At 33.6% G+C, this 71,196-nt stretch overlaps 8 protein-coding genes, 1 long non-coding RNA gene and 1 other non-coding gene across 11 annotated transcripts; 3 read left to right on the top strand and 7 right to left on the bottom strand.

Moving 5' to 3' along the window:
• Window positions 1-780: 780 nt before the first annotated feature.
• On the bottom strand, window positions 781-1,499 carry LOC132037046 (uncharacterized). The gene is made up of 2 exons (XR_009409741.1): window positions 1,244-1,499; window positions 781-1,102 (listed from the first exon to the last, which is right to left on the bottom strand). It is a non-coding gene; the product is annotated as an uncharacterized LOC132037046 (long non-coding RNA).
• A 3,859-nt stretch (window positions 1,500-5,358) lies between these two features.
• On the bottom strand, window positions 5,359-6,684 carry LOC132036370 (germin-like protein 11-1). The gene is made up of 2 exons (XM_059426697.1): window positions 6,350-6,684; window positions 5,359-5,933 (listed from the first exon to the last, which is right to left on the bottom strand). The coding sequence occupies exons 1-2, from the start codon at window positions 6,653-6,655 to the stop codon at window positions 5,586-5,588; spliced, it is 654 nt and encodes a 217-aa protein (XP_059282680.1). The 5' UTR covers window positions 6,656-6,684; the 3' UTR covers window positions 5,359-5,585.
• A 3,058-nt stretch (window positions 6,685-9,742) lies between these two features.
• On the top strand, window positions 9,743-11,868 carry LOC132037058 (cytochrome P450 71D10-like). The gene is made up of 2 exons (XM_059427490.1): window positions 9,743-10,785; window positions 11,141-11,868. The coding sequence occupies exons 1-2, from the start codon at window positions 9,898-9,900 to the stop codon at window positions 11,759-11,761; spliced, it is 1,509 nt and encodes a 502-aa protein (XP_059283473.1). The 5' UTR covers window positions 9,743-9,897; the 3' UTR covers window positions 11,762-11,868.
• Window positions 11,869-12,756: 888 nt separating this feature from the next.
• LOC132036240 (serine acetyltransferase 1, chloroplastic) lies at window positions 12,757-14,290 on the bottom strand. The gene has a single exon (XM_059426520.1). The coding sequence runs from the start codon at window positions 14,225-14,227 to the stop codon at window positions 13,178-13,180; it is 1,050 nt and encodes a 349-aa protein (XP_059282503.1). The 5' UTR covers window positions 14,228-14,290; the 3' UTR covers window positions 12,757-13,177.
• A 9,898-nt stretch (window positions 14,291-24,188) lies between these two features.
• On the top strand, window positions 24,189-27,684 carry LOC132037570 (pectinesterase QRT1-like). Its single transcript, XM_059428101.1, has 5 exons — window positions 24,189-24,637; window positions 25,015-25,210; window positions 25,320-25,523; window positions 26,478-26,725; window positions 27,309-27,684. The coding sequence occupies exons 1-5, from the start codon at window positions 24,357-24,359 to the stop codon at window positions 27,454-27,456; spliced, it is 1,077 nt and encodes a 358-aa protein (XP_059284084.1). The 5' UTR covers window positions 24,189-24,356; the 3' UTR covers window positions 27,457-27,684.
• A 2,642-nt stretch (window positions 27,685-30,326) lies between these two features.
• LOC132037869 (pectinesterase QRT1) lies at window positions 30,327-34,507 on the top strand. The gene is made up of 5 exons (XM_059428508.1): window positions 30,327-30,752; window positions 31,558-31,753; window positions 32,595-32,798; window positions 33,426-33,661; window positions 34,296-34,507. Exons 1-5 carry the CDS (start codon window positions 30,457-30,459, stop codon window positions 34,441-34,443), a joined length of 1,080 nt encoding a protein of 359 aa, XP_059284491.1. The 5' UTR covers window positions 30,327-30,456; the 3' UTR covers window positions 34,444-34,507.
• A 32-nt stretch (window positions 34,508-34,539) lies between these two features.
• LOC132037867 (uncharacterized) lies at window positions 34,540-40,977 on the bottom strand. Of its 2 annotated transcripts, XM_059428507.1 has the most exons (7): window positions 40,837-40,977; window positions 39,766-40,333; window positions 38,821-38,873; window positions 38,621-38,743; window positions 36,245-36,988; window positions 35,450-35,666; window positions 34,540-35,361 (listed from the first exon to the last, which is right to left on the bottom strand). In XM_059428507.1, the coding sequence occupies exons 2-7, from the start codon at window positions 40,061-40,063 to the stop codon at window positions 34,859-34,861; spliced, it is 1,938 nt and encodes a 645-aa protein (XP_059284490.1). In that variant the 5' UTR covers window positions 40,064-40,333; window positions 40,837-40,977; the 3' UTR covers window positions 34,540-34,858. The 2 variants fall into 2 exon arrangements, with proteins under 2 accessions (XP_059284490.1, XP_059284489.1); XM_059428506.1 differs by having other exon boundaries at window positions 39,766-40,904.
• Window positions 40,978-42,682: 1,705 nt separating this feature from the next.
• Window positions 42,683-46,296, bottom strand: LOC132035945 (zinc transporter 11). Its single transcript, XM_059426124.1, has 3 exons — window positions 45,716-46,296; window positions 43,808-43,860; window positions 42,683-43,418 (listed from the first exon to the last, which is right to left on the bottom strand). Exons 1-3 carry the CDS (start codon window positions 46,173-46,175, stop codon window positions 42,888-42,890), a joined length of 1,044 nt encoding a protein of 347 aa, XP_059282107.1. The 5' UTR covers window positions 46,176-46,296; the 3' UTR covers window positions 42,683-42,887.
• A 1,821-nt stretch (window positions 46,297-48,117) lies between these two features.
• Window positions 48,118-60,208, bottom strand: LOC132036177 (mitochondrial import inner membrane translocase subunit TIM50-like). The gene is made up of 10 exons (XM_059426443.1): window positions 59,828-60,208; window positions 58,379-58,467; window positions 57,712-57,748; window positions 56,611-56,672; window positions 56,385-56,498; window positions 56,064-56,168; window positions 55,885-55,983; window positions 54,845-55,001; window positions 54,654-54,756; window positions 48,118-48,438 (listed from the first exon to the last, which is right to left on the bottom strand). Exons 1-10 carry the CDS (start codon window positions 60,045-60,047, stop codon window positions 48,393-48,395), a joined length of 1,032 nt encoding a protein of 343 aa, XP_059282426.1. The 5' UTR covers window positions 60,048-60,208; the 3' UTR covers window positions 48,118-48,392.
• A 3,598-nt stretch (window positions 60,209-63,806) lies between these two features.
• Window positions 63,807-63,941, bottom strand: LOC132038790 (small nucleolar RNA snoR74). The gene has a single exon (XR_009410266.1). It is a non-coding gene; the product is annotated as a small nucleolar RNA snoR74 (small nucleolar RNA).
• Between the last annotated feature and the right edge of the window lie 7,255 nt (window positions 63,942-71,196).

Raw genomic sequence — 71,196 nt, 5'->3', positions numbered from 1 at the left:
AATAACATAATCTAATATTTTTACGATGATTGAGATTGACAGGAAATAACGTGCAAAGCACGTTTATAGAGACTAGTCTATCTATACTATTTTAAAAGCGTGAATATAAATGTTGGTTGACCAAAATATTCTTTAAATATTGAACGACTTTTATACCCTTAACTATTCTATTAATTTGGATTAAAACATACCAGGAAAGGACATAAATGGAATAATACACATTAGAATTAAAAATTATAGGGAATTTTACATAAATAACTACACTTTAGGGGTTTAAAATTTGCCATAACTACAGTTTCAATATTTACATTGCGTAGCTACAGTTTCCTTGCTGTATTCAAAAAATGGCTCGCTGTATTCATAAAATGACCTAGCTGTATTCATGAATACAGCGAATAAAATTTTTTCAAAATTTTTTTTCACTGTATTCAAGTCATATGTATTCAACTCATTTGTATTCGCGTCAATTGCATTCAACTCAGTTGTATTTATTTATAGCTACTTTTACATTGTATTCACTTTATTGTATTTGAAAATCAGTGGTATTCAAACAACATAAATACAAAAAAATTGTATTCAGTTTGCACAATTGAGTTGAGTTTTCCCCAAAAAAATAACGAATACACTCAAATACTGAATACAAAAAATAAAATTCACTGTATTCAGTTGTATACACTTCAAATTTACTGTATTCATTTTGTATATAAAAAGATCTCCTTCGAAATACATGCAATAAAACACTGTATACACTATATGTATACACTCCAATTTGAAATAAAAAAAATAAAAAGCTCAGATCTGTGTGTTCGTTGATTTTTGTATCTACGTCGTTGCACGATTTTTCAAATCCGGCATCGGAATCTGACCGGGAAAGCCACCGGCGGCCAGATCTGATGAATGAGATTTGCAAGTCCGGCATCGATTTGCGAAAGAAACTCAATGAGAGAAGACCAAAGGAAAACAAAAGCTAATCTCACCTGGAAAACATTCCTCTCACCAACTATTGTCCCATTTATGAACTTGGTGTTATCTCGTGTGATGTTAGCTTGTAAAAATGCCATACGGTCAATGTCAGTTTCGCTAAGCGTAGTGGGAGGTCCATCTGCACTAATTCACCACTTGGTAAGACCAAAGGAAAACAAAAGCTAATCTCACCTGTAATTCTATTGCAATTTTTAATCTTCTGAATCTGATTCTTAGATTTTTTTTGCTAAGCGATGATTCAAATTTCACTAATGTTTACCTGCATCGGAAAAGACATAGTGGACTTGAAGAACATTGAACATTTTTCATGGAAGAGAGAGCAGAAGGGAGGGAGAAGGGAGGGAGGAGAGAGAAAAATGTGGATACAAGGGTTGCTTTTTCATTTTAATCTATTTTGTATGTTTTAGTTATGGAGTGTAATTGATATACCCCTTTTAGCTATGAGGTGTAAATTAATTAAAGTATAGCTACTAGATAAAAATAAGGTCTAATGTTAGCTACACCATGTAGATTTCCCAAAATTATATGCTATTAGGACTTAACTCACTGCGCGCATTAGGACTTCTAATTATGGAAATAGTTGCATGTTCACAAAATTTTCCACAACAAGGTCGTTTCACTAAGTGACTTGATTAGCCTATATTCATCAAGTTTTTAATGAAAACTTGATAAAAGTAAGGGGACACAATTTTAGTAAGTGAATAGACGATGTCATCTTACTACTCTCAGTGACAACACTAATTAATAGAATGCACTTTATATAAGGAAGAAAAAGGAAATACATACATACACTTGGTTTTAGGTGGGGTAAGGGGAGAATTACGTAATATTTTATATGCTTTTGACAAAACATAATATACAAATACATGTGCAAGATTTCAATGGACAATTCATGATAGTTAATCATGGGCAAAAATAAGCTTGCAAGACTATATAACAAAAGTAAACTTTGGGTAAAGTATGATAGTTGCACATCGATGGACTTGGATGAACTAGAAACACGTTCATGTATCAAACACTGCTCGTAAATGTTTGACCAAGAAGCATGATAGTGTTAGCAACAATAAGTTGTACAGTAGCATCAATTTTACTAAGGGAACACATGATTCATACCCCAGCATACAGTTAACAAATTACATCTTTTCAAATTAGAGCTGACCAACCATAAAGTTACAAAGATTATAAATCAAGATAACCATCACAAATATGTTAAAATAGAATAGTGGTGCTAAATTAATAAGAAAAGAAAATTTGATATTACGGGGAGCACCTACGCCGAAGCATTAAATAATCGAAACAATTATGTGATTATTATGAAAACAAGAATATACAATGCACTTGATTGATTGCCTATATATGTATGTGTAGTTATTAATCGACTGAACATTCACGTGCAATTATTAACGTACAACGTACGTTCGTAGAGACTAGTCTATATAAAAGTACTAATAATTTTCGCTAAATGTTGAACGACTAAAATATCCTTCAAATATTGAATGGCTTTTATACTCCTAATTATTTATATTAATTTTAACAAAAACTAATAAGAAAAGGACACAATTGAAAATACACATTAGAAATAAAGAGTTTGCCGGAGTAATGAACTCAACCGTGGCAAAGACTAGAATTATGAATGGACACGAATTGCTTTATTGCCAGAGATTGTGAAGGAATCTAATTTAACTTTTCATTTATAATTTAATAAATTTTAATTTTGATAATTCACTACCGCCACAGACATACAAGTTTGTAAAGGACGCAAAGTCCATGTCCAATATTAAAAGCTGATACCACCATACGTATCTACTTGACTTTAGGAACCACTTTTGAAGTATTTTAAATATTGTATATTGTATTCATGTTCTGTTTTTCTATTTAGTTTTATAGAATAATTTTAAACTTAGTGCAGCTATTTTAATATTGAACGATTTTGGTTTTCTTTTGTGTTTTCCAGCTGCAAACAATTGCAAGCCAAAGAGAGGAAGATGTAGTTTTTATGGCCAGGAGACTTAATTTGTTGAGGTTGGCATTCTCTCGTATGCATTAAACTCTTGTAAGTATATTATGTTGACATTCACATCCACTAGATTGTATATGTTCTTTTGTTTAAGATATACACACTGATTTTTAGTTCAAGAGAGTAAAAACGACGTTCATGTCCGAGTCATCATTAGTTGAAGCAAGGTAGAGCTGCGTAAATAGAGCTTTCTGTTTATGTTTAAAAAAAAATCATTTAGTTACCATCTTCAATAAAATAATATTAATGTTGAATACAATTCTAATTTCAAATACTAAGCGGTACCTTTTTCTACTCCATAACTCAACATTAGATGAATAAAATAATGTCAATATTCACAACATATTTTGCTTTCAAATGACAGGCGGTAATTTATTTATTTTTGGCTAAATGTTACTTTTGACATTAGTTTCTTATTTTAACAAGGTAAGAACTCCTAATATTTAGTAATTTAAAATTGCAGTAAAATTTGATTTATATAAATTACTTGCCTTGGAATACTTGATCATTATATGATCCAAGATATATTCGTGCAAAGTGCCAACATAGAACCTAGTTTTTTAGAAGTAAGTGAATCTTTTAATTCATGTGTCCAAATCTAAAACCTCAATTATTTTGAACCGGAAAGAGTAAGTCACGTATGTGTGAAGATTCTTTTATTGGGGAAATGACATGTTAACGTCAATAGGATATTGGGATGTGGTTGGTAACAATAACTCGCAGACCGAACTAGCCAGTTTAATAAACCAGAAATCATTTTCCCAAAATTTAGCACTTCCCTGGAGTTGCTTCTATGGTTCTGTCCAATGAAATGATAACAATATTTTGTGCTCATCCATATATTCTGTGGGGATAACATTGTAAATTGAAATTTTAGTTCACTTTTGTCATTCTAAATAGACCGCACATCCTTTAAGAAATAATACTCCCTCCAGATAAAAAAGAGCGTCCACTTAGCTATTTGCACACCCCTTAAGAAAAAATACTAACTTCAAGGCAAAAATTGGTAATTTGGCTAAATTATCTCTAATTAAATAGGTATTGTGATTTGATCACTTAACACTTAATAAAGGCAATTTTGGAAGAATAAGGTTAATTGTTTCTTGATTTGATAAGTGGACACTCCTTTTGAAAAAAGAAAAAAAAAGGTAAGTGGACACTCTGTTTGATCTGGAGAGAGTAATTGATATGAGTAGTTTACCACAATACCCATATTAATTGATGTTTAGTCTTATGTCTTGGGAAATGATATAGAGAATAAGTAATTAATGCTAAGGGCATAATATGAAAGAAAAAAGAAATTCTCTTGATATGCTAAATGTGACAAGTAACAATGAGAATGTATTTTTAGGACCCGTTTGGCCATGGGAATTATTCACTTTTTTCTGAATTTTTTTCTTCACTTTTTTCAAAAAATGGTGTTTGGTCATAGAAATACCAAAATCTTATTTTTCACCTTTTCCATTTTCTGTTTTGGACCGTTACTTTTGTTTTCTGTTTTCAATTTTTACCCTAAAATTTTTTATTTTTGTAAAATGGACCCTCCAAGTGTTTAGTTTTATAGCTATTTTTATAAAAGTTATTCAAAGTGTTTATTTGTATAGCTACTTGGTTTAGTTAGTTCTTGTTGGGTTTTGTATGGAGTACAAGTGCAAGGTGGGGTTGATGGGCAAGTGTTTACGCACCAGTTATATTTATTAATTGTTTTGGGTGGCTTTATTAGTTCTTAGAAATTGAGGGATTAAATCATACTTCATGTTGTTTAGAAGAAGTACATTTCAACAACCAAATAATATTTGCAAAAACTATGGACAAACACAACTTCAACTCCAACTTCAAGAATTCCAAAAAAAATGTATTTTTTTGATTTCTATGGCCAAATGCTTACTTAAAGATAGTGGATAAGTAAAAGTGAACGAAACGGGTATTCATTTATCCTATTTAGAATGGAGGCAAAGTAAGTTACCTAGAGTAGTACTTATGGGGAAATGAGGTAACAAGTACCAAGTGAATTAGTCAAGGCTAGCAATCCAAACATGACCACAAATAATTAAGACAAAAACAGATGCAAAAAAGGCATCTCCATTACGCGGAGAAAAATCATGAGCCTAATGAATCGACCGATTCCTTTACCCCACTGCTTCCCTTCCTCTTTCTTTCACTATTCTCACCTAGGTCCCCGACTTCGGTTGCTTGGTCGGGATAGAACCAATGTTTAGTAAGCGGTGGTCTAATGACCCCCTTCTATAGGTTGGAGATGAAAATATACTATAAAAAGCAAAAAAGGAACAAAGGAAGGTCCCTGTTTGGATAGGAAATCTCTGAGGACTTGGGTGGCCTAATAAAATGTAAGGACATAATATGTGAAGTCATTGAGACATTTAGCAGCAAAGTAGATTGACTGGAAATTAGGATTTGCACATTCTTGAGAGTCATTGCAGAATCTAGCACAGATTTTGTCTCAAATACCATGAAGCAGATACAAATTAGGTAAATGATAAGTTAATTAAGATACTCCATTCAAACAAACCCGAGTTGACTTTGAAGCATTAAAATTGCAGAATCCATCAGCTTCTAAATAAGCCTAATAACGATATAATGTCGCGTTTTTAATCAGATCCATCCCTGACGTTGAACGCAAAAATAGCTTCTTCATCAGCTCATTCATGGGTTCCGAAACAATTGGTGCAAATATTGCACCTGTTATACTCACTAAACCAGGATTCTGGCTGCTTAGCACTGAGTACACAGTGGCTAATTCGAACCCGGAATTCAAGTTGTAATGTAGAAGTCCTCTAGGGACAATAAAAACATCGCCTTCTTTAAGAGTCTTTTGGAATAATTGGCTTTTGGTATCGATAAATCCAGCAATTACTATTCCTTTGCCAACAAACATCATCTCGGAAGCTCTTGGATGAGCATGTGGCGCTACCTGTCGAGACATAATATAATTAAGCAACTAAGAAAACTTATTGTCTAACAGCTTAAGCTTTTAGATGAGTCATTTCACACAATTCAACATGGTGTCAGAGTAGACAAGAGGAACACATGGAGATATAATATAATTAAGCAACTAAAAGAGTGTTGTCTCTAATAACTTAAAACTTTCAGATGAGATGATAGAGCAGACACGAGGGGCATGTGGAGACATAATACAATTAAGCAACTAAAAGAGCATTCTCTCCAACAACTTAAACTTTAGATGAGATGATTTACACAATTCAACAATATGGTATCAAAGCAGGCGAGAGGGGCACGTGGAGACATAAAATAATTATGTAATTTAAGATGTATCTTCTCTAATAGTTTAAGCGTTTAGATGAGATGGTTCACAAAATCCAACATTACCACGCCATCTATATCCAGATCAGTCCTGGCAACAGATAACCCGAGAGTGTTGAGCCCCGCAAACTCCGCAGCGGTGACTATTGTTGTTGATGAACGCGGAAAGTTATCTGTGTCGCCTTCCTTGCTCAAAACAGAGTTTTTGAAATCAGAAGCAGTTATTTCTGCTGGATTCTTGCATGGATAGCCATTTATGAAGATGTTTTTGCGCGTAATATCGGTAGGACAAACATCATAGAGATTATCAGTGTCTTTTGCCTTGCAAAGACACATGTAAATTGGAAATGCTAATATGAAACTGATCCTCATGATCTTTGTTACTGTTAATGCATGTTGTTATCTCTTTGCTGAATATTGCATATATATATATGTTTGCGTGTGTGCTAGTTAGTGCTTGATTGCATCCATGTGAAGTAATAACCAAAACTTGGAGTTCAATTCACTAAATTCCAAGTATCTTTTGTTGAAAGAAGCATAGTGCTTTAAGAAAAGATGTCCAATAATTATCAGGAAGGTTAAATGTCACTCTCCCAAACAACAGCATGGTACTTTTTGTCTGAATGGATAAATCTGAGTAAATCCTTTCCTTTGTTAGTAATTTAGTCCTGAATTCAATAGCATAATATAGTTAAGCTACTTAAAGCTAGAATAATGAAACTACTACTACACCTGTAAACAGTCTGGAGATACAGTGAAATGGTTAAATCAAGAGATCTACACTGTTGCTTTTTCTGAATAAAATGTTAAGATGTCTACATCTCTTGGTCCAAAATTTGATTGTGTCTGGTTTAAGGATGCCTTTTCAAGATTTCAAGAGCTCTGTAGAAGTGAAAAGGCACAAGTTTTTATATATTTCTTTTCCAATTTAAACATACTGGTGAATCTTGAGCGTATTGTTCAACTGAACTCATTATATTGTTTTCCACTTGAACGACATATACATAAGCAAAAAACTGTTTAAATATATAAGAATATCACATTCATTATGAACACACAAATTCTAAATCTTTAGTTAGCTTCTTACTCTAGATCCTTGATTGCTTCTGTTATTGAGCGATGCTGAATTTTGACAAAATCTTTCTTGATTGGGAAATTGGATTCGAGGATAATAGAAAGAAAAGGGAAAGTTCAAATTTTGATGTATACCCATATATCAGATGGGGCTCGTGATATTTAACCACTCATCAGCGGAGAGCTTAGATGAATGCTATAATTTTTCAGTTACAAAATTCCTACTCCTGACAGAGTGAATTCTAAACTATATGTCTAACTCTATTTGTACTTGTTTTTTGCACTCTATTCCTACTCCTGCGAACCCATTGTTGGATCCTCCGCCATATGTTGTAACACACCAATGTGTTACAAATTTCATATTAATTAAGAGAAGGGGAAAAATAATGCATGAAGAAGTTTATTAATTTTTCTGAGATAGATAGAATATACGTTTTCTTTCTCTGATTAAAGGTTGTCCAAAGAGGACTAAGAGACAGATGCTGTGCTTGCAAGTAAGCTTCAGCCAAGCATCAGGTAAACCAAGTTTTGGTTGGAAAAAGGGCTATTTACCCCAGCAATATAGAGAAATTATTACCCCCCACACATCCCCAAACGAGAGCATCGTCTTTACCCCTAGAAAAGGTGGGGTGTAATTTCCTGGTTCGATTACATTGCTCGATGTAATTGAGTCTTAAAGGGTAATTGCATAAGTAATCTCTTTTCTTATGAGAACTACGAATCATCCTGATGAATAAGCTCTACTCTACCTTAAGGAGATGTGTAGGCAATAGGTCCCAAGTATTACCACACTCCCAAACCTGAATTTTAAGGCGAAAGTAAAAAGAAGGAAGTTGGGTGCCAAGTAACAATAACTTACCTGTGTATACATTTCAATTTTTTTTTTTTTATATGTGTACAATTGGTTTTAGTCGAAAGCAATGTATTCAATTGAACTCATAGAACTCGCCCTTGGTCCACCTTTGACAATGTTGGTCCAACTTTCAACTGTTTCATCAGTTTATGTCCTTTTCAATTGTCTTAATACTGTTTTGGCTAAAAAAAATAAACGGACTGAGTTATGTTTAGATAAACCAAATTACCAAATCACATTATGGTCTTGCAATGTCAAGATTAAACTGAGAGAAAACGACATAAATGGTCCCTTAACTATGAGGGTTGATTCAAAATATCCCCTTAGCTATGCAATTAACAGTTTTGGTCCTTTAAGTTCGCCAAAAGTTAACAAAAATAGCCCCTTAACTATGAAGGTAGGTTAAAAATAGTCCCTTAAGTATGCATTTAATAGTTTTGGTCCTTTAAGTTTGCCAATAGTTAACACTTTTCATCGTATGAAATGTTCATCGAACTTTTTATTTGTTAGATGAATCTTAACTGAAAAAAAGAAATCGAAGAACTCACACTTAGAGGTACACACTACTAAAAAAGGGCCAAATACATGGGGACAAAACGGACGGACGGACGTCGGTTATAGGAAAAACCAACAGACTTGTGTTACAACTTGTGGCAAAACTTATATGACCAAAACTATTAAGTGCATAGTTAAGGGACTATTTTGAACCTACTCTCATAGTCAGAGAGTCTTGATGTAAAACGTAGCTAAGACCAAAAGGTTGATTTCTCCTCGTTACATAATTCAACAGCCTATCAAATCCTTTTAGCCAAGTGGGATCACCCAGAGGAAAATGAGTGGTGAGTAAAGACCTGTCAAAAACAAAGTATCCAATTGTCTATTGCCTCAATCATGTGCCATAATCCAATAAATATCGTGCTAACAGTGGAAATGTTTGTAACCATGTCTGTGTGAGCTAGCTCACATTAGAAAGGTAGCTCGGTATTCACACAGGGTACGGGGAAGATGTGGCAGCCTACCCTGATGCAAAGGCCGGCGACTGATTCAACAACTTGGACACCGTGACCTTTAGGTCACACAGAACAACCTTAACATTGGTCCAAGGCTCACCTTCTATGTAAACTTGCTCACATTGCTAGTTCCAAATCGAGATATGAAAATAAAGTTTTGGGGGGGGGGGGGGGGGGGTAAGTTTGCGCGCGGTTAACTGTAAAACAGGTTAAGAAGACGAATCCTCACTATACATGCAGAGGCGGAGCCAAGATTTGAAGCTTGTGGGTTCGGGGTTCTAATTATTTAAAGTTACTAGATTCTAAATTAATAATTTGTACATATCTGACAAAAAGTTTAACACAAATATATGGTTCGGATCAAAGCTACTGGGTTCGACCTAGCTCTGCCCATGTATACATGAACTGAGATATGTTTAAATTAAGTTGATATGGACAATGAACAGTCATATAGCCAACCCAACTTGCTTGCGATCAAAGCAGATTGTCGTTTTGACCGTAGAAATGTTTGTGCTGTCAATTTAATGAACATATGCCAACCTAGCAAAAGGATAACCATGACAGGGTTGTTTTCTTTGACTATGCGAAGTTTATCTGCTGATCCTTTCCATTGAGGTGTTGTAATAGCTTCAATCACAGAAATCTCTATTATTTTCCACTGATTTTTCTTCACTACCATGGATACATTCACTGTTCTTTCTGCCTCTATCCTCTTTTTCATTGTACTTGTTAAAATCTTGAAGAAATTTGAGGCCAAAAACTCTACGATGAAACTGCCTCCAGGGCCAAAAAAGTTGCCTATCATAGGGAACATGCATCAACTTCTAGGTTCACAAATACACCACAAACTAAGAGATTTAGCCATGAAATATGGACCATTAATGCATCTTCAGCTCGGCGAAATCTCCACAATTATCGTCTCATCACCAGATATCGCCAAGGAAATTATGCAAACACACGATGTGATATTTGCTCAAAGACCTTACCTCCTTGCACCCAGTGTTATCAGTTACAACTGTAATATTGGTTTTTCACCTTGTGGAACTTACTGGAGACAACTGCGTAAAATTTGTGCCACCGAGCTTTTAACTTCAAAGCGCGTTCAATCATTTCGATCAATTAGAGAAGAAGAGGTATATAATCTAATAAGCTCGTTCTCTATCAATAAGGGATCCATTATCAATCTTAGCGCCCGAATTTTCTCAATGACATATGCGATCACAGCGCGTGCTGCTTTTGGAAAAGAGAACAAATACCAAGAAGATTTCATCAAGTGTGTGGAGGATGTTGTGAAGGTTTATGCAGGTTTTAGTATATCAGATGTATACCCTTCAATCAAATTACTGGAAACAATCAGTGGCATGAGAGCTAAGGTTGAGAAAGTTCATAAAAGAATTGATGCAATACTTGAACATATTATTAATGAGCATACAGAGAAAAACCCCACACCAAAACAAATCAAGAAAGAAGAAAATGAAGACGCAGTCGATGTTCTTCTAAAAATTCAGAAAGATGGTGATCTTGAAGTTCCACTGACTCGTGACAATATCAAAGCTGTCCTCATGGTATGTATTCTCATCCGTAAGTGAATCCAAAATCAAAAGTTGTTTGTTTTTGTTCTAGTGGAGTTTCAAAATAGTACTGCAGTCAAACCTCTCTATTACAGTGTCCTCTGTTCTGATAATTTATTTTGGTTGTTATAGCGAAATGTCGTTATAGAGAACATATAATATAACTTACCATGAAAGATCGGCTCCAAAGAAAACATGGCTATTATAGTGAAATGTTGTAATAGAGAAAGACTGTTTTAGAGAGGTCTACCTGTACTGGCTTTTCATTGAAAGAAACAGCTTGCACAATATTCTTGCTGATTTTGCAGCATCCAAGATTGGATCTTTATGGCTGTTCTCTCTCTTTCAGGACATTTTTGCAGCGGGGAGCGATACATCAGCAACTGCAGCAGAGTGGGTAATGGCTGAATTGCTTAAAAATCCACTTGTGATGGAAAGGGCACAAATTGAAATCAGAGAGGCATTTCAAGATAAAGGAAATGTTGAAGAATCAGGCATTTGCAAACTAAAATACTTTCAGTCAGTTATCAAAGAAACCATGAGGCTGCACCCTCCTGTTCCCTTATTACTTCCAAGGGAAAGCAGGGAGCCTTGTGAAATCAATGGATATAAAATTCCAGCCAAGACGAGAGTCATCGTTAACGCATGGGCAATTGGCAGAGATCCAAAGCAATGGTCTGAACCTGAGAAATTTCATCCTGAGAGATTTCTGGATTCAACGGTGGATTACATGGGACATGACTTTCGCTTTTTGCCATTTGGTGCAGGAAGAAGGATATGCCCAGGCATATTATTTGGTCTTGCTGATATTGAACTTCCACTTGCACAATTGCTATACCATTTTGATTGGAAATTGCCAGGTGAAGAAGAACTAGACATGACTGAGAAATTTGCTTTGACAGTTAGGCCCAAAAATCATCTGCAGTTGATCCCAGTTCCTTATGATCCTTATCTTTCAAATATGCATTAACAGCTTGTTTGGATAGTTGTTACGTATTATTTCATAACGTATCGTATTGTACTGTGCTGCATTGTTTTGATGAAATACAATGTTTGGACAGAAATCGTATCATTTCTCATCGTTGCATGATGCTACTTAGCAGTAATCTGAAGAATAAACTACAATATTACAAAGAAAAAGTAGGGGCCGGGTAGAGTTACTATAAAAAAAAGTAGAGTAAAAGATAAAATAGAATTATTAAACAATAAGTGAGGGCAAAATGAGAAGGAAAACAAAAGGTAATGACACAATCATACCAAATCGGTCGTCAGATAAAATGACATTTTTCAGTAACAATAAATTTAATAATACAATGCAATAAGTAACAACCAAAACAAGCATTATATTTAAAGAAACAATATGATATAAGACAATAGATAACAACAATCCAAACAAACTGTAAAGAGTAGGGCGTGCCATGTGCCATGACCAACTGCCACAGAGCCGGCTCAATGGTAAGACCACAGAAGCATGGCTTTAGGCCTGTCAAATTACTAAGTATGACATATAACATATATTTTATGAGTTTAAGTTATGTAAACCCTGTTGTTGCAAGTAACTTGTATTTTCACAGATATATATAAGATTTTCCTGAAACACTAGGTTATGCAGAACCTGCGAACGCATTGTTAGATCTGCCACAGGTTGTAAGCACCAAATATGCAACAAATCTTTCATTGGATTTCCAGCAGAAGTATTAAATTATTGTGTTACGAATTTCATTTTAGGAAAAAGACAATACATTTTTCTGCAAGCAATACCACACTGCCACACCTAAATTTGGAAGGGGAAAGAACAAAGAAGGAAGCAGGGTACCAAGTAACAACAACTTACCTCTGTATAGTACATTTCAATTTGTTTCATACGTACACATAGTTCGAGACTTTGAGTCGAAAGCAATAGGTGCAATTGAACTCACAGAAGCCCTCCGTTCACAAACTTAATCAATTACTCCTTGAGGCACATACCAAAATGATGATCCCATATTTTCGTCCAACATTGAATGTAACTCAATCTTTGTTAGATTGCAATATGGAACTTTTTACTATATCATGAAAACTAGTACAATAGTCTCTTAAACCAGTTACCATAAAAAGGTAAATGGCTGTTACATCTCCTCCACTCAAGGAAATATCTCTATGCTTTTAAGAGAACTTAAATTCTCCCTGAAAACTAAAAATTCCTCGAGGAGCTTTTCACTAATCTAAAAAAAAGCTATAACAATGGTAGTAATGAAGAAAAATAAAAAGATGGAATGGCCTGGGAGACCCTTGTAACTTGTTCCTGGATTATCATTCGGTTCCCTGTGCTCCACAGGGTTTCATCCAGACCCCAAAACCTGTTCAAAACAGGTATTTTGAACGCCTCTGAATGGAATTGTTAACTTTATATTACATAATCAGACCACTCATATGTATGGTCCATGGTTAAACTGGGAATTTTATCAAGCCTCTTTGGATTCTCTTTCCCTCCGAGCAACTTCGCTGGGTTCCCAACAGCAGTAGTCCTAGCTGGAACCCGTTTCAACACAACCGACCCAGCCCCAATTTTTGCCCCATCTTCAATTACAACATTTCCAAGAACACAAGTACCAGCACCAATTAAAACACCATCACCAATCTTAGGATGTCTGGCACCACACACTTTTCCTGTCCCACCTAATGTTACATTATGTAAAATTGAAACATTGTTTCCAATAACAGCTGTTTCACCAACAACAACACCAGTTGCATGATCAAGTAAAATCCCTTTACCAATTTTAGCACCAGGATGAATATCAACAGCAAAAACTTCAGATACTCTGTTTTGTATCAACAAAGCTAAAATTTGTCTCCCATTTGACCATAACTTGTGTGCAATTCTATGTGCTTGACATGCTAAAAAACCTTTGAAATTCAAGAAACAGTGTACATAACTAATACAAGCAGGATCTCTTTCTTTAACAGCTTTCAAATCAGCTTTAACTGATTTAATTATTTCTTTTTCCTCTGTTAACACACCTAAAAAAAGATCATATAAAGTACTGCTAGGAAGATTAGAATTACTTAATTTCATTGAAAGATGATTAGCCAAAGCATTTTCCATTGATTCATGAGCCAAAATTGAAGATATGTAATAATTAGACAATATTGGTTCTTGATCAATATCTGACCTTGCTTCATCTTTCATTTTTAGCCACAAATCATCATCACCCCCTCCATTGATTTTTGAGTTTTTTTCAATAATGGGTTTGTGGGAATTAAGGTTAGGAAAATTTGGTCTACAATATTTAACGTAATTGTAAACGTTGTTGTCTATTTGAGGGTTGTTTTTTGGTGGAGTTTTGGTTCTTGAAGTATGAATACAAGCAGCCATGTTGAATGTTGAAAGCTTGTTATTGTGACAAGAAATTTGTTGTATAGAAGGGAACTGTGATCCAAGAAAATTTGTGGACATAGATATGGAGGAATGATGAGAATATGTGGCGTTGAGAAAGGGATGCAAATTATATATAGGTGCGAAAATTGTGGATATGCCTATGGCCATTGAATTGAGTGAACTATTATGATATTACCCTTTTTATCTTTTTATTTCTCACAGAATATTGGGGAATCGTAATGCGTAAGGACTTCCATCATATCATTAAACTATAGATTTTGACTATTTTTGAGAAATAATATATTTATTTGACCAATATTTTTTCTGATATAATTTGATTCGATACGAATTTTAAAAATAATATGAAGGATTTTTAATTTTGTGATGTTAATACTAAATTTATATTGCTATAAAAAAATTCTTATTAAAGAATATAAAAATGTGTATTTTTTTAGAATGATAAAAAATATAGTGTCAACCAAAATGAAATAGAGGGAGTATTAGATTTTGGGACTGACATTACTTTCGGAGAGCATTGTTTTATTTAAAAGTGTAACATGCAGAAATTAAGTTCTTGGTTCGACAGAATTCAATAATGTTCCAGACTATATATCTATATCTCGAACTCGTAGTGTTCAAAAAATAGTTCTCAATTTGTCCTTACATATTATTGTGCATAAAGTTTTATATTGTCAGTATATTATATTTTTTATTTTTTTATATTTTTTGTTATAGGGGTAGGGGAAAAAGAAATAAAAAAAGGGATTATAATGTGGGGATTCGAACCCTCATCAACAATATGAAAATTTAGGTGGCCAATTAACTGAATTACTCCTTACTTCAATAAATAATATAATTTAACTATATAATAATAATTATTATTGTTCTAATGTGAAAAAGTTGAAGATGTCGGAAAACAATATTTCTTTGGAGATTTTTAGAAAGGGCAGATGGATATTCTTTAAAATGCCATGTGGGGACACAATCTACGTCTACGTATTAGAAGCGCAGCCACAATACGAAATAAATTATTTGTCTACTTTTACTTTTAGCTCACATAACTCATTAATCTAAACAAAAGAAAAATGAAATTTGACCATTTCTAGGAATCTACATACGTTGGAAGCAATTATTGTTCGTGTAATCATATAAATTCAAATATTACTATTTCGATGACTAAAAAGTCTAACAGAATCTTTACTAAAGGGATAAGTATTTGATTGATTCAAGTAATATAGCTTGAATCTAGTATACTTGGCAACTTATTATAATTTTATAACAGCCGTCGGTGGAAAAAAATTACTTCATCGACAATCACACATCACTTGATAAATACAAAACTTTATAAGTTTCAACGCTAGGGTCGTTTAAAAATTAGTTTCTTAATCTTGTACACAGTAAATATATATGGTAAGAGTTTAAGTTTTATAGTACATCGTTAATTGAAATAATGTATTACAGATAAGTCTCCTTTAATGTCAAACTTGAAATCTTACAAATAAGATATACTCCTTCTGCCCCTATTTATACGGCGCGGTTCGACAGAATCAAATGAGTTATTCTTTAATTGACTGTAATTTTTTTATATCATTTTTATATTATTTTTAATTATTTATTTGTTAAGTTACACATCAGTTGATTAAAGGGAACTTGATCTCTTTATATCTTTCTTGTCAATCTTAAATCTATTTGAAAAATATCTGAAGTCAATCTCAACCCAATTCATTATTTTATTCAGTGTTGGGCTCCATCTTATATTGTTCACGCTCAAAATATCTTAAGGGAGGGGGGGAGGTGTTGAGTCCCACATTGGCGGGCCAAAAGAAATTTGGCCTCTTTATATGGTATGAGGAAATTCTCACCTCATGAACTAGTTTTTGATATTAAATTAGGCCTAAGGTCTATTTCTTTACATAATTATTGTGACTGATAATACTTTTTACGTAATTTCTAAATATATAAATTTTAATCCAAAAAACATAAAATAAATTATGTCTAAATTCACGGTCAAAATAACTTTTTACACTCGTAATTCGAATTGTACCACATAAATTAAGACAGAGATAATATTATAGAGTGCATGAAAAAGTGAGTTAAAAAAGAGAGTTTTATTTAGAATTGAAGGAAAACGTTCTGTTGGTGGAGCTTTAGCCTCAACATCTTGTCCAGAGTTTGTTGAATTTTACGACATTGTCAAGTATTGCGTTAGAAAGAACAGTCGGGAAGATTCTTCTTTGCGTCAGAAAGATTTAACTTGCGTAGGCTTAAATTTCCTTAAAGAGCGCGAGATATTAAATGCACCAATTACATATACCTTTATTTCTTCATTTTATTTTCTAATTGTAACTGTACTTTCAGTAGCAATTTCACCAACAATAGATAAAGACAATATGTCGGTATAAAGATTATTTACACTAACAATATGTATACTCTTTCCATCCCAATTTAATTGTCACTTCAGCTCAAAAAAAAAAAATTACTATTTCATATCACTTTCGGGATTTAAAATTAAAATTAGATTATATTTTACTCTTAATATTAAAAAAAGAATACACGATATTTAAGAGGAAATAATTGGAGTATTACTTAAAAATCACATGGCAATTGAAGAAACGCAGGTAGTGACGAAACACATGTCGGAGTTGGTTTGGGAAACGTACACGCAAAACCGTGAATTCCATCATAATTAATATAGTTGGGACCAATAAGAGGAGGAGATGACCTTGGTAAGATTCATTTGTGGAACCAAATAATTCGATGTCCTAAACGAGTTAAGAAAGTGACTTGTAGCAGTAACAATTGTGAGACAATTTATGAACGTTCGAATTGAGGTTTCAAACCGTAATGTCATAGTGGAGTATAATCTTTCTACTTTGAATTTTTTTGGGTATGTAAAGGGTTTAATGATCATGAATGGCTTCACTTATTAACTTACACTTTTTGGTTTGACGATCAAATTATTTCATATGTATCAATAATAGTAAAATATTTGATGAGCTTGTTTACGTTATGACTTTTCTCTTTTTATCTTCTATGCCCCCTATTTATTTCTCTATCTTAAATTAGCCAATTAAGCAGCTAAAATTGCTCGAAGTCTATTTATTACCGTGTTGAGCCTACTTTGTCTCCTTCTACTCCATGGTCACACTTGTTGAGCCTCCTCTCTCAACTTTAGAAAAGGAAAAATAAAAGAGTGAACCAAATCTATATATAAATTTATGGGTTACACGTTAAAAAAGGTGTTAGAGAATCCTATACTTATTCTCTCGTCGTTTTTATAAAAGTTTCTAATGGAACTTAATAATCCCGAACTACCTTACCTATTATATTACGGTCTTAAATTAGATGCTCAAATTATTTCGTATGCACCATAAAAATCTCAAATGAAGATATTTTGAACCAAATAATTTACTGTCTGAATTTAATATCACGCATTTAACAAAAAAGAAAGATGACAGCAGAACACCTTTCGCTCCTTCAAGAAGGAAAGCTCATTGCTTAGCTAAACTAAGAAATCCAGTCCAACTTGACAAAAAGTAAATTGAACACTTATTAGTTAATAAAATATAAAACAAAATCTTATGTTAATTCTTTTTTCTTTAAAATGTCAATCACATTCAGAAAAAAGGCGAGTTGATTTGTCTGATAGTGTGACGTTTGCGATGACATGCATTCTTCTGGAAGATTTCTTTGGAGTAACAAGTGCTCTTCTTCTTTGGTCAAGGACCTTACAGGGACCGGCAGCTTCACTAGGGTCCACTTCTCTTATAAAAAAACGAAAATATTTGATTCCCTCAACTTAAAAGAAGAAAAAAAGAGAGAGAAAAGGAAAAAGATTTCCCCCGTCAACCATAATTATTTAAATTTTACGTTTTATTTACGGAGGATAAATGGGATAGTATATTTTCAACATAATTTGACTATATTCTAATCATATTATTCATCTTTTCTTTAATGTTTTGTGTAATTGAACTAACTCCAATGATTTATTCATATTTAATGTAAATATTTATCGGAAAATTTCAGTTATAAATAATTTATGGGTCAAAATTACATATTCATAGCCCATATTTTAAATTACAAATCTATAGTCCAACATTTCATTATTAACTCTTAATATTCACCTTTATACAACAATATACAACTTTATACACCTCCTGTAGACAATATATACACCTTGTATAAAAGTTTATAATAATGTATTAGACTAATATGCAATATTATACAACAATATATAACTTTATACATCTACTGTAGACAATGTATAAACCTTGTATAAAAGTGTATAATAATGTATAAGACTGGTAAAAAATTGAAGAGGAAAAAAATGGCTATGGCCAGTAATTTAAAAAAGATGGGCTAAAACGGGTAAATATTTTGCCATAATTGGCATACAGTGTAAAATTCCCAATATTTATTGCATAGGTAACTGTTAAGTGACATTATTGTATTATAAAACTTAATTATACTCTTGATTTAATTTAATTAATATAATATAGTACCTAATTACATCTTTTTGTACTGCGGAACAACTAGGACGACAAACTTTATTAACATTTTGGAAGTCACTTGGAAGCATGAACGTTTGGATTTTTTACGTGGGAGATTCATTGAATATATTGGGTATTGATAGTGAGAGGTGATATTATTAATATGTGCCCTTAACTTCGTAGTACAATTTCTCAGGAGAGTAGTCAAGTAGCAATTACTCCCTCCGATCCAAAATAATTGAGGTTTAAAGACTTGAAAGACATAAATTAAGGAATCCACTTAATTTTAAAAATTAAGAGGTGTATTGACTAAATATTCTTAACCAAGTGGGACTTTGAAACTATAATAAGTATCAAATTTGTTTATTGAATTAAGAATGTGTCAAGGGTACAGTTGAAAAAAAAAAAAAGAGATATCATCTTGATAGACTAAAAACCTCAATTATTTTAGACCAGTTTTTAGAAGTTAAATCCTCAATTATTTTGGACCGGAAGGAGTACATAGTTAGTAGACTAGATAAATCTAAATGAATGTCTACCATTTGGGGGATGAAAATTGAACAGGACTAATTACAGACTTTAGAGTTGATTGCTTGTATTACGATACGATTTGTAAATGCCGAATGTTGATTTATAAGTCGTGCAGATAAGTCACATTTATCGAATGCGAATATGAGTTGCATTTGACCAAAATTACTGAATTTATCGAATGCGAATATGAGTTGCATTTGACCAAAATTATTGAATTTATCGAATTCATACCGTAAATGATATATCTGCCCATGGTTCCGAAGAGGACAAGTGGATAAAGGATCTTCGAGTTTGGATAAAAAATATTGAATTTTTATCAAATTCATATCGTATGGCCTGTGGCTCCAAAAGATGACAAGTGAATATATAAAGGTACCTTCAAATTTAGATCAAATTTACTGAATTTTATCGAATTTATAATACAACCCCTTACTCCGGAAGAGAATGAGTGGATAAAAGGACCTTCAAATTTGTCATCAGAAATTGAACACATAGCACAATGTCAAGCAGAGTCAAAAAAGACGGAATATTGGTAGGGTCTATAATTCTTGAAGATCATTTATGAAAGTGAAATCTTAAAAACACACTATCTATGGTTGCAGGTGCTTCATGAATATGAATTTTAAACCATTGGAGATGGGTAGATAACAGCATTTGCCTTTTCAATTTCTTTAGGGGTCACCGCATACTTATTTGCTTTTGTGTCGTTTACATACAACATGAATTCTCAAGATTTTTTCATCTTATCTTAGCATCTCACACTGGGCCAAATCGGATTCATAAATATTTTAGTTTCCTACTCAGTATTCGGTAGGACTAAATTTGGAATTGCGCCAGGAAATTTCATATTAGAGGGTAAAGCGCTCCTTAATAAAAACGATTTCATATCCAATGCTCGAACTTGATATCTCATTAAGGATGAAGGAGTGAATTTATAATTTTCAGTTTACATCCGCACTTGTGTCAACTAACTGCGTCTGAAAGTCCCACGTTAGGGATAAAGCGCTTCCTAACAAAGATAATTTCATACTAGAGCTCAACATAAGACCTCTAGGTAAAGATGAAGGAGTGGATTCATAATTTTAAATAAACGTTTAGATAATATCTGATTGAAGTTAGAAAAAAGAGTGTTTAAAGTTGAAGTTAGAAAATTATTTGGAAACTATATAGTTGTGTTTGGATATGCTTGGGAATAAACTTGACCATAGTAAAAGTTATTATTTCACTTCCTAAAATAAGTTTTTCAGCATTTCATCAGTAATTCAAATACCGCGATTCAGTGTAAATATGAATAGACAAATTAATATTTGCAAATATAACAACAACAACAACATACCCACTGAATTTCACAAAGTGGAGTCTGAGGAAGGCAGGATGTACGCAGACCTTACCCCTACTTTGGAAGGTAGAAAGATTGTTTTTTATAGACCCTCGATATAAGGTAATATTTGCAAATATATAAAGTTTATTTATGACCAAATGGGAAAGTGTCGGTGAGAGCAAGTACTCCCATATTGATTACTCTTGTGTTACAATGGGCTCAAACTTAAATCGGGCCATACCTTTGTGCAGTTTTGTTTGTGTTGGGCTGTAAATTTCGCCACTTGTTAAGATAACAGATAAAGCCCATTTTATGAGCCCTCAAACTGTTGTTAATTTCAAGGGAAAAGGACATATATGGCCATTCGGCTATAAATAATTCCATCCTCTAGCCCAATTTTTCCCAAACCCAAAATGTAGCAATTAAACAAATCCCATCCATTAGCCAAAACTTAAATAAGACAATTTTCAAATAAAAACCCAAACACAAAAATATTTGAGGCGATTTTTATATATAATATGTGTCATTTGTGTATAAAATATGTATCGATACCTATCTGTAATGTATAGAAATTGTTTAAAATATGAATCACTAAGATATGTATCATTTGTGCATATAATGTGTATCAGCACAGGGCAACTGCTTTGTATAGAATAGAAAATTGTATCATTTTTGTATATAATATGTATCATTTTTATATAGAAAGTGTATATATAATTCCAGTATGTGTATATAAACTGTATCAGTATTGTATAGAAAGTGTACCATACGTATAAAAAATGTATTATAGAAACCGTATCATTGTGGTATATAATATGTATCACTATTGTATATGTTAAAAATAAATATCATATCATTATTGTATAATATGTGTATAATAAATGTATAACTAACGTATAATTTATGTATAATAAATGTATGATTAATTCCAACATATGTATATAAACTGTATAATTCGTGTATATAAAGTGTATATATAATTCCAACATATGTATACATGCTGTAGCAGCCCTTTAGTGGCGACGTCGCCACAAAAAGTCTTTTTTTTTTTAAGCGCCTGGGCTGTTGGGCCGGCCAGCCTTGGCATTATTATGGGCCGACCGGCCATTTTTTGGCATTAATTTGGGCCGACCGGACACCTAGTGGGATTAAGCCCAAATAGTAATTAAATGTGGGATTAGTTTGGCTGAGTGGACACACAGTGTCCTTTTCCCTAATTTCAACTATTGGTTTTAATGCGGGTCATTTGCACTTTTGTCTCCCATTTTGTGTTGGTTTTTAATTTTTGTCCCTCATAACGAATAACTTTTTTCGCGGGAACATATGTTTATAATTTTGCATCATTGTATCCCACAAGCTATGACACACATGATTATAGTTTCTAAAAGAACTTATACTTCACTAGACATAAGTTCCGTTGTGAGAAGCGAAAGCGAAAATTGACCTGTTTGGAGGACAAAAATTAAAAACCAGTCCATCTGAAGGACCAACCCTGCATTTCTTCTTTTAATGCATGATATGTACAATTCAATGAAGATAATTTACTTTTAGGGTTTTTTCTAAATTGTTTCCTTATTTTATTGCTTTGCCACTAAAACTGCATTTAGTAAATAATACTTAATTTGTTTGACGTTGGGTAGTCAACCTCAAAATTGATGTCATTAGTTTTGTTAATTCTTTTTTAAATTTGAGTTTCAGTAGATTCATCAATCGTAAATTCATTGCGATTTAATAGCTACAATTCTGATAGTTTAAAATTTTGGGCACATATCTGTTACAAAAGGGAAGTGTTGCGGTTATTAATAAACTTATGCTCGAAAGAGTTTAAGAACAAGTGAGTTTGTGGAGTCCGTTGCGTTTTGCACCTCTAACGTATGTCCTCTTTTGCAATTTGCACTCTGTCTTATTTATTTTTATGATTTGCACCCTAACCTTTTTATTTTCTTGCAAAATAATGAAACCACTCATTTTTTTAAATTTCCATGAGGGCAAAATTGGAATACGAATAATAAGAAAAGAAATGGCACAAAATTAAATCTTCCACAAAATCACGTCTACTAGCTCCACATAAGAAGTTGGAATTTTGGAATTTCTTTCCCAAGTATTCCACCTTGCATGCATGATCCCCATCCATAGAATTTTGGAATGAAACAAGAAAATAAATTGTTCTGAACAAGTTAAAGAAATCTGATAGTTAACTATTTGTGTCAAATGAAAATCAATACTATAATATTATAGCAATACTGGAAGTTCTAGTAGAATATTGCATGAGTGATACTTCCAAACTTGGTAAAAGCACCAAATACAGCAAGAAATCAAGTTGTTATTCATTACAGTGCGCTCTAAACACCAACTAACGGAAAAGTCAGAAATATGGCCAAAGAGTGAAGCATCAATGACGAAGGCCTTCAAGATGGAAGGGCCATTGGCAATCTGGTAAAAAAAAAAAAAATTGATCCTGGTCAAGCATGTAACAGGAAACTAATTGAGTAATTGGAGCAAAATACTTTTATGGGGGGTTATGAAGTATCGCAGGGAGAGAAATTTGATCATAAAAATGAGTTTGCATGACCAAGGGATAGAGATGGACATGGCAAACACACATCAAGCACTTCCAGTGGCTCCATCTCATCAAATGCAAGCTTCCATGGACTTGCCTATGGTACGGTTAGGGATGGTTGATGAGGAAGCCACTGAAGAAGGAGACATAACCTTTTTTGTGGATTTGGGTGGTGAAAAAATGATCTGATCTTGAGGGAGGATGACAGTGATGCAATTTTATTATGATCATTCTCCTTCTTATTATTTGTATTCCATTTTTTTCCTCGTGGGAAATTTGAAAAATGAGTGGTTTCATTATTTTGCAAGAAAATAAAGAGGTTAGGGTGCGAATCATAAAAATAAATAGGACAGGGTGCAAATTGCAAAAGAGGACATATGTTAGGGGTGCAAAATGCTACAGACTCAAGTTTGTGATACCTCGTCGAGTATGTAAAAATAGCCTAAGTTGTCCAATTCCATTAACATCCTAATGCTGCAAATTAAAGGTTAGTTAACGCTTTGATTAATTAAGATGGCAACGTAGTGTAATAAATACTCTTTTTATTTATTTATGAAATTTAAAGCGTTAGACCAAAGTGCCAAAACATATTAAACGTATATATAATCGCTGAAAATTTTAAGCAAAGCAAACATATGTAGTAGCCATTCTGCGGAATTGTAACTGAAAAATAGTAGCAATTCAAAAAAATTGAAACATAGCCAATTTTCAATAATTATGAGAATATCCTAGATTTTTCACTTGTTCAAATAAAAAGTGGCACCTTTCCAACAAATTTTAGACGCTGGCTATTTTTCAAAAATGGGTCGGAAAAGTGGCTAGCCCGTAAAATTTTTAAGCTATTGTCTTTCAGATTACTTTTTGAGTTGACATTTATGCACTAACCATACAAAAAATATTTGCATAATCCTTTTAGTGATTTCACATCCTTCTTCTTCTACCATTAGAATTCTTCTTTTATGAACTAACCATATAAAAATATTTACATAATCCTAGTAGATTTCGCCATCCTTCTTCTTCTACCATTAGAATTCTTCACTTCACTCCTTTTCCATTTCTACATGAAAAAAAAGTCCCTGCACTTACATCAAACTTCAATAAAAACTCCATTAACGTGCAAATTACTACTTAATCTCAGTCTCAATAGAACTCGTAATAATACTATACAACAAAATAAAAACACACCACACTCTTGGTATTTATTACCATCACCTTTTTCTTACTTGCCCACTCCTCTTTATATCCTTTGCTTTTCTAATTTTTTTCATATACATTACGAACAAATCCTTGCTTAATTTCGGCATTATGAACTTAAGAAATTTCATCAACATTTATACTTTGATTTTTTTCATGTTTTTGGCATATACAAGAGTAATTTTCGTTCAAAGTTACATAACATGGGATGATATTAAAGTGAAATCTAATAATTTAGATTTAACGGATGAAAAATCACGCAAGTCTCAAGGTGTCATCGCTGTTGATCAGAACGGTAACGGGGACTCCGTTACAGTACAAGGTGCAATTGACATGGTTCCTGTCCATAATTCTAAGCGAGTCAAAATTCTCATTCGTCCAGGGACATACAGGTACTTATATACACTGACATTATATAAAAAAAATTTACGTTAACTCTGATGCCCTGAATTGCTCTTCTTTCCATGTTGATTTTCTTTAGAACATATAATTTGGCTCTTGCTTTTTCACTTTTATAGTGTAATAGCTTGGTCCCATTTATGTGAAAAGATTTAGCTAGATTACGTGGTGGATTCTGAGTTTTGTAACATCTGATCTTCATTCAATGTTTTTAAAAAGGTCAAAATAAGAAGTGCTGATGTGACAAATTAACTAAGGTTATTTTCAACCATTGTGACTATTCAATTATATTGGTGAAAGTTGTGTGATAAAAGATAAGAGATAATTTAATGACCATTTATGGAATTTAACCGAAAATTTTGATATGCAGAGAAAAAGTGTTTATTCCAGCTTCAAAGCCATTTATTTCATTAATTGGTGATGAACATCAAGCTAGAAGAACCACAATTACTTGGAATAACAAGGCCTCAGACAAGGACCAATATGGCAATGTGTTAGGCACTTCCAACACAGCCACAGTTGCAGTAGAATCAGATTACTTCTGTGCAAGTGGCATCACCATTGAGGTACTCAGCCAATACGGAATGAGTGTAATTTTATTGTATGTATATATAATTCGAGCAGAGAGTAATGAATTCAGTGGAACTCACAAAACATGTTTCTTTTTCTTTTCAGAATACGGTGTTTGCATTGCCTCAGTACAATGACATGCAAGCTGTGGCATTAAGATTATCAGGTGACAGGGCAATGTTGTACAAAGTTAGGATATTGGGATCACAGGACACACTTTATGATGAGTCTGGATCACACTATTTTTACAAGTGTGTCATTCAAGGCACTGTTGATTTCATTTGTGGCAATGCTAGATCACTATATCAGGTTCTTGACTCTATGTCCTTTTCTTTCCTCTTTTTTTTTTTCTTAATACCAATGATGTTCATGCCAGCTTGCTGACACCCGACTATTTCATTAGTATTTGTTATTGTCTCTATTGTGATTTGAATCGTTATTTCGTGGTCTTTTGCAATGCGAAATTGTTCTTTTTTTTTTTTTTTTTTTTTTTTTTTAACCCGACTTGCTTTAGATTATACAAGAGACCCTTACCCAAAAGACTAGTCTATTAGGTGAGGCTCATTTGGCCTATAAACCCATTAATATTTTTTTGAGCAATAAAGGACAATTGTCACATACACAGCAATCGCCTCCGCTTGATGACCAACAACCTCATTGGTCATGGCTGACATCATGTCTTTGATCCAGGCTACCATTCCTTGCACCCCTTTGACCCGGTTAGTCACGACTGACATCTCATATTTATTTTTTGGGTCCATTGTTTACGGCTAGCATCCCTCTTAGATCTAAGCCATCACTCGTGACGCCCTACTGGTTGGTCACAACTGGCACTCTTGCTAGCAATGGCAGAGCCACCTTATGCTAAGTGGTGTCAAATGACACCTGTTCGCCAGAAAGTTACACAGTTTAGCTAGGTTAAAATTTTACTTTTATGTATATATGCTATATGTTGACTCCCCTTATTCTTTACATGCATCTATTTTTTTATATTTTGACACCCTTAGTAAAATTTTTGACTCCGCCACTGCTTGCTAGATCCAGGCCACCACTCTGAGTCGTGGCCTCAGGCCTTTATCAAAATGTTCTGATACCAATTGTTATAGATTGAAGAAAGATCCCAACCCAAAAGACTAGTCAATATCAGAGCTTATTCAGTCAATGAACTCATTAATATTTTTCTTTTTTAATCAATAAAGGATAATTGATACACAACACGACCCTTGTTATGACTTGAAACTCCAACCTATTGATTTGCAACAGGGTTGTATTCTTCATTCAATAGCCGAGGATAACATGGGAATATCAGGAGCGATTGCAGCTCACCAAAGAAACTCTGCTGATGAAGATACAGGATTCTCATTTGTTAACTGTAAAGTCAGTGGAAGTGGCAGTGTCCTTTTAGGCAGAGCATGGGGAGAGTATTCAAGGATTATATACTCACGTTGCTCTTTTGATGGTCTTATAGCTCCTGAAGGATGGTACGACTGGGACCAATTATCTAGAGAAAAGTAAGATGCATTTTTTTTGTTATTGTTTTAACCTCATTACACTGACATAGTTAAAAAAAAAAAAATTATTATTAAATCACTTAAAAGATAATACAAGTAACAGATAACTGGCTATAATAAGTAGAACTAGTTACCTAGAAAATAAAGCATGCAACCTGCTACACAACTCGGAGCTAGGGGCTTCATCCAATGAAAATTCTTACTCCGTCATTGTATGAAGGGGTTCTTTCAAACGTCTTTCTACAGAAAATTATACTCTATATACAAGATTAAGTTTTTTTATGTATGTATAGTAGATGATAGACACCTCTTAGTGAAAATAAAGTTCTGCCTCTACCTACATTAGGTTACATTACACTGTTGGTATAAAAAGCATTTACATTGTCAATGTATATATCTTAACTCCTTATACAAAATATTATATTTACATTGTCAATGTATATATCTTAACTCCTTATACAAAATATTATATTTACATTGTCAATGTATATATCTTAACTCCTTATACAAAATATTATATTTAAAAGAGTTAATCAGCAATTTTAATCTTTTCTTCATTTTTTATTTTTGTTTTTGTTTTTAGACATGCAGTGTTTGGGGAATACAAGTGCAGAGGCAAAGGAGCCAATAGAAACGGTCGAGTGCCATGGGCTAAATCTTTCAGTAAAGCTCAAGTCAAGCCCTTCTTGAATAGAAAATTCATTGGTGGAGAGCACTGGCTTAGAGTTTAGTTTCATAATGACTCTGCAAATTGCAAAAATTTGGGCCAAAATTGCTTTGTGAATTTCCATTTTTATAGGCAGGATAAGAGCCCATTGCCCTTTAATTTTGATCAAACATTTTGTGAATAGCATTTTGTTGTTGTTTAGCATTTTTTTGTTCTTTCTTTTCAAATGATAGGTTTCGTTCATGTAAGTATCTTAGACCATTGTGTGCTTACATTTATACAAGAAAATATGATCCTATATACTGTTAGGGTTTGCCCTGAATTTCTTACCTTATCTGAATTCTATCATAATTGTGTTTTACTTCAAAAGTGATTTATTGATAAAAAAAGGTTTTCTTTGTGGAAAAGGATTCTACTATATCTATCATATTTCTTGGAGGAGAAGTTTCGGACTTCTATAAAAAGAAGATTTGTTCTTCTCATTCACAATACAGTAGCATCCACAATGTAGTCCTCAAACGAAGTCTTGCTTAGGGGGAGATTTTTCTCTCAATAGTTTTTATGATTTTCTTTTATATTAGTTTTCATATGTAGATCAATTGACCAAACTCATATCATATTATCAAAGTCATTTTTACAGTTTTTCATTATTGTTTGATTTATCGTCATTCAAAGTTTGCAATTATTAGCTTCCGCATGACGCCATGTTATTTCAATCCCAACATATACACCGATAGTGTAGAGAAATTTTTTAAAACTTTGCATGTGAAAAAAGTGAGGTTTTTCTTATGTCTGTATCCATTCACGAGAACGTTATGTGCTATATTTATACAAATGATTTAAGTTATATATACTGACTATAAAACAAAAGTTATACAGTGTCAATATATTCAGAGGCGAAACCATGATTGAAAGTTTATTGATTCACGATTCTAGCACTTTTGAGTTACAAGATTCTAAATCAATAACTTGTAAATATTAAATGAATTTTTTAAGAAAAGTACATGATCTGGATAAAATCTATTGAGTTCTGCCATCCCCGTATCTTCTACTCTACCTCCGCCTTTTGAGCGTATATTAACCGATTATTGAAGGTTACCTGTCTTGTTTTTCTTGTTACTTGTCTTACTAACCGCTCGATAAGGTTTTACAGTCATGTAACACCAAAAAGGCCCTGTAGGACATGAAAATCAACTTTACGAAAAATAAGTCAAATTCCATAATAGTGCCTTTATAGAAATATCCATTTTATAAGAAAGTACAAGTTGCATGAGCCTCTCCGTCCCTCTAGAAAGCAAAGAACTGAACACTACATTTGTTCACCTAACAGCCTAAGAGAATCTTTAAAGATTGTAATGAAGCGATGGGTATTTTTTCATTCTTAATTAGAGATTTCGAGTTTGAGTTGTGGGGATTCCATCCCTTTGATAGGTAGCACTTTATTATCAACTAAAATTTTCCGGCACAAATCTGAATTAATCCGACTCTAAAGCAGGTATCGGATACAAAATGAAAAAGAAAGAACAGCCCAAGAAAAAAAATCCTAAGGACATCACGTGATCTCATCTCAAAATCTTTAGGATAAATAGCTCCAGATAACCGTTAAAGCAGAGGAGCTAGCTACCTATCAGTTAGCCACGGGTATGATCTTTGGGAACAAAGCGTTTAATAAGCACTTTGGTTGGGGACAAACTTTGAATAAAACTAAATTTCCTGCTAATTAAAGTAAGAATTCTGCTAGTATAAAAAGAATTCTGCTAGTATAAAAAATCTTTATATTATTGGTGTATATATAACTTAAATCCATTGGAATATCCTCAAACTTAATTTCTTTTGTTGCCTTAACTCGCTGAGTTTAATTTTGTACACTGACAACGTGTAATATTCTTACATCATCAGGTTAAGTTACATGCAATAACATGTACTCTCTGTATTTCCGATCTATATGACACCATTCCTTTATTAGTTCGTATAAGATATAATAGTACATTCTATATCTAAAAATGTTTAATTTTAAAATTTTCATTTTATCTTTAATGAGAAGTTTTTATAGCCGCGCAAAATGGCATAGCCTCAAAGCCCAAAGGTATTTATTACACCCGCACAGATATTATGATATGTTTAAAATTACAAGGTTCAAACGTCATTCTGTCCTTCTTAAGCTCCATTCATCAAACTATGTCACATAAATCGGAACACACAAAATGTCTTTACATTATGAGGTCATGATTTAAGAGATAAATTACAAGTAATGTGCATCATAATAAGGGAATCACTAACTTGCAAAATATAAAGGTTAGAGAAATTTCTATAATCGGTTAAACAACCTACTATAATTGATATTCTATAGTATAATTTTTACACTACCAATGTCTAAATGTTTAACTGATATATAACCTAGACTTTAATAAACTGGAAATTATTAACATAATAAAGTAAATAAACACACCTTTTCGACCATGTATTTTGTTTCAGAATAGGCAAAATGCGAAAAGAAGCGCCGGTTATAAACAGAACACGTGATTCTAATCAAGGCCAAATCCTCCACTACGTAACACTACATACCCTTTTTTTCCAGTTATAGTTAAAACACTGTGAATTAAAAATCAAGAGAAAAAAGATGCTGCTTTTAGCTTAATTTAGAAAAAAGCATAGCGGTTGTATGCAACTCGCAAAAACAAAAAAGGAAGAAAAAACACACCTCTTGGTATCTTCTTGAAATTTCATAACTACTCCTTAACAAAAACTACCCCCTCAATCTTTACACATCTCTCATTATATTTTTACTTAATCAATTCTTAAAACTATTGTAATTAACTTCATCACTCTCCTCTCCTCTTGCCTTTTTTTTTTTTTAACTTATGTACCATGCAAATTCTAACGTTCACAATGATAGAAAAATTTGTACTATAAAAGAAGTTGTATAAAGCCATACCACGTACTGCGCTCTTATATTTATTGCCTTCACTTCTTGCTTGCTTTGCCCACACCTCTTGGCTCTTGTTACCATCTTCATTTCTTTCCATTTTTTCCTACGATTTTTTTTTTTTTGCTTAATTCAGTGATGAATTTAAGTGATTTTATCCCTTGGGTTATGATTTTTTTCTTGGTTTGTGCTGATCAATATTCTTGTTACATTATTACGTGGGATGATATGAAGGTGGATTTTAGTTCATTGGATTTGAATAAGGAGGAATTTATACGATATCGATCACGTACTTCTTCTTCTTCTTCACAAAGAGTGATAGTTGTTGATCAGAATGGTAAAGGAGATTCAGTTACTATTCAAGGTGCAGTTGATAAAGTCCCTTCACATAATTTACAGAGAGTTATCATTTACATTCATCCTGGAACCTACAGGTAATTAATTTGTTCCTAGTATTACTTTTTATCAACTTCTTATTGTGTGATCAATTCCTTTGAACAGGGGCAATTGTAGGCTTGATTATACGGGTTCATTCAAGACCAGTTACTAGCACTTTGGATCATTGTTTTAGAATCCAGAATCCATAACGTTCAAATCCATAATAATTTTTGCATATTTTTCTTTGGCATGGTCTGAAGCAAAAACTTAGCTTAAGGACGTGGGATACAATAGAGAAGGTTGACAGTTAACAGAATGTAGTGGGTTTACCCCACCAACCCCCTCACAGAATCCCAAAAAAGAAAATTAAATTTTGTGAACTGTCTTATAATTTTACATACATCATTAACTAAAGCTACAAGAACTTAAATTATACAGTGATAATTATTTACAATATTATGTATATAACTTAAACTCAAATTACAATATCAACTAGCTAAATAATAAAAAGAGAGAAGAAACAACCCTATTTCAATGGACAGAGTACTCTTTTTTCTTGTCAGCCCATAAATAAATTCAGAGGTCGAGTTAAAATTTTGAGTTTATGAGATTTGTATTCTTAAAAAGATAGCTTAATTAGTTATGAATTAATTACTTATATATATTAAGTGAACTTTTTAATATAAATTCAAAATTTAGGTCAAATCGATTGAGTTCTACCTAACTCGTAGACGGGCGTACGTGTAGCTTCACCCTGCTCATAATGTAATAATAATCATTGTGGTTTCTGTTCTGTTAAAAACTTATTTTACGTGTGATGTCTTGTTAGATGTCTAATATTGTAAAAATTTTGATATGCAGAGAAAAGGTGCATATAGCAGCATCAAAGCCATTCATATCATTAGTTGGTGATCAGAACCAAACAGCTAGAACCATTATAACTGGGAATGACAAAGCCTCTGACTTGGACCAATATGGTTCTATTTTAGGCACTTCTCGAACTGCCACTGTCACAGTAGAATCAGATTACTTTTGTGCCACTGGGATCACCATCGAGGTATGTACGAACTTGTAATGATTAGAAAATGACATGGGAAAAAAGGAACTGATACTCACTTTACAAGACTTATGAATAATAGGGGTGCAGCCGTGCAAGGGTATTGTCACCAGAAAATTACACTATATACATTAAATCAAAATTATTTTTATGTATATATATATATATATATATATATATATATATATATATATATATATATATATATATATATATAAAAGATGTTAGATTCCTTGACTTCTTGTATATTTATTTTTTTATATTTTGATTCTCTTAATGAAAATCCCGATTTCGTCATTAATCTTAATTCACTTAAACTCAAAGTTTACTACTACTAGTATCAAAGTGAATTGATTTCAGGGTCAAACAATGGTTCAACCTCTCTTTATTTTTACTTTATCAAAAAAATGTGAAAGTTAATTTTAATTACGTAGTCAATAGTTTAAACTGCACTCAAAGGTAAGGCATTTTTTTTTTTTCTTAACTTATCAACTTTACATAATTCTTGATCTTCAAAATTAATATTGTGTGTTTGGCTTACATTTTGACCAATCAGGTCACAGTATTTTGACTCGATAATTTGAGGATAAAATTTACAATGCAAGTAGTCACTTTTTTAGCTCTTGTAATTGAAAAACTAGCACCGTCATTGAGTTTTAAATTTCATAGATGGTATTTCAGGACATTGTCATGGAGTCTAAACTATGAAATTTCGAACTCTATGACAGTGGTTATTTTTTGCTAAATGGCTGAAGAGTGGCTACCTTGCACTATTACTACATAATTTGACGGGCCATTCGTGATTTACACCCTTATCTCAAGCCTGGTTTTTCAATTTCAGAACACCATAATTTCAGATCCTAAAGGCGTTGGAATGCAGGCAGTGGCGTTGAGATTAACTGGTGATAGAGCAGTGTTATATAGAGTAAGGATCTTAGGTTCACAGGATACACTTTTAGATGATGCTGGATCTCACTATTTTTACCAGTGTTATATTCAAGGATCAGTTGATTTCATTTGTGGCAATGGTAGATCACTCTATAAGGTACACTTTACTATGTTCTGCTTTGCAAGGAGAAGTTATTAAGTATTTGAGAAAATGATAAAGAATGGTCCCGTATGGTTGGGGTATGTTTAAAGTGATTCCTTAAATACAATCCTGAGCAGTTTTGATCATCTAACATTGCCAAGCGTGAGCACTTCTGATCTCCGTTAAATATTTTTGCAAACTTTAGTTGTTAGATTTAAAGGGAACCATAAAGAAAAGGATTTATCCAGAAACTCCAACAAACTCATGTCAAATCATAGGAATAGTGAAACCAAATACAAATAGGCACTACAAATAGATTAAATATTAGAAAGAAAGTGCACCTCAATAAGCTGCACCATGTTTTGGAAATAAACTGAAAAAATAGCAAAAACTGCAACTCCAATTATGAGTTCCTCTAAATTCTAATTTTTACACAGTGCCCGCTAAACCTAGCAAACCAGAAGTTGTTAAATATTTTACCGAGAGCAGAAGTGCTCCTTTTTTGAAAACATAAAGGACCAAAACTGATAAGGACTATCTTTTAGGTACACCTTTGAACCTACCCCAAATATTAGGGATCATTTTTGTCATGTTTTTCTACTTTCTTTCTTCAAGACTTACTTTTCTTGAATATGTCAACAGAATTGTACTCTTCATTCAGTAGCCAAGGGATATGGAGCAATTGCAGCTCAGCACAGAAACTCAGCAAATCAGGATACTGGTTTCTCTTTCGTTAACTGTAAAATCAGTGGAAGTGGCAGGGTATTTTTGGGCAGGGCTTGGGGAGAATATTCAAGAGTTATATATTCCAAATGTGATATTGATGGTATTATTGACCCCAAAGGTTGGACTGATTGGAACCAACCATCTAGGCGCCAGTAAGATGATTCAATCTTTTAACTTATTTTTGTTTTCTTTTGTTTTCCGCTTGGTATCCGGTACCCGCATTGTGACCCCGACTAATTTGGATTCACGCAAAGATAAGGCCCATTTAAGAGGGAAACATTCCCTGCCCGAAATCTTTTCCATACTCGGGGCTCGAACGCGATACCTCTGGCTAAGGGTGGATGGATCGTATCCAATCCTCCGCGAACCAATCTTCAACTTATGCTATTCTTGCTCCACTAAGGGTGTGTCTGGAATGACGGATATCATTTTTCAGAAGTTATATTTTGGAAAATAATTTAGCGGATAGTGATTAATGAAAATGTTGAGTATAAACATTGATGGTAATATCTACGCATTGTGAAATGAAGCAAATAGTTGAGATAATTGTGAAAGAAAACGACTTTAGTGTGAAATAATTCCCCATTTTGGTGGAAAATATTTTCTGACAAGTGACAACCAAGTCCTAGGAGTAAACAATGATCTTTTTAAGATTCATCAGCCTTAAAAACAACTTAATTTCTTGAAAATATTTTCTAATCACACACCTTTTAAGTTACTATTCAATTGGTTTACTTCAGCAGAAGCGAACTTTTGTATTCATTGTATTGTTTATTGTGTTTGCAGGCATGCAGTATTTGGAGAATACCAGTGTAGAGGCAATGGATCAAATAGAGCAGGTAGAGTGGCATGGTCCAAGACTCTCAATGAATCTGAAGCAGAGCCTTTTTTGGATGTAAAATTCATAGGTGGACAGCAATGGCTCAGACTTTGAACTTCACACTTAATTTTCTTTCTCCTGTCATGCAAATGCCAAACAGAACTAAAGTGGCTGATGATCCTCCCACTCCCAATTTTGAAAAAGACCATATTGTCAACAATGATTTTACCTTAAACATTGCATTTCCAACATGCAAGGTTCATAGTATGTAAGTGACTATTACATCGTGTGCAACACACTTGCAACATAATTCGACTAATCGTTGAAGATACTAGTCATTAGAGAGTATCTAAGAGCATCTCCAGATTCTAACAAAGTTACGGAAAACTAAAGACAAGCTGTACACCTAAGACACCTCAATTCCTAACATTACGAGCAAACCTCATTCGATCTCCATCTCTATGTACAATTAAACTGCATCAGGTACACTTGAAACAAAGTGGCATCCGTTTCAGCAGGTAATAATACATCATGCCGCCATATCCATTACTTCTGTTTCGCCTTTTTTCCCATCAATCTCAGGTTCTGATGATTTTTCCCCATTGCTGTCCTTGTTAATTTCGTTGTCAATATCCGTGTTGTAAGAATCATTATCATCACTGAGGTGGCAGTCTAAGTCATGCTTGTCGCTGCTGCTGCTGCTGTTATTACAATCATTCTCATTGACTTTATTTTCAGTTGCATGCTTCTCATCTCTAGAGGAGCTATCAGTTAGTCTATTTTCTTCAATGTCGTCTTCTTGCTTCTCATCATCGACACACATCGTATCTTTTGCCTGGTCATCAATTGGTCTTGGGGCGGCTTCTTCATCCACACTACTTGCATGAATTTTATGAGAAACCTTGGTTTCTTGAATCAAAGAGATCATTGAAAGAATATCCCTATTTGTCTCGATATCTACCCATCGATCTCCCACCCAATCCCTTGAGATTCTTAGATTCTTTCTATCTATACTCAAGAACATCCTCTCACCTGATATCAAAAAAGGAGAAAACAAGTAAATAAAGAGAAGTATTGTCTAACACTAGCAACAATCTTGAAAAACAAAAGCAAAACTCACCGGGAACATAAACTCGATAGGTTTCATTTCCTGATTTGTCTGTGTCAACAATTATTCCTTCCCACCAGCCATCACTCCACCAAGCATCAACAGGTGTTCCCACATCGAAGGCAAGATCTCCCAGGTCACAAAGACGGGAAGGCCTGATTGTTGGACGGTTTGAGTTTCTCATTCCAAGTTTATCAGGCCTGGCTAATCTAAATGTGGGAATCCATTCCTATAAAGTTGATAGCAGTGTAAAATTGATATTCGTTTCCAAAACATAACAATGGGCCCATTTGGCTTAGCTTAAAAAAAAGCAACTTATAAGCTGAAAACAGCGTATAAGCAAAAAAAAAAAAAATAAGTTCGGCTTATTTAAGCACAAAATGGCTTATAAGCTGGCCAGCCAAACACTCATAAGCTGTTTTCAGCAACTTATAAACTAAGCCAAACGGGCTCAATATTAATAAAATTTTCTAGTTCATCTTGGTACGGAATGATATACTATTTCTGTCCCAATTTATGTGACACTCTTTCCTTTTTAGTCAGTCCCCAAAAAAATGATACCTTTCTATATTGAGTAACAATTTAACTTTAAAATGTCCACTTTACCCTTAATGAGATGATTTATAGCCATACAAATATCTATTGCTTATTTTGAACCACAAGTTTCAAAAGTCTTCTTTACTTTCTTAAACACCATGTCCAGTCAAACTCCTTATAAATTGGGACGGAGGGGGTAATTAATATTTTCTTTCCTAGTTAAAGTTTTTCACATGTAATCAGGCAGTGTGAAAAAATGTTGGGTCATACCTCAAGGTTTCCGCATCCATCTTCATCCTTAATATCATCATACCTTATCTTCATCAGTCTCCGGGATATTTCCATAACCGTGCATCTGAACCAGCAGCCTCGGATCCCACTATCTTGGCTCAGACATTCTATCTTCTCATTAACCACAAACTTAGGAGTATACCAGAGCTCAGCTCCAACATGCTTATTGGAGTTAAATCTTCTACTTAAAAAACCATTTTTAAATTTCTTGTAGGACTCCTCATATGTTGTCATATTCTGATGCTCCTTATATTTCTTTCTTGGCCTTTTAGCTCCAACTTTTATAACATCATCCTTAGCACTAAATTCCTCGTCTTCAAAGAAATCTGGACTGAAACATGAGAAAATTGATTGTTCAAGGTAGCCGCGCAATTTACCTAATTCAAAAGGTTTTACTCTGTTGCCCTTAAATTGTCTGAAGCAAAAATGTACTCTTGTTAGCAAGTCATTTGGGAAAACAGCTACACATTTCTCATAATGTTCCCGAGTTAAGACAATGGCCGGACCATCTACACACTCTGCGCTAATGACCTGAGCATAAGGAGTGATGAAAACCTCTCTAGGGTGAGGGTTTCTTAAAGAGACAACCCCTCTGACTTCCCTATTAAAGTGGAACCATCTCACTTTGACTTTTTTCTGGCCCTTCCGATCCTCGTACATATCTTCAAGATAGGCAAGGTAGTGGTTTTCCTTTTCAGCCATGACAAAGACGAAAGCATGTACCTGGAACACCAAAAAAAAAAAAAAAAAAAGGATTAGAGCTGTAGCATTAAAGAAAGTCAGGTCATCTTTCTGAAGGTGGTCAAGGAGGAAACATTTTAAATGGCATACACGTTTTTTTTTTTTTTTTGGGGTAACACTATAAACATTACCATTAACAACCCAAATCAGAATTTACAAATTATAGAGTACTCCTCCAACAACCACTATGTTGTGTAGAGCAGCCCCCAGCCAAAAAAAAAAAAAAAAAGCTAATTACATCTTCAACTGCAACAAAAAACCCCGGCATCGACCTGCTCTCTTAGACAAACTAAAAGTATCTAATCTACCCAAAACTTCCATCTTTATCTGTGTGATTATATCAGCCTGCTTTACATGTAAACCTTTAAACAATCTCCAATTCCGGGCTCTCCAAGTATGATAGATCATTGCCCCCCAAACTGCAGCTAGTAATTCTTTCTGAAACTGCTTCCATTTTCTTCTCTTAATTCTCACCAAAATTGTCCTCAACTCACCAGACCCCACAGATAAACCAGTCCATTGCTCCATCCCTCTCTTGATTTCTAAAAACCAAGGACAAGCACTAAACAAATGGACAGCATTCTCTGGGACCTGATTTAAATGGCATACACTTGAAAATGTTCATTTGCTACTTTTTACTCCGTCCGTCCCAATTGATGTGAAGGTGTTTGATTAGCACGCAGTTTAAGAATATAAGGAAGACTTTTGAAACTTGTGGTCTAAAATAAGCCATAGATATTTGTGCAGCTATAAATCGTCTCATTAAGGGTAAAATGGGAAGGTTAAAATCAACTGTTACTATAGAATGTGTCATTCTTTTTGAGACCGACTAAAAAGGAAAGTCTGTCACATAAATTGGGACGGAGTGATTACTTATTTCAAGAGCTTACAGTAATCTATGTAAAAGGTTCAAGCCAAACAGGCATGAGAAGGAAAAGGGAGGTACAACATAGACGAAGCAATGCTTCAATATATGGCAATCAAGAGGACATTTTAAGAAGCACAAACACAAAGAAAGTTAACGTACTAGTATTTGATAATTCTACTTGTATCAAAACTTAGAGCTAAATGACAAATCCATGTGTTAGTGCTAAACCATGCATCATCTCCATACATTTGGAAGCAGAGTTTGCAATTTGTCATCATTAAAGTTAGAGGGAACAAGTAAGAAAAATCTCTCTTTTGGGAACTGCCAATGTTCTCAACAAATTCCATACTTGGTCCATGAAAAACAAATATTTTGGTTGGAAGGCACAGTGGGTCGAACTCAACCCCAAAACCATAAAAGGCAACTAATTTGCTATCCCACAACCGATGTCGGACTCTAACACCTTGCACGCCCAAAAATGAACATCTAGAGCATGGATGATCTACCATGGGGACCCCACATCACGTAAACCAATACTTGAGATAGGTTTGGCTGTTGTAAAGAATAAGAATATTGGGCTTAACTCAACCCCAAGACATAACTCTTGAGGTGAGCATTGCTCAGAACTATAAAAGGAGACTAACTTCCCATTCCACAACTAAGAAATTTCAAATGTAACATTTTAAGTATTTCAAGTGAAAACTCATTATAAGTCATTCCTCTTATTGTCAGTCCAGGAAACTTACTGCAATTGTGATCCCATTCCGGCAAAATGTTGGGTAGTGTTTGAGCTGTTTACTGCATATCCATGGTTCACCTGACCAAACTATGTCGGAAGAATGAACTCTTAAGTTTCTTGTTATAGAACCCTGTCATAGAAGATCAGTCAGACATGTGAAACGGGAAGGAGATCAATGACAAGTTAGTGCGGCAAGAAAGTCAGTACCTTGTTACTTGCTACATCACTGAATGGAGACATATGATCATCTTTTGGTGATTCTGCCATTACATGGAGCATATGTCAAGCTTTTGTTTTTCCTTTATAACCCATATTCGAGACTTTTATATGCAAATGTATATTGTTCTCTAAAATTTCAGTAACTTAGAAGTCATAGGTGATCAAATGAAAAGCAGACACACCAGTATTGTTTAGACTACACGGGAGAGAGTAAAAACCATTGTTGCTGGGAATCAGAAAAGAGAAATAACAGTAGTATAAAGCTTGCGACTAATAGAAAAAGTTCATCAGAGAAGGCAAACATTATAGAAAATGATACATATCCAAATGCTTTGTTGCATAACAACAAATATCATAAGAACTCCCATATGGCACTTTTTTATGGGACTTAGGAGATTCTTGTAAAGAAACTTGAAACCAATGAAGCCAGGAAATATTTTCCCATCTTCTTCTTCTTGTGCTAAAGAGAACATTTTTCGGTCCTAAACTCCCGAATTTAGAATGATCTATACCTCTTAGACAAACTTTTTTAATAAGTATTCACTTAAAACAAACTTGTAAAGTAACTCCATCACATAATAGATTTTTTTTAAAAGGTAAAGTGTAACTCCATCACATAAAATATTAAGAAGGCCAACTTCAGGGAAACCAAAATAGACCTTTTGACATGACATATATAAAGCTAATTGGCAGATACGGTCAAACCTCTCTATAACAACATTGTTTGTTCCAATATTTTTTGGCTGCTATAACTAAATGTTGTTACATAGAATATATAATATTATAACATAACATGAAAGATCGATTCCACATACAACATGGCTGTTATAATGAAATGTAGTTATAAAGGATGGTTGTTCTGGAGAGGTCTGACTGTATATAGCTATCGGCATAAGAACTTCATTAATCTAAACGGAATTTAACAGTACATACTTGAAAAATCACTTTGTAAGTGCTGTTTTGATAACATAGATGTGAGCCAATTCACGACTTCTCTCCTCGACCTCCATCTGAAACCAGCATAGACAGAATCTTCACCCGAGTCATAAGCTTTCAAAAACTCTTCGGATACAACATAGAACATATGCCTAACACTTCTTTCAGTTCCCACAACAGCAAGAATAGATTCCCCTGATATATCCTTCAAGAAATAATGAACTATACGGTGCCCCCTCTCTTTCGAAACAAATTGCTCCTTCCATTCCACAAAACAGTGATCATTGCTACCCATCTTTTAAATAATAACCCAAAATCAGAACTTTTTAACTCTTAAGAACCATATTTGAACCCCTGACCCTGATTTGTAAGCTTGAACCACTGTCCCACTTGCCTAAATTAAACCCCCAAAATAGCCCACAACAATCTTGATAACCCTCAACTACTACCTCAAAAGGCTGATCAGTTTAGAAAAGGCACAATCTTGATAAATTTTTGTTTCTGGGAACTCAAACAAATAATGGTATATGACAAAACTCTGAACCAAACATCCCTCTACAAAGATCTGTGATAGAGTACACATAAAAGTTACAAACTTTAAGGGTTAGGAGTCAAAAAAACATTATATGATTTAATGGGGTTTTTGCTGAAGCAAGAAAAAAACAACCCAACAAGTGAAATAGGCACCATTAATTTGCCTCTAGGAACTCAAACAAATAATGGGTATTTCACAAAACTCTGAACCAACACCCCACTACAAAGATCTATGATAAATTACACATAAAAGTCAAAAACTTTAAAGGTTAGGAGTCAAAAAAACTACATTTGACTTAAAGGGGTTTTTGCTAAAGCAAGAAAATAACAACCCAACAAGTGAAATAGTCATCATAATCATCAATTCTTGAACTTGGGTCCAAACTCCTTGAAGGGTTTTCAAGAAACATGTGATGTTGGTCAAATACTAGAAAATAAAAGATTTTGCTTTAACTTTGGCCTATATAAGGAAACCCCAAGAAAGTAAAATGGTGAAAATATGAAGTATAAGTGAAAAAGACAAGAGTTTGGTACCTTAGAAATAGTTAAAATGGGAAGAAAGAGTTGCAGAGTTCACATTCTATGAAGTTAATGGTGGTAGCTGTGGAGAAAACAAGTAAAACCTTCATAAAAGCATTGATCTTTTATTTTGGGGTTTTTTATTGTGTAGGCGCTTATAGACTTTGGATGATGTATAAGTGGATTGTGAGTCGTGGGGTACTGGGGTTTGATTCTGATAGAGGTGGTTGGGACTTGTGAGTCAATTTAGGAGTCACTTTGACCCTTGAGGACTTAAAATGTACACTTATGCCCCAACATAGTTTGACTTTCTGTAAAGGAAAAGGGCCTCGTTTGAATTGTATCCATGATAAAAATTTATTTGCACGATTCCCCTTCAAAGGCAATTGATGTATCATCCTCTACCTCTATATCAATTTCAGAGTTTCTGTTTCTGAGGTAAGCTTGAGACATGAACAAAACATTGCTAATATAAGACCATCCTCCGCCTGCCGAAGAGATCAGTTTGACCAGGGTCTTAACCCGGTATGATGCGACGATGACTTCTTCCGTTGTTTCCGTCTCTCCTGCCTTTGTTAGTCTTTAATCGTCTCTGAAGTGAGTGAAGTCACCTGAGGGTTAGAATCCGATGTGAAGTAGAGTTTTGCATTCAAAATTCTACCTGAGGTAGAGTTTAATGCCTTGCGAATCTAAATCTCTGCCTTGCGAAATTCTTTCTTTTTTTTACTGAGCTGGCATTCGAACCGAGAACCTCGGAGTATTAGGCGAAGGGCAAAAATTAAAGACCATCACTTCGAGGGGCAAAAATTAAAGACCAGTGCCTTTGAAGGGCAATCCGCACAAAAAATATTTATACCAAATGATTATAAGATTGTATGTGTATTGACATAGACTTGTAACTTAACTATGATTAATTAATATATACTCACCTCATTAAACTACTTAATCACACAATAAATTGACATAGTTTGGTGTCAAGGCTGGATGCAATATAGGTTCAACGGATTCAACTGAATCTAATATTTTTACACATAGTATGTGTGTGCGTAAAAATTACTATACTTTCAACAAATATTAAATTTTGAATTTATAGTTGTAAAAGTGCAATGAGTTCAGTAGTAAAAACATAAATGTTGAATCTATCGTGTTCAAATCTTGAATTCTCCTGTAGTTAGTGTAAATATCGGGTGCAAACATTTACAAAGATCCACTGCTATCTTTTCTTTTATGTACTGCTAATGTTGTGATCTCAACGCGCTTAGCCATAAATGATTGAGTATTTCAGTATTTACAAATATTGAAGTTTAGTACTCAAAAATATGTATGACCAACCAGTACTTGAGGAGTGTTGAGGCAAATATTGGTGAAATATTAAACTAACTTTTTTCAGCTTCAACCAAATCCGCCCAAACGCTTACCTACTCATTTAATTTTATACATGAGTAAGGTAGATAATTCATCCAGTATGTAAGTCATTATTTAATTCATGCATATGTTGTCATTATTTTAATTCATTCATATGTTGTCTATATAGGTTTCAATGATAGTCAATTCACCAAAAGTCTGATAGTTAAATTGCATTTATCACAAAGAACAATTGAATTTTCTCTTACGGGTGTCAAGTCATTTACATTTACCTTCATATGAAATCTTAAATATTTGCTACTGCTTAATATAATCCCACCAAGCGCCACCAAGATGTTCCACTCTTACCCAACACTACACTGCCATCACATAATATTACTTTACTCCCAATTTAAAATAAAAAGTCTATTTTGGTAATGTACATTTTAAAATGTCAAACTTACCTTATAGGCCAAAGTGAATTCTTTTTTATGATAACCAGTATGAAATTTAGCAATGATCCACAAAATTCTTTTGTATTCTTGAAAATTACTCCATTTAAATAACAGGGAATAAACACAATCCTGAAACTATCACAACTTTTTAGTACTGTATATTCACTCTCAGTGCCATGTATACCAACTTTTTGAAACAATAACGTATTCTCAAAATAAAATGGCACCTATTCTGCTACTGCTCCCAAAATAATCCAAAACACAAACTCAAGTATCCCATATCATCACCACAGCAATCACTCCAACACCTAACGAAACAGCCAAAAACTTGAAAAACGGCTTGTCAATAAACACCATTTTCTGAGGCTTGTATCCCTTGGAAAGCAAATGATTAATGGACACATAAATAAAAACCCCACAAGCCAATCCCATTGATATTGCAAAGATCCAGTCTGCTACAACCCCTTGAGTCGTCGCATCGATTATGATTCCGATGGCAACGCCAATCGGACTAGAAATGGCGAAGGCGAAAGCATATGCCGCACAGGATAATAGTGGGCGATTTGGGATCATCCTAAGTAGAGCTATTCCCATTGCAATAGCAGCAAATATTTTGTGTAAACAGACAGTCCATAGAGCTCTCCAAGCATCAGCTTGTGAATCTGCAACACCGATGGCTATTCCCTCAAAGACAGAATGGAAACATAGCGCGACGATCAACAAGATGCTATCGCCAAGTGAAGAAGCTTTTGTTGCAAGAGGTACTTTTGAAAAGTAATCTTCTCTGCCATCACAGACCTGTGAAAGCAATTGTGAGAATCACATTTCTGGAGCCCTCAAAAGAAAAATAGCTAGCAAATGTATACGTATAAATATACAATGTATACATATAAATATACATATAGTATTCATATCGTATACACAAAATATATATACAATACACACAGATATACATATAATATGTATAATTAATGCATAGGTTTTGTATATTTTGGCTAGCGCCCGAAATTAATTTCAGCGGACAGGCTAAAAATGAAAAAAAGCCCTTTAATTTAGCCACTCAAACAAGAAGAGAATTTCTCCAAAGGACTGAACTTTACAAATTAGCTTTACAGAATAAAAGGAATCTGAGCAGACAAGAGGCTTCTTAGAGGGAAATTTTCTTAAATATCAAGATCTTATCTAACCTGTGACTGCCCTTGTGTGACCGTCCTATTGTTTTTTCCATTTTCAGTATCACCTGGAAAACAACACGGGATTTGAAGCATCAGAAAGGATTGCTCTATCGTAAAAGCTTTTTACACCGTCAAGTATTTTAAAAGGTAACTACTCATAATAAGTGAAATTTGTATATCCAAAAAATAAGGGTCATCACATTGTCTATGGATATAATTTAAAATCGTATTGCAAAACGGATTATGTTGCACAATGGTTTGTGAGATCTCTAATTTCTAGTGAACATCATTGTTGGGTCTATCGGAAACAACCTCTCTACCTCCCAAGGTAGGGGTAAGGTCTACTTACACTCTCCCTCCCCAGACTCCACTTGTGGGATTACACTGGGTATGTTGTTGTACCATTGATCTATAACAGGCATAGAGTATTTTTATTATGAAAAACAATGGAATATGTTCAAAGAGAAAGCTACCATGATGATTAATTAGTAAAGAAACGTTGAAAAAGCAATCAATCTACACGTCACCGGCAATTCTTGCCGTCAAAATAGAAGAAAAAAAGAAAAGAAATAATACTCTGTCATGGATCATGAATCTCTCCTGCTACTCCAGATTAGACGTAACTTAGAAACTAGTAAAACTTCTATAGTCAACCTCAAAAGTAGGTGCATGATGCTTTAGAAACAAAACTATCAAATTTTAAGCAAAGCTACAATTAACTTAACAAAATTTTGTTGAGCACTATGCTAAAGTTTTATACATGTTTTTTCTTTCCTTTAAAATGCTTCAGCAGCAAACAAACAACATAACTTATCAAAAATTCCACTTAACACAACTGTAAGACAATTCCAAGCAAGTAAAATGGTTTAACTCATAAAGCAAGATAGAAGATGGATAAATTCAAGTTCCAAATCACAAGCACATAGAACAATCAACCAAAAGGACACCAGTACTTTGTTCATGCCAATGTATTTGACAAAATTTGCATATTAAGTAGGCATTTGAACATAAAAATGTGATATTTGAAAAGATCGTATTTGAAAAAGAAAAAAAAAAGTTGTGTTTGGACACACATTTAACTTTTAAAAAGGTAGAAATTTTGTGACTGGAAAAAAGAATTCATTTGAAAATTTGGCCAACACCACTTTTCAAACTTGAATCAGTCCAATGGGACAACAAAAGCTGTTTTAAATTTCTTTTTTTCACAAAAAAAAAAAAAAAGGGAAAAATATTCATGTCAAAACGCGGCCTTAGCCCTTAAGTGTTAATCTAACCAGTTTCTGAAGCTAAATTAGATCAGACCATTTTTTTCTTCCACAAATTAAACTTTACATATAGAAAAACTGCACAAAAAGTATAAAGTTCAAATTTTATCATATCAAAGTGCTAAAACAACACACTGTAAAACATTAGTTATTAAAACTAATAACTAATGTTTATACTTGTGTTTGACAAATATTTGCTTATTAATTGTTAATCTGACCAACTTCCCAAGCAAAATTAGATCAGACCAATTCTTTTTTCACAAAAATTAAAATCTCTATATAGAATAAGCTGCACAAAAAGTATACAGCTCCAATTTTGTCTTATCAATCAAAAGTGATAAAACAACCACACTATAAAACATTAATTAATTAATAAAAGTAATAAAAGCACAAACCTTGGAGCTGAACATTATCATTGTTATTGCTCTGTTTGGCATAAACAACATAATACAATTCTTTAATTTTTTGCTTATTAAGTGTTAATCTGACTAATATTAGATCAGAATAATTCCTTTTTCCAAAAACTAAACTGTACATACAGAAAAGCTGCGCAAAAAGTAAAAAGATCAAATTTTGTCCTATCAATCTAAGTGCTAAAACAAACTGTAAAACATTAGTTACTGCTCCATTAAATAAAACTAATAAAAGCACTAACCTTGAAGCTGAATATTATCATTGTTATTGCTCTGTTTGGCATAAACAAAACAGATAACAGAATCAGCCAACATAGTAAGCAAATAACCAGCACATGCCAACATAAACGCAAAAGGATACTCTTTACTTGTTAATTCACCAAACGTCTCATTAGAATCACTTAAAAAATGCATAATTGCAGTCCCTAAAAAAACACCACCAGCAAATTGTGTACCAAGAACTAAAAAACCTTCATTCCATTTCATAAAATAAGGTGATATCCCACCAAGAAAAGTCCCAAAGAACACTATTATCAAACACCATATCTTAACTAAAACCAACGGTCGAGATCTTAAGTGGGGTTTATCTGAGGGTACAGATGAGTCGGCATCCACGTCAGCATCGCGGCGTGCGGCGGCGCGTGAGATGATGACTAGAAGAAAAAGACTGAGAAAAAGAAGGGGTTGTAATAAACGTGCCATTTGGGTTGTTAAGTGAAAATCATTGATGATTTGGAGTTTATATGCTTTTTTTTTTTTTTTATAGAAAGTAATTTATTTATTTTTTTGGAGAAGTAGATGTAGTACTGCACGACAAAGAGATTTAGACAACAGAGATAGGAAATAGCGTACTGCAATGGAGAATTTTGTTTGTTTTTGAGAGTAAAATGGAAATTAGAAATGTGAAAGTACGGTACTACAACTTACCATAAACATAATTGGTTGAGGTTTTTAATGACTCAGTGATAGTACACATGCACATACCCCAACAGTACTTAACTTTTACTCCCTCCATCCTATAATAATTATCACCGCAACTAAATTTTTTATCTCATAATAAATGTCATCTTAGAAAATCAAGATATAAATTAATTAATTTTTTTTAATTATACCTTTAGACAATAAAGTAATATCTAAATAATGATTGGAAAAAATCGCTAGAATTGATATTGTTTGATTACTATCACAAAGATTTACTTCTTGTAGGTTTCTAATCAAAAAGATAAAAATAATTTATTTTATTATATATATAATTTGTGCAAAAACTTCACATCGCATTATTAATTTTTTTTTTTTTTAATACGCGCGTTTTTTTAAAAAGTGACACTTACGGATCAAGTGAAAGAACTTTGGGTGACTTTTCCAAAAAAAATCTCGGCAAAAAGTTTTTTGAAAGAAAAAAACAGCATTAACAGCGATTTTTTCTCCACAAAAAGAAAAAATTAATTATAGTTTGTCACTTTTAGAAACAATAATTTTGAAATATATATTCAACTTCAACTACAAGCATCGACGGTGAAGTTTTCAAGTTGTATGTATTTTCTGTTCATTAGAGTGAAGTAAATAAAGATTCAAAGTTATATAAGCTAACTATATAGAAAAACTTATGTATGTCAGCTTAACTAGTAATAGCATGTTTTAGTTACCATTTTTACATAGTTCACAATTAATGTTTACTGTATAAAGATTTATTTGAAATTACCATATAAGTGAGTGAAAACGGAACATGTAAAGTACAATACTGGCACTACTTAACATAAATAAAAGTGGTTGGGGTTTTAATGGCCCGTGATAATTTACATCCCAAAGGCTTATAATTTAATTTTCAAACAAAATTTGAAAGAAAATCAACTTCTTTTTTTCCTAAAAAAAAAAAAAAAAAAAAAGGAAATGTTCAAAAAGCTGTCCTTTTCAAAAGCTGGAATTTATACTGCATGTGAGGTTTGGTACCAAACAAGACTTGCTGCTGCGTCAAGTGTGAACCTTAAGAATTAAAAAGATGAGGCCACAAACTTTAGTGCCGGTCAACTGGGGCGACGACCAAAGACTGTCATTTTTCTCATAATCCCACAGCTTAGCCAATCACATACTGCAATCTCTCGGATACTGGGCTAAATGAATACATCGACAACCTCTTAAACTTATCAATTGATTTTTTAGATGATAATTACTTACACGCCTCAATCGGAAAGATTGAACACATAATGAAGCATTATATGACACTTTCAGCTCAAATTTTGAATAATCTTCCGTGCGTGTTCTCAAACATTCATTACGCAAATATTGTAATCACTTAATATATCTCACCACTTTTAGTTATACGCATTAGCCTAAATTAACGGTAGCGTGTTCTCAAATGCTCATTACGTAGATATGTTCTCAAGCGGTAACCTCGGACGTGTTCCAATAGAGAAGTTCCAGAAGTGCATCTTCTTCTCAATATAGAGGGGTAAGGGTTATTCCGCATTTTGTTATCTCAAGAAGGGAAAAAAAAACAAAGGTAAAAGTAAAGGACTATACTCCAATAATCATATGTTAATTCTTGCACGTTGTAATCCTTCCAAATTGGACAAATAGACAAGATGCCTTCTAATTGCACTAAACAAGTGAAAAGTGTATCTACCGTAAATTTAAAGGAAGTAAAAAACAGTTAACTACTATTCCTTTCCCGTTACCAAGCAAAACGCAAAATTGGCAAATCCTTTACATAATCCATTATTACAGAGGAGCTAATGACACAAGTGTCATTGCTTAGGCAAAAAGAATACAAGCATGTTGTTAGGAGTAACATTCTCAAATTGAATTCTTTTGTTATACAAATAATTGATCACAGTTTAATGTTCTATGTCAATTGCTTTTATCTTCCGAAGCCGAGGGACGCCTTTTTTAACTCAAATTTCCAATAATCAACACTCATCACTAGCGACGCCAGAAACGGCCGTGCTGTTTTTGCTCTTGCATTCGCCTGCATCAACAAATCATTATGTCAACACTAATCATATACGAAATTTTCACATAAGCTAACCAGTAATCACTCCAGTAACAATTTCATTCCTAAAATAACCAACCAAGCCACCAAGATAACAAGAAAGCGGGCTAGCAAGAGACGAACAACTAGAAGGCACAGAACTACACATTTTCCAGGTTGAAAGAAGAGATGTTTGACCAAGAAACAATCACGTACGACACTGAATTGAAGATTGATATGCGGAGTGTGTGAAACCTGAAGTGTCCCCCGATCAAACAAGAAACGGTATCTTGAGACCAACTACACATAGTGGAGCCAAAATGAACGAAGAAAGCCTCCCCTTTACTTCAATGTTGCACTACAAAACCTCCCTTTTTTATGAAGAAAGTGATTTCATTAAACACATCAAGTAGATGCAAATAGTACAAAAGATAGCTAGTACAAAAGAGAGTTTGTTAGTTCCATTACATTGTGACTTATACTAAAGATAAGGAACTAACAAAAAGGTATCAGAGGAGTTTTACAGGAAAACGATTACTCCAACTATATAAACATAAAGACATAACTACAGAAACCTCCCTTCTGAAAATCCAATGTCAGCTTGACATTTATGCTCAAGTTACCTAACCACTGCTTAGAAACTCAAATGTCATCCTTGTTCATTTATAACTACAAACTTTTTTATAACTTAAAAATTCTCTAAAAATATAATTCTTACACTATAATTGGTTGACAATTGACGATAATTCCAATAGTGTTATAAAACTATATAATTGGAAATAAACAAGAGAAGCAAACTAAAATAACTTTGTAGAGAGAAAGGAGATATTGTATCATCACTTGTTGATGGTATTCCAAATAAGAAGGCATAGGTCTCTATTTATAGAAGAGTTTTGCCCCTTAATCTTCAACATACAACTTGTGCAAATTGATTTACAATTTACTACAACTAAGCTACAACAAATCTACAACTAAAAAATAAAACTAAGGTATAACTTGCTACAACTAAGATACATCTTGCAAGTGCAAGTTGTATTTTATCACTTAATGTGCAAGTGGTATAATTTACACTTAATAATACATCCAAATATCTTGTAATATAGTTCATAATGCTCCCCCTTGGATGTTTTATTAATAGATAATGTGCCTCGTTAAAACCTTACTAAAAAAAAACCCTGTCGAAAAAATACTAGTGAAGGAAAAAGAGTACACATATCTAGTAATACGCATCGCTAGCTATCTCGTTAAAAAACTTACCAGGAAAACCCAATGGGATAAAACCTTGGTTAAAGAAAAAAAGATCAAAGATGTATTTTACTCCCCCGATGTAAACATCAAGTAATGTCTGAGACGACGATTCCAATCTTGTACATCAACTTCTTAAATGTTGAGGTTGGTAATGCCTTAGTGAACAAATCCGCTAAATTATCACTTGACCTAATCATAGTACGTTGATATCACCATTCTTCGGAGATCATGTGAAGAATAACTTTGTGAAATATGCTTCGTTCTATCTCCTTTATGAATCCTCCCTTAATCAAGTTATGCACGCTCCATTATCTTCATATAATATCGTGGGTACTTTGTCACATTTTAAATCACATTTTTCTCGAGTGAGATGTATCATTGACCTCAGCCACACACATTCTCGGCTTGCTTCATGAATAGCTATTATTTTGGCATGATTTGATGAAGTAGCCACAATAGATTGTTTTGTAGATCGCCAAGATATACGACAAGTACTTACATGTAAACACATAGCCCGTTTTGAGATCGAGTTTTGTGCGTTGGTCGATAAATACCCCGCATCAAAGATAACCAACAAAGATCGGGATCGCAATTGTTGGAATAAAACAAGCCCATATCGGTAGTCCCTTTTAAGCGAGGCTTGCACCCGCCATCCCAAAGAAAAGAAGTTTCAAATATCTCTAGGAGTCATTATACAAGAAAATGGGGATATTGACGATGATGTCTCACATCGTATCATTGAGACGGATTTAAATGAGGCACATTTCGGGTGAGTCATTGTAGATAAAAAGCGTGCCACCAAAACTTAAAGCGAAGTTACAAAGTGCGAGGCAGACCGAACTTGTTGTGACGGCGCAGTGTTTTGCAGCCGCAGCTTCACGTCCAAAAGATTTAAAATGCGGAAACGAGAATGTTGGCACGGATGTGTGGGCACACGGTGCGAGACAAAGATTAGGAACGAAGATATCCCGGATAAGGTCGGGTAACGTCGGTGAGGACAATGAAGGTGTCGGATGGTTTGGGCATGTGAGGAGGAGAGACACGTATGCCCCCGGTGCGAGAAGGTGCGAGAGGTTAGCTGTGGATGGTTTCTGTACAGGTAGGTAGGCGGGTAGGCCGAAAAGTATCGGGGAGAGGCGCCGAGACAGACACGGCGTGTGTTCCGTTTACCGAGGACACGTGACCTGATGTGAGGTTTTTGGAGACTCGTATTAGGATAAAGTGCAAGAGTAGTCGCCGTTTCGATCTATAGCCTATTGTCCTTTGTTTCTCGTTACTATATTTTTTGTTTCTCGACTTCGATTATCTTATTTATCCGTGCAGGTTTATCGCTCCTTTTTTTCGCATCGCTCTATTTTCGACTTATTCGCTTTCTAGTGTCATTTGCATTTTGATTATTGAATCGCCAGGCTTAACTAACCTTTTCTCGTTGTGTTCTTCTGAAATGGTGTCTTTCTAAAATGCCTCCTATCTTCCGAGATAGGTATGGTCCGCGCATTTTACCTTCCCTGCAATTCTACATCGCGGGGATTTCACCGTGTTGTTGTTGTTGTAGTATGTGTTTGATTTCCTCCAGTTGTCTCCCGTCGTGAGCAAAGCTATATCTTACAATGATTAATCAAAATGCTATGTCAGCTCGAGTATTAGAAGAAGATACATTAGTGCACCAATCGCACTCAAGATATGGTACTTCAAGACCAAGAATCTCTTCATTCTTTTCGAGGTCGGAACGGATCCTTATTCACATCACATGATCGACAACCATCGAGTACTTAATTTGGACGTGTTTCATTCACGTAGAATCGTTTTAACACCTTTTCCGTATAGGCAGATTGATGACAAAGATACCGTTTCGTCAAATGTTCAATTTGGTAAACCAAGACATAATTTTGTCTTTCCAAGATCTTTCATCTCAAATTCGGTTTTTTTAAATAATCAATTGCCTTTCGTTTACTGAGTTCCAACAAGGTTTATGTCGTCAACATAAACAAAGAAGTACAACGAACCCCGATGTTGTTTTCTTTATAAAACATACGGGCAAATGGCATCATTTATAGAACCTTCCTTCGATAAATACTCACGAGGCTATACCACACGCGTCCCCGATTTTTCAAACCATACAATGATCTTTGCAACTGATCGAGTATATTTCCCGAGACTTTGAACTATACGTGCCTGCATCTTAAATCCTTCTGTGATTTTCACATATATCTCACTATCAAGTCACCCATAAAGATAAATTGTAACCACATCCATCAATGCATCTCAACTCTCTACTAGACAAATAAACTAATAAGATAACGTAATGTTATCGATCCATAACCTATGCGAGTATGTCTCTTCATAATCGACACCAAGTCTTCGTGAAAACTCAGGCAACAAGCGCGTGCCTTGTATCTTTGTATTTCATTTTTCTCATTTCTTTTACGCACAAAGACCCATTTATAACCAACAGTTTTAATACCCTCAAAGTTTGGACTACGTTCAAAACTTCGCTTGTCAAGTGAATTAACTCGATTTAATTGCTTCTGCCACTTTCGCCAATCGATCTTTTGCTCGATTATTCTCCAATAGATCGAGGTTCAAGATCCTCACTATCTTGCATAATTCTGTTGCAACATTATATGCAAAGACATAATCCACCACTATTTCTAATCGATTCAAATTGTTTCCATCATCAATTGATTTATCGATAGCCTCATTTTCGAGTCTCGTGCTCATTGATCTCTTCATGATCATAGGATTGCTCAAATCTTGAATTCCTTTTGGCAGATTCTTTCGTAGTCATCTTGTTCATTGGTTTTTCGATTTCTAGGATTTCGATCCTTAAAACCAATGGTCTACCACACGCTTCAAAGGCATTTGGACTCATTAGTTACGACACTAGTAGATGGTCCCACAGGACATCAATCCGAACCGGGATATTCTACTCGTGGATATGTGATTTGGTAATTTTTTCAAATCAGAACGCGTCCGGCATTTGATTTGCTATTTCTAAGTGCGAATAATCTTTTGAACCTCTTGCTCACAAATAGAAGCACGTGGATCAAGATGAGACAATGATGGATTATTCCACAAAATTTCTCTTTTGATTTCACTGTTATGAACTATATTACAAGATATTTGGATGTATTATTAAGTGTAAATTATACCACTTGCACATTAAGTGATAAAATACAATTTGCACTTGCAAAATGTATGTTAGTTGTAGCAAGTTATACCTTAGTTATATTTTTTAGTTGTAGATTAGTTATATTTTAGTTGTAGCTTAGTTGTAGCAAATTGTAAATCAATTTGCACAAGTTGTATGCTGAAGATTGAGGGGCAAAACTCTTCTATAAATAGAGACCTTTGCCTTCTCATTTGGAATACCATCAACAAGTGATAATACAATATCTCCTTTCTTCTAATGAAGTTATTTTAGTTTGCTTCTCTTGTTTATTTCCAATTATATAGTTTTATAACACGTTATCAGCACGGGACTCTGCCGCCTCAAGAAATCTTTTGAAAGTATCGGGGGAGTTTTACAGGAAAAAGATTACTCCAACTATATAAACATAAAAGACATAACTACAGAAACCTCCCTTCTGAAAATCCAATGTCAGCTTGACATTTACGCTCAAGTTACCTAACCACTGCTTAGAAACTCAAATGCCATCCTTGTTCATTTATAACTATAAACTTTTTTATAACTTAAAAATTCTCTAAAAATATAATTCTTAAACTATAATTGGTTGATAATTGACGATAATTCCAATACATAATTGATTGAAAATTGTTTCTCCGCTAAATACATATAGTTAAGATTTTTAGAAGTAAAAGCCAAAATACAATTAAGAAAAAAATACCAATACTCTCTACTCAATGATCTCTTTTAAAGAAAAACACAGAATAAAGATACTGACATTTTTTTTGAGATGACCATTTTTTTTTATTTTTTTTTTTGAGATGAATAAAGATACTAACATAAAACAAGCTATCACCATTCAAAAGGTAAAGACAAGAAATTTCCCAATGTTATAAGATTGCCTAACTAATAACATTACATTTAAGTTGTATAAGGAGCCGTTTGGACATGATTTCATCTCATGAGATGAAATCATGTTTGGACATGCAATTCGGATTTCTTAAATTGTAGTTTTTTTTATAAACATAAAAACCCCACAAGTTGTGAAAACCATCAAAATTTCCCAAGTCTTATACAATCTTACCAAATGAGTAAATCATAATTCATAATAAAATTAATACGCTACTAGAAGGCCTTTCTAAAAAATACAACATCAATTGATCAAACTTTAGTTCAATAAAAAAAAAAAATTTAACATGAATAGTAATGTAACTACTCTTTAATATAATCCTCCCACATGGTACGAACAATATATCTACCAACTTATGGTTTGTAAACATGATTGGTAAATATATTTCCCCAACTTATGGGTCTTTTTCTACAAAATATAAACGTATGAGTCAAATTTTACATTTATATTTTTTGAAATCATGATTTCAAATCCCAAATCATGCCTTTTTGGATGATTTGGGATTTCATCTCATGAGATAAAATCAGAGATGAAATCGCATGTCCAAACGCTGATTTCATCTCATGAGTTCATCTCATCAGATGAAATCACATGTCCAAACACCCACTAAGAAACAAAAGGAAAGTAAGTCAAACTTGGAGCTAACAAAAGGAAAGTAAGTCAAACTTGGAGCTAATCTATCCACTCGTTATTTTTTCCAGTTAACTCTCCAACATGCAGTTTTTTTTCCCCTACAAGGGCCCTGGATAATGCATTTTTTGTAAGACTGGCCCGGGCAAATAAATAAATAAAATCACACACACAAAAACAACCTAAACTAATTAATAAATAAAATCAGCAGCATCTTAAGCTCCAAGTCATCAAGGATTTTAAATAATATTCAACAGCACAGCCATGTCTAATAAAAGAATTAACAAGTAACTTTACCTCTGGTACTCTTTGGTTCGTTCAATAAACTCCTTCGGAATATCACGTCCTTGGTATGAAGCTAATACAGTTCGGATATCACCTGGTCTATGCTTCCCAACGTCTGCATGCACAAGTTATGGAGTCATTAAAAGTGAGAGTTACATGGTGAGCACCTGATTCTGTACTTCATTTGTTATTGACACACTTACATTCAAGAAATGGGATAAGATCCAAAAGTGAGGTATCTTCAACATCTCCCTTCCATGGTTTTATTTCTATGCAATTCTCTTTCTGAAGGCTACTCTCTAATGCATTACCACTAATATATATAATCCTTGATGGATCCCTATTCAGCATGGAGAGGTCCTGCAAAAGAAACAGACACAGATAACATGGACATCTTAACCATTACCGTCTGTTAGGAGTTAGAAAATAAGGAAAAGGGTGGGGGTGGGGGGTGTCAAACATAAAACAGATGAAAGGTGAAAAGAATTGAGGGATCCCACCATAGAAAGACAGGAAACATAAATGGAAATCCTGATTATCACCATTTGCAAGGAGTTGAACATCAAGTAATATAAAAACAAATGAAAAAAAGGAGAAAAAGAAGGTAGGGTTGATAGAATTTTTGCATAGAAGCTGAAGCATATCTTGGAGATTGAGCAAAAAGAAAGTATGTGATCTAACATTTCTATTAATCTAAAAGATGCACATCACCAGGATGATAAATCATAAGAACTTGTTCAGAAACTAATAGTACGACTAGAACAAGTTTCTAGGAGGAAGGCTTCATTCATGCATCAAGGAAGTAGCTCTATATATTGACAACTAAGCTGGATGCTCAAGCCTCTAAACAAAAGTTCAATAACTCAATAAAAGGGTAGGCTCTTACTGAACTCCAGAGAAAGCTATCAGCTATGAATAGCACACTTTGGAATCTAAATGTGTCATAATGAATATGGTACAGCCTAAACAGCAAGTCTGCTCCTATTCAAGGGAACTTTCTGCTACAAAGATTGAAGAATAACACATACATGGGAGTAAGACTGTAAGAGTATTCTACAGGATTAACAAGTTCCATTCTTCCAACTCTGCAATTGGATTTTTTCTTGGTTAATTCCGGCCATGCAGACACAGAGAAGAAAAGAGAATTTTAGTTACAAAGGACATTGACCAACTAAATGAATCTAAGATACATAAAGAACACGATGGTGAATGGCAAATTTAGAGAATGAGCAAAATCACCTACTCTGTAATGCTTGCCACCCACATATTTAGTTGCACCCCTTGATAGCCTATACCGAATACACTGCTTTGGGTCCAATCTATCAATAATGGGATCAACATACTGCAAAAGCCACAGGCAGAAGTTTAAAATACATAACTGGTACAAAGTCTAGAAGAAGCTACGAAGGAAGAGAAAAATACCATATTCTGTTGGTCAGAGTATACAATGATCTCAAAAAATTGAGCCAAGTGTTCCAGAAAATCCTCAACCCCGGGTCTTTTAAATGTTCTCCAGCCTCTCTCACGCTTTTAGGGGACAGAAAAAGTCACATGAGTGACAGAAAAATGAAATGATAGAACAATCTGAATACTTTGAGGAGGGAAAAGCTCTACCAGTAGGAAGAACCTAACGGTACGACTTATCCTCCATACTCACCATGATCCGAAAAAAGCAATTACAGCAAGTTCAAACCACCGCGATTAAAATGAAAAATCCAGCTAGTTCACTACTAGGAATTTTACCTTCCAGTCAGAGTAGACCAATGTCTCACTCACATCAAGAACAAGTGTAAAGACATGCTGCTCCAATGGATGCAAATCTGGCAGGAGCTTGTCTGATGTTGGTTCACTAAAACCCTACAGCAGTCAAAAAGATCTTAGATGTAATTGGATGTAGCTGATATGCAAGAAGAACAAGACTTATAAAAGCTACACAGTATAAAAATAAAAAGGTGCATAATTACTCAACTCGAACTTGTTCTTCAGTCATGCGCCTGAGATCTATGTAAAGCTCAACTAACTTGGCAGGCACTGGAATTTTCAGAAGAAGAGAATCAACATATCAAAATAAAAATAGAGAACAGGAGTAAGATTAACCCAAGAAAACTACCAAAGAATGCACTACAAAAGATCATTATCAACAAAAATAATAAAATATAATGATACCATTATAGGAAATCATTTTCAAATAAATGTTATCAAAATAATTAAGAAAATATAATTACACCATTACAATAAATCATTTACCAAGAAATACTATCCACATAATTAAAAATATAATTATTACGTCCTGGAATGAGTATTTTCATCCTTCCTTATACTTGCTTCCATTAACACCAGAACCCAGGAAAAAACCAAGCATTGAACACAATTTTTTTATTTCCTACTTTTAATCAGTAGTTCCAGAATGGACATAGTTAAACCCATAAATCATATCAATGAGACGTGTAGTAAACCGTGTGAAACCCGTGGATCATGTTATACGCCCCAACATTAGGCATTGCGACAGTCCCACATATCATTCACATTCCATAACAAGCTAGTACAAGACAGACAACCCCCATCCCCCACAGTGCAGCAGAAGCTTTTTTTTTTTTTTTTTTATTTGACATGGGAACCCGCAGCCGCTACCCTCTGGGTGCGCACAGGGTAAACCCAACTCCTGTGCAATAGCTCGCAAACCACACAGGAGAGGTAACCCGCACAAGGCAAGCCCTGTGCGACGAGCTTGACCCAGAAAGCAAATCCCCTGCTATTGTAGGCAGGGGGTTTCGAACTTGAGACCTCCATTATGAAAGCCCCATGCTCAACCAACTGAGCCACCCTTGCGGGTTAGTGCAGCAGAAGCTTTTGATGCGCCAACAATGGCATAATTCATGACTAAAGGGAACACAAGTTTGTGGACACCTCCTTGACTAGTTGCCAAAGATATCATGCAACAAATAGAAAATAAAAAGTTTGAAGACAACAATGTGTATTATATCTATATATTGCACACAACTAAGAGCGCGCAACAAGCATAAGTTCATGTTCTTGGATTAGACGGAGAGAACTCCAAATTAAAACCAACCTGTCATTGCAGAGGAGTATAGCAAAGCTTGAAATTTCTGCAAAAAGAATAGGCAACTGAATATCATGAAATTTCTTCAACAAGAACCGGTAACAGAATAAAACTTCTCCAATCCATTGAGTCTGTGCAGATTACTCTATAGACAAACAAACAATTATAAAGTTGGTTGACGCATTTGCTCTTAGAAAATGAGATTCTGACTCATGCACATGAGATTTTTAATTACAAAAGGGCAACTAGTTTATCTCTCCCTCGAATCAAATTGGCGAAAGGAGTGCGTTCATGAGCCCTAAAAAAAGTTCCAACCAATTCCTGCCAATATCTGTGCACTGTTTGAGCAGTACCTGGTTATGAAGGCATTAATATATCCTATCATCTCACTCATATTCCTTTTCAACTTTTGAAGAGTACACATTTACCAACAAGGTAAAATAAAGTAAGCACAAACCAAACAAATGATTTAAGTAGATGGTTGCAGCTAAGATGTGCATAATCTATCCACCACTGACTCGAGCTAAATGTTGCTTATATACATATAATATTCTTTATTTTCTTTCCTTTTAGATGTAATTGTGCATTACTCCTTGTACCAAATAAACAATTACTTTGTCACTGAGGATAACACAAACTTGTGCAATGAAAATAAATTAGCGTAATCCAGACTAACATCAAAACCAGCCGCATTATCACCAGCAGTATAGTTTGCAGATGCACGCAAAGCCTTGGTCTTCTCCTCAACTTCATCCAACGAATATGCTGTAGATCAAGGATATGTCAGTTTTCACGAAATGATATGCACATAATACCAACAGAATATTAATGATAAAGAAAAACCTACCAGTCCTTGACCTCTTTGCATTTTTCACAGAGACTATTCCATATCAACATATCAAGTCCATTATGAGCACCAGTACCTAAGCCCGCCATTGGACATATTAACTAACAATGTACTAATTATTTTATCCAAATAATTATTGCTTAATGCGTGTACACCTTCCTGATGTGTATTGGATTTGCCTATTTGTATTTCTGTATTCAGCACTTGGGGTCCAATCTTACTAGTCACACTTTCGGTAAGCAGACTGAGTATATGAACTGTTGAGAAGGCTTCTTTTGCGTTATAAATGAAATTCCCTAATTTTTACTTTCTTCCTAGCTGGCTAACTTCTTTTTGCAAATTCCTTTCCTTTGTTCTTCAAATCCTATCAATCCCACGTTTAAGTTTACTACAAATGATAGCCACAAAATCCTCTATCAATGCAAAGTAATAATAATACTGAAATGGAAGACAATTTTAAATGGCAAAATCAAGGGTGGCTCAGTTGGTTGAGCATGGGGCTTCCATAATGGAGGTCTCAGGTTCGAAACCCCCTGTCTACAAAAAGCAGGGGATTTGCCTTCTGGGTCGATCTCGTCGCACAAGGCTTGCCTAGTGCGGGTTATCTCTTCTGTGTGGTTTGCGAGCTACTACACAGAAACCGGGTTTACCCTGTGCGCACCCAAAGGGTAGCGGCTGTGGGTTCCCTTATCACCAAAAGAAGAATAAAAAAAGTAGGTTTCGTATTATAAATAGTGGTGCTGCTAGCTATTTTCATATAATGGAGATTGTAGAGAGCATTCAAAGATCTAAGATGTTCTAAATAGAATATGTTTCCTTCATCTATCAATCCAAGTAATACAACTGAAATGGAAGACAGGTTTAAATGGCAGTATCAAAAGTGTAATAGAGCCGAGTATACCATCCGGTTAGCAGTGTTTTCATACACAAATATTCTTAGACATTTTCTGATCAGGTAACACAAGGATAGGTCATAGCTACTTTGCTAATCTTATAGCCTGTTTGGATGGTCTTATAACTTATGGTTTATAAGCAGAAGCCATAAGTTATGGCTAGCTTTTAGGTTTACAGCACCTAAAATAAGCCAATCCAAACAGGCTCTCAAATAATATCTTATCTAAATGATTCATGCTATGTCAGTAGCCATATAGAAGGTGCATAATGAAGTTCAAATCTCACATCCATATTTGAGTACTACAATGATATGCTCTATCAATCCAAGTAGTAGTAATAATAATAATACTGAAATGGAAGACAATTATTAAATGACAAGAGTACCGTAAGTAGCGTAACCAGCAGTGGCAACACCGCCAGTGAAGGCAGTAACAAGGCTGTACTTGAGAATATTCCATGACTTGTTCTCGGTGGCCGACGGTTGTGGAGGAGGTGGTGACGGCTGGTCTTGGAGGAGAGCGGCGGTCGATGATAATCGATTCCGATTAGTTCTCGAAACTGACGAAGGAATTCGAAATCGTGATCGAGCTATAGTAGAGTACATTATTATTATTATTATTATTATTATTATTATGTGAGGGATTTAGGGTTTATGCATATAGGAGGAAGAAGAAGGAAATATCAGAGACAAAAGTAAAGCAAGGGGTTTGGATGTACTTTCGATGTTTTTTTTTGCTGCTGTTCTTTTAGTTGAACAAACCGCTGCTAAATGCTTTAAAACCTCTGCCCTTGCACTAATAATCGATGCATACTTTTGTACTAATTGTTACCTCCTCCTCTCAAAATAAATGAATTTTTGTAGCGTGACACATTCGTAACAAAGTTAATTCATTACAGCAATTTTTTATTTTTATTTTAAATTATTTTTATTACATGGGGGGAAGGGGAAGGAAAAATAGGGGATGGGATTACAATGTGGAGATTTAAACCCTCATCAATAAGGTGAAATTTCAGATAGCCAACCAACTGAGCTACTAAGTCCCTACTCATTACAACAATTAAAGGCTCATTTGACAATATTACTTTTTTACAATTAGTCTAATTTATGCCTCGAAATATACTCTCTTTATTTAATACTTTACTATACTCCTAGAAAGTATATAAAATAGTTGAAAAGTCAACGGTAATTCTGAAAGGAAATATTGGATTTATTTTTGGAATTTAGAGCCTATTTGGATGGGCTTATTTTAAGCAACTTATAAGCTTATAAGCTAAAAAAAAAAAATAAGTTGGGGTATCCCAACTTATTTTTTTGAAACTATAGGCTTTTCAACTTATAAACCTGCTTTAGATAAGTTAAGTCAAACGGACCCAATTATTTTTTTGAGCTTATTTTAAGACAAAATCACTTTAATTTGATCCGTACCAAACACTCAAAAAAAACGCACTTTATATAAAAGCGAAACTTATAAAGCCAATCCAAACGCAATTCTTAGACAATTCATTTATCATGGACCAAAAGGAAAGGGTGAGACTTCATAAAAGGAAAACATTGGAACATCATCGTCCATCAACCTACAAAAAGAAAGACGCTGGCCCAAATGAATAGCTTCTCCTGCCCCTATCGTCCCCTTTCTATAAAGTCTCAAAAATTTATTTATTTTAGACCGAAGGGAATAGGATATACTCTCTCTATCTCTCTCTCGTTCAATTTTACTTGTCCATAATACTGAAAATAAATATCCACTTTTACTTGCTCGGTTTGAAGAGTTAAGAGATCATTTATCATTTTGTACCCATTTTGCCCTTATCATTAAGCGCTAATTATTTCTTATTCACTTTTCAATAATTGAGATGACTTGTAATAATAAGGTGTAATACAGTTAAATTATTATTTTATTTATTGCTTCAAGCCAAACATGAACAAGTAACATGGAGGGAGAGAGTATTTGGCATACCATGGATTCAGTTTCCATATGTTTATTTGTATACAAATTTGTGAATATTATTTGATAAATACATGTCATCTGAAATTCTTTTGTCATACTAGTTTTCAATTGTTTGATTATATAATAAGATGATTTTGATTAAGTTTTGGGATTAGTCATCACGATGGAGATCATGATTATGATAGTCACGTCCCTTATAACTTAATTAGAAATTATTCTTAATCATAGCATCATTGGTTAGGACAGTAATGATTCAGCTAGATTAATATTTATGTGATTGTCTGTATAGTTATAGGATAAAGATTAGACGATCTCATTAACTAAATCACATAAATATATAATGCATATAGTGATATGATTGTTGCACCGACTAATTGGATAATTCCAAATGGTTATATAACTATCATAAATTGTCAATAGGATATCCTTTTAAAGAATATGGTATAAGAATTTTCTTTGACTTGATATTGCCGCTCATGGCCTCACGACAATGGTTGAAAGGATATTGCGTATGATTAAAAGCTCATGAAATTAATGATTGATCAAAATGAAATCTCTCAACTCTTGGTAATGAGTTCAAGCTTTATGTTGTCGTGAAATATAAATGAATAGCTTAAGAGCTTGGCCAGTGTAATTCAATCTAAAAAGAAAAGAGTTTCTTAGGTCATTAAATGGTTGGTTATATTTGACATACATACATACATAGTTGGTTATCATGGGGTGACTCTAAGCTATAAGAATATAAGAGAATACCACATTATTCTTCTATAAAAAATTTAGAGTAAATTGTATACTTCGGGTCGTTGAGGAGTGTTGCTAAACGTTATTTTTGATGAGTATATATGATGTAGGAGGGAAAAGTGAGTACATGCGAACTCACACTTCTCACAAAAACACCCCTACTTGAACCTAATATTAAATTTACTTAACATCAATTCAAATTAATCATCTTTTCCATAAACTTTAAATATCCGACAATTTAACCCAAAAAACATAGGCTTTAACAAAGTTGGTGGAATACATTGACGACCTGTGAACCTTCCTAGTATATTTATTTCTTTTAGACATTCAAACTACGACATGATCTAATTGAGTATCTAAACACATGATAAAATATTTCTATTACACACTTCTGACTCAAATTTCGAGAAAACTTATACATATGCATATGTTCTCAAACATCAATTATGTAGATTAACCACTTAAAATATATTACCTCTTTTATTAGACGGATTAGCCTTAATAAGTTGTAGACTCACATGCCTGTTCAATTGAGATTGATCTGTATAATTAAAAGATGTGACATATTTTATGTTACGAACTCATATTCTACATAATGGGGTGTGAGAACACACACATAAGCTTTTTTAAAATTAGAGTCGAAAGTGTCTAATACAAATATTTTACCATGTATCAAATGTTCAATTAAAACAAGTCATAATTCCGATATTTAAATAAAATAACTGACAAATTTATTAGCCTGTCGATCTACTTGGCCTTCATTTTGCTAGAAGCCGTTTGGACATGATTTGAAATCATGGTGATTTGAAGTTGAAGCTTTGTTTGGACATGCAATTTGGATTTCTTTAGTTGTATTTTTTCTCATAGAGATAAAAAACCCACAAGTTACGAAACCATCAAAACTTTCCCAATTGTTATACAGTCTTATCAAATGAGCAAATCATAATTCATAACAAAATTAATACACTACAAGAAGGCCTTTTTTTAAATAAAAAAATCTAACATCAATTGATCAAATTTTTGTTCAATAAATAAAAAAAATTGAACATGAGTTGTAGTGTAACTACTTTTTAATATAATCCTCCTACATGGTTGGTAAGAGTAAATTTATTATAAATATAGCATCAACTTACAAATCTTTGAATATTCGTAAAAGGGCCAAATATACCCCTGTACTATCGGAAAAGGATTAAATATACCCCTCATTATACTTTTGGTCCAAATATACCCTGCTAGTTATCTTTGGGTTCAAATATCTTTCCATGATTAAAGTTGACCAAGATGGAGTCAAATCTCACATGGCATTAATATTTTAATGAAATAAATGCCATGTGACATGTCACCTCACTAACCAACTCAATTTTACCCCTCCTCTCCCTATCTTCTTGCACCACCACCTCCTCCTCTACTACCACCCTCCTTATGCCCACCACCATTTTCACAAACTCAAACTTAGAGCCGGTGCACCGGGAAATTTGATATTCAAGTACTAAATTTATGTTAACATGGACTGCCACGATGATAAACTAAAACATGCCTCAGCCGTTAATAAAATGGTATCTCTACCTTCACAATCAACATACCTCCATATTAAATGTGATCTATTTTACATCTGACCCAACTCTGTCGACCCAAAATTATTATTCATTGCAAATGTTGTTAATAGCAGAGGAATATGTATCATCGTTTACTGAACCATTCCATCATAAGAAAGTCAAGTGGTTCACCCAATAACAATTCAATTTCTTTTTATGTCCCTAAATTTAACGGGAGACCAATTCACAATAGGCAATAGTTACAACTCATTAAAGAAACCACCACACCAGTTCATTAGTAGTAGTAGACGAAGGAGGTAAATAACGAAATGGTCCATTGATTTTGATTTTTTTATTTTATGTAAAAATTAAACCTAAGAGATCTGCAAATGAGAAATTTGTTAGATAATTTTTTTCTAGTAAAATTGTAAACGATTATGTTGAATTGATAAGAAGGAAAAAAGAAAAAAGGAGAGTCAGAAATCTCGTGTGGATAGTGCCGCTCACTGCACCACCATAAACAGGTGCGTTTGCACATATGCTAGAAGATCTCATCATTCTTCCGTAAATAGCCAATTTCTACACACACATACACACACACACACACACACAAAAAAAAAAAAAAAGGAATTTGATATTCAAGTACTAAATTTATGCTACTGGGAAATTAGTGCACCGGCCTTAAGTTTGAGTTTGTGAAAATGGTGGTGGGCATAAGGAGGGTGGTAGTAGAGGAGGAGGTGGTGGTGGTGGAAGAAGATAGGGAGGGTAGGGGTAAAATTGGGTTGGTTAGTGAGGTGGCATGCCACATGGCATTTATTTCATTAAAATATTAATGTCATGTGGGATTTAACTCCATCTTGGTCAACTTTAACTGTGGAGGGATATATTTGGACCTAAAGTATAGTGAGGGGTATATTTAACCCTTTTCCGATAGTAAAGGGGTATATTTGGCCCTTTTCCGTTTAATATTTGATATAAATAGTTAGTAAACATGATTGGTGAATATAGTTACTAATTTATGAGTATTTTTTTACAAATATAAACTTATGTGTTTTTTTACAAAACATAAACTCATGAGTCAAATTTTACATTTAAAATTTTTGAAATCATGATTTAAAATCTAAAATCATCTAAAATCATGATACAAAATTAAATTTAATTTTTTCTATAAATTATATAAATAAATGCCGATTTAAAATCACGATATGAAATCATAGTTTGTCAACATTAAATGAGAGAATTGAGGACATCAATAAAACTTGAAGAGGGGGTCGTGACAGTGTCTAGAAGTCTCCAATTGGGAAATGGAAAGAACATTGAATTATAGACTTTCTAGAACCTTTTATCACCATTGGTTCGAATTTCAAAATCAATCTCAGGACTTTATAGAACACTTGTCATGTTTTACTATTGCTGTTCATTTACTGCACTCACGCTAAAGGTGCAACTTCACATTACATTTTCTTTACCAACTGAAGCCAGCTCATGACTTGCTAGATATTTTCAGAAGTACGTCAATTAGTCCAATTTGTATTTTATATTTTGTAAATTTAATTATATGATACTCCAATAAATTTGAAAAAAGTTACTCAATAATAAATGTCAAAATTAAAAAAATATATAATTCTTTTTCTTGATTTGTTGAAATAGATAAATAATAACAGTATCTTTTAGCATATTGAACAAGTAATGTAGAAAGGAGCAACCAGTTCTTTTTGCGTAGTAGTTTGATTATCCTTTTTTTTTTTTCTTTTTTTTTTTTTCCTTTTTAGCATTGACGTATGAACTCATGCTAATTGAACGAAAAAGCGACCACTAACTACTCCGCCCCATGCATTTATGGGTATTGTTGATTTTAGACACGCCACGAAAATTACTCTCTCTGTTTCATATTAATTGGCCACATTATTAAAAATATATGTCTCAAAATACTTGTTCATTTACAAACTCAAGATACAATAAATTTATTTTATCCTTAACATTAATGTTTTTCAAAGTAACCAATATTGATTAGAGTGCAGTTTATTGGAGAGAGATAAGAGTATTATAGTAAAAATATACTTTCATTTATGATTTCTTAAAGAATGTGTAAAGGAGAAAGTGGTCAACTAATATGAGACGGAGGGAGTAATTAGTTACCATTAAGTACTATTTTCATTTTTTCTTTCTTAAATTTATTATTGCAAATCACCGAAGAATGTGGTGAGATACATAATTTCTTACTTTAATAAGAGGTTATATGTCATACAGATTGCTTCTTCTTTTACTAGACTAGATCTTATGCGGACGGGTTCGAACTCTAAGAATTAAAAAAGCTTTGATACACAATGCTTCTTCTTTCACTTGACCCTATGAGACACAAATTTCAATTATAGCTTGTTTGGCTAAGTTTATTTTTCTCTAAAAGTGCTTATTTTTTAAAAAAAGTAATAAAAAGAGGTGTTTGGCCAAAGTTTTGAAAGAAAATAAGTATTTTTAGGGAGTAGCAAAAACAGTTTTGCAGAAGCTAATTTTTTTTATTTTTTTTTTGCCCAAAAGCACTTTTGAAAAAATATACTTAAAAACACTTTTTTAAAAGCTTAGCCAAACACAAATTGCTGCTCAAAAATGTTTTTAAATTAATTGACCAAATACAAATTGTTTTTTGTCAAAAGTACTTTTTTTAATAATCACTTTTGAAAAAAAAAACACTTTTCAAAATAAGCTGATTTTAAAAATTTAGTCAAACAGGATATTAGTCAAATCAGTGGATGAGTTTGAGCCCCAAAATAAAAATTTCGAGTATGAAACGCTTTTTCTTTTACTTAATCGACACAAATCCAAATTAATCAACCGAGTAGATTCTAGCCCCTAAAATAACAAAACATTTCGTGAAGGAGTACTTTTCCTTTTATTGAACCGTATGTAAATTAAATCTGATTAATCATTGAGTAACGGATTCAATATGGTTGGTTATGCTGAAAAATATCATTATTGCGGAAGGCTTGTTCACCAAGCAACCGACTTGTTTCTTTCCTGAATTTTTTTAAAAAAGCCCCTGAATTTCTGCTTATCTCTCCTCAGTCCTCCCTATATATAAATGTCCACATAATTCACTTTCAACATCTCAAAACAAATTAAAACTCTCATCTTACTGTCCACCTTCAAAGTTAGAGCATATTAATTGTGTTTCTAACTATGGCTTTAAATTGGATTGTTAATATTGCACACACAATTTCTCTTGGAAACTCAGCTGAAGCCAACAAAAATCAAACTAGTCAAAGCATTTCTGTTTCAAATGAAAAACAAAATTTTGGGTTTCAAATGCCACTTCATTATCCAAGATACACAAAAGGTGATTACATGAAGATGGAGGAATGGAAGATTGATGCACTTTTCAGAGAATATGGACTTAATTTGCAGGGGACTATTGATGACAAGAGGAGATTTGCTATGGGTGCATTTTTATGGCCTGATCAACTTTAATTTTGTCCTAATAATTGTCATCTATGCTCTGTGTGTTTTTTCCGAATATTATTAGTTGAAACGTCGAATCCTTACGTGCTTAATATTGAGACTTAGTAATTGTTGTTGTTACTGATGTCCTCACTTGGTGTGGCCAGATCAGCTTTAAGTTTGTCCTAATTGTCATGTAAGCTCTTTTTTTCTTTTCTTATTATAGTCTGAGTCTAACGTGTTTGAAATTGAGACAGAATAGTTATTGTTGTTGTTATAAATAATTTTACTGCTGGATTAACTTTAATTTTGTCCAAGTTGTCATATATACTCTGTTTTTACTTATATATATAAAATGGAATCCAATGTGTTTGAGATTGAAACAGTGTGGTTATTGTTGATGTTGTAATGTCCGTCTCAAAAAAAATGTTCTATTTTTGGAAAGACTAATTAATTAAATTCTCTGCTATTGTTATTCTGTAGAGTTGAAGTACTAATTAAAATGAACACAAAGTTCGTGTGTTTTATTCTTGTCTTTGTTCTAATTTCTTTTGCGACTTGTACCAGCAGCAGCTATATAGTTTACACCTTTAACGAGACTTCACGGGAACATGCCGTCCAAGTTGTTGGATCAAAAGCTCAACTATTCTGAATGGTTTTAAAAACTTTTTGATATTCGATTAATCGATCGAGAATCTCATCTGTTACCAAGGTAGCCTTCGAGGGTTCATCCGAACCCCCCTCGGTGAAAAATTACACTGTATATATAAGGTTAAAATTATATTTTTAAGTGTATATAGTAGATGTTATTTCTTTATATATTTAAACCCCCTGGGTGAAATCCTAACTCTGCTACTGATTGGGTGATCGAGTTGGGCTCAACATTCACCTTCATTAAGGTTTGGACCGATGAAAGAAATTGCTTAATGTACTTGCCTCCACTAGAAATTGAACCTTAAAACTCATGATTTTCAATCAATTTTATTGACCACTAGACTACACTTTGAATGCTAATCTATATGTATAATTAGAAGCCTTTTTGGTTCTAGCAAAAATTTACTATTTTCAAAAATAGTCTTAAGAGGGTGAAACTATATATTATTCTTTTTCATAAGCTTAACTACAAGTAGATATTTTATTTTCTCTATATACAGTTAGAGCTAATACGAGTGAACGGTAACAAATACTAGTGTTCAGTGGAATTAAAATGGGTCAACAAATGGAGCCATATAATCACATCTTGATGTGTCATGACTAGAAAATTGAAATTAATTGGGCCATATCCCAGTGCCATCCCATCAAGTTTAATTTCTAACCACATATATTTAATCGTTCCTTCAAGAATTCTCCTCAAGAAAATCCTATAGATTAAAACGGATTGTGGCTATTCAGGATATAATCGAACATATGTTTTTCGAAATTGTGTCTGGAAAAAAAAAATGAACTGCATGATCTTATAATTAGATGTAGTTTGTACATTTTTAGTTTTCTTTGGGCTCATACATATTGTCCCTGAACTTATAAGGAAATTCCTTTGACACGTCCTTACTTCACGAGCAACCTTTTACCTATCAAATGTTTTCAAATTTATTTTTTAATATACATCAATTTTGCTCAATTAATATGCGTGTGATTTGCACTTTAAATAAGTGAGTGAATAATATTTTGTTTTTGATGCTTTGGAAAAGAGCTGAACCACTGAAGCATTTTATCAGGAAGCTATAGTACAATACATAGATTTCTTGTTCTTAACAAACCTACTTTAATAATTCAACAAACTCATCGACCATTTGAAAATTGTAATACCCAATCTCTTTGAATTGAATTTGGTCTTCAAATGTTTTGGAAGCGTCGACAAAAATCATACTAACAGATCTGCCAACATAGATTTTTAGAAAGAATTAGCGATGCAATTACTTTGGCTGAAGCGAAACACGACTAGAGAAGTCAAAGCAGGCGACACAGTAATTAACCCTTTGTTAGTTCAATTGAGATTCCACAAATCCAAATAGAACAGGAAAAGATATCTAAATTTGAGATTTGGCAAAAAGTTGTAGGAAAATCAAGCGAGAAAAGCGGAGGAAATACAAAGGAAAAGTGAAAACACGGAGAAGCTAATTAAGCGAATGGATAAACCACATAAGGCGGTGATATTACAAAGCCGAGCAATATGATGTCAAAGTACAATAGCTTTAAAACTATCAAGTACAATGCATTTAAAGCATATAAATGTGAATTTTCGAAACTATCTTCCGCAACAACTGTCTGCTTCAGCTGTACCACTCTCTCTTCTTATACAGGAGAAGGAGAAAGTGTTACAGATATTTCTTACATCAAAAGTTATATTAATTTTAAGAGTTTAAATCTTATATATTAACGAGGTAAATTTTTTCCGTATAATTAGATTATACATAAGGATTGTTGGATTACAGATAAATCTCAATAATAGTCATAAGTTATTGTAAAAAAAAAGTATGGTTGGGGTGATAAATTTTTCTCATGTTTCTAAAAGATTAACTTAAACTCTTAAATTACGTCATGTTGTGTCGAAATTTCGTACTTTGCATGCTAAGAAAGTTAAAGTCAATTTTATTCAACAAACCAATTAACTCAAGTTACGAATACTAGTTATATACCCACTAATAACTTATTAAAGAAAACCTAAAGAAACTTGAGAAAATCTATCAACCCCAATATATTAATCCAACGTCATTGGAAAAAGTAGTGACACAACATTGGCGCAATCTAGTTCATGTATATCTCAATTAACAAATAAAGACTATATGATTAATAATCATCCTCGTAATTAACATAGTTGACAAGTGTTTTATATTTTATTGATAAGTTATAGCTTGGTGTATTCAATTTGAGAAAATAAGAAAAAAGGTCCCTTATATTTTGGAGTAAGTTTAAAGTAGTCCATTGAATATACTCTTGAACAACTTTTGTCTTTTTAAGTTTGCTAAAGTAAGTACTTTTGGTTTCCACCATTAAACAAACTTTGTCGGTTAGATTTGATGAGAAGTCTAGAAGTCACATTTGGAGATGCAGTTTCTACAACTTTTACTATTTTGATCTAATTTCTAGAGTGTGGTGTAACTTTTTGAGGTGCAACTTCTGTTATATTTTGTTGTCTAGTGCAGTTAATTGTGTTGTACTTTTCCACAAAAACTAAAAGTGCTCACTTTTGATAAACTTATTCTGTTATATTTTGGTGTCTAGTGCAGTTATTGTGTTGTAGTTTTTTGGATTTGATGAAATTTTTCTGTGTTTCAAGTTAAATCCTTTTTATTTACATATTCCCCCAAATCTAATATGCAGAGTTTGTTAAAATATTCCACCAAAACTAAAAGTGCTCACTTTTGATAAACTTAAATGACCAAAAATATTCACATGTATTTTTAATGGATTACTTTAAAACTATCCCAAACATCAGGGATCATTTTATTTTACTGTTCAATTCCATTTGCATTTGATTGAGTTGACACGCACGGAAGCTCAATTCAATCATAGAGGCAAAAAATTGTAAATCTGTCCATCAATTCATCAATACAAACACATTTTGGTCAAGTGGGACAGCAAAAGATTTCAATAATTTTCATTTCAATTATAACCTAATGACATCAAGAGTTGAATCAATGGATGAGTATAAATCCATAGCTACTCCCCCACATGGCAATCGTAGTTCATCACAAATTCACAAATACACTACCCCACCCCCTCGAGTGCACATGGATATATCGTTAGAGAAAATTAGTACTATTTTTTTTATACTATTAAATCATTCAAATGATAATTTACAAATTAATTTTCTTAAAACATAAATTTATAATTTTAAAAGTAAGACATATTGCCTACTACAACGAGTATTTAATGGTCTAAGAAAATTCTTACACAAATAATATAGTATATAATTTGAACTATTTTTTTTGTGCTTAATTTCTTGGATGGTCACGCAATCACTTTAAGTGTATTGCACTAAAATCATAAATTTAGTTTTGTAATAGAAAAAAATTCAACTTTATCTATATAGGCAGAAGAAGAAAATCGAGAAAATACTAAATCTGATCTCAAACACAAATAGATTACA

Source organism: Lycium ferocissimum, chromosome 11 (genome assembly GCF_029784015.1).
Source record: "Lycium ferocissimum isolate CSIRO_LF1 chromosome 11, AGI_CSIRO_Lferr_CH_V1, whole genome shotgun sequence".
Taxonomy (NCBI): Eukaryota; Viridiplantae; Streptophyta; class Magnoliopsida; order Solanales; family Solanaceae; genus Lycium; species Lycium ferocissimum.
Note: the sequence above shows the minus strand (reverse complement) of the source record. Positions and strands in the feature narration are given on the sequence as shown.

Bases quoted from the DNA above. Each gene is read 5' to 3' on its own strand.
- LOC132036370 (XM_059426697.1), bottom strand. From the start codon at position 6,655: ATGAGGATCAGTTTCATATTAGCATTTCCAATTTACATGTGTCTTTGC. The intron at 5,934-6,349 runs GTAATGTTGGAT...ATGTCTCGACAG, and splicing joins ATCTGGATATAGATGGCGTG to GTAGCGCCACATGCTCATCC.
- LOC132037058 (XM_059427490.1), top strand. From the start codon at position 9,898: ATGGATACATTCACTGTTCTTTCTGCCTCTATCCTCTTTTTCATTGTA. The intron at 10,786-11,140 runs GTATGTATTCTC...TCTCTCTTTCAG, and splicing joins ATATCAAAGCTGTCCTCATG to GACATTTTTGCAGCGGGGAG.
- LOC132036240 (XM_059426520.1), bottom strand. From the start codon at position 14,227: ATGTCCACAAATTTTCTTGGATCACAGTTCCCTTCTATACAACAAATT.
- LOC132037570 (XM_059428101.1), top strand. From the start codon at position 24,357: ATGAACTTAAGAAATTTCATCAACATTTATACTTTGATTTTTTTCATG. The intron at 24,638-25,014 runs GTACTTATATAC...TTTGATATGCAG, and splicing joins ATTCGTCCAGGGACATACAG to AGAAAAAGTGTTTATTCCAG. The intron at 25,211-25,319 runs GTACTCAGCCAA...TTTTCTTTTCAG, and splicing joins CAAGTGGCATCACCATTGAG to AATACGGTGTTTGCATTGCC.
- LOC132037869 (XM_059428508.1), top strand. From the start codon at position 30,457: ATGAATTTAAGTGATTTTATCCCTTGGGTTATGATTTTTTTCTTGGTT. The intron at 32,799-33,425 runs GTACACTTTACT...ATATGTCAACAG, and splicing joins ATGGTAGATCACTCTATAAG to AATTGTACTCTTCATTCAGT. The intron at 33,662-34,295 runs GTAAGATGATTC...TTGTGTTTGCAG, and splicing joins AACCAACCATCTAGGCGCCA to GCATGCAGTATTTGGAGAAT.
- LOC132037867 (XM_059428507.1), bottom strand. From the start codon at position 40,063: ATGGGTAGCAATGATCACTGTTTTGTGGAATGGAAGGAGCAATTTGTT. The intron at 38,744-38,820 runs GTACTGACTTTC...CTTCTATGACAG, and splicing joins GTGATGTAGCAAGTAACAAG to GGTTCTATAACAAGAAACTT. The intron at 35,667-36,244 runs GTATGACCCAAC...TCAACTTTATAG, and splicing joins ATGGATGCGGAAACCTTGAG to GAATGGATTCCCACATTTAG.
- LOC132035945 (XM_059426124.1), bottom strand. From the start codon at position 46,175: ATGGCACGTTTATTACAACCCCTTCTTTTTCTCAGTCTTTTTCTTCTA. The intron at 43,861-45,715 runs GTTAGTGCTTTT...GTTGTTTTCCAG, and splicing joins TGATAATATTCAGCTTCAAG to GTGATACTGAAAATGGAAAA. The intron at 43,419-43,807 runs GTTAGATAAGAT...TTGCTTTCACAG, and splicing joins TCACACAAGGGCAGTCACAG to GTCTGTGATGGCAGAGAAGA.
- LOC132036177 (XM_059426443.1), bottom strand. From the start codon at position 60,047: ATGTACTCTACTATAGCTCGATCACGATTTCGAATTCCTTCGTCAGTT. The intron at 56,499-56,610 runs GTTGAGTAATTA...TGACTGCTGTAG, and splicing joins TGACTGAAGAACAAGTTCGA to GGTTTTAGTGAACCAACATC. The intron at 55,002-55,884 runs GTAGGTGATTTT...TTTCTTTTGCAG, and splicing joins TGGGTGGCAAGCATTACAGA to GACCTCTCCATGCTGAATAG.